We start from the raw sequence: 72,089 nt of genomic DNA on the forward strand, positions 1-72,089 counted from the left end.
AAAACAAGTTTTTAATAATTTAGAAACTTTACATACTCTGACCAGAATATTAAAAACAGTTGTTTAGCTTTTTTGTACAAGTCAACAATTCTAGAGAGCATTTTATGATCTTTTATAAGTTCTTATCCTCATCAAAAGCCTCTGAGCAACCTGATACAGTGGGAGGTGTCCCTGCCCATGCAGAAAGTTGGAACTAGGTTATCTTTAAGGTCCCTTCCAACTCAAACCGTTCCATGATTCTATGAAATGCCTGCAGAGAATGGCTTTAACTGACCATTTCAAAAATGTATTGAACCAGTGCCCCATGTGAAATGTCCACTGATTAACTTTTATGGAGGCATAACCAGAGAAAAATTGAACTGTGTGAGCTCTATTCATAAATACTGTGAGGACTGACAATCCTATCAAGACTGCTGGTTAAGTAAAATACCACTTTTCATACAGACTACTATATTCTAGTCAAGGCTTTATGGCTGTCACTTAACCCTTTCACAAACACAATTGTCAAATTGTTGAATTTCTCTTCCAACTAAAATCAGAAGGGGGGTGGGAGGAGGAGGGAGAGTAAATTTTCCCTCATCCAAATAGGAAAAGACAATATGAAAGAACATTGACTATTTCACAATGTGGTTCTTTCAAGTGGTTAAAAACAGAGGTTTATCTCCTTTCTTGTTTAAAATCCATCATACAAAGAAAAATCTTCCAAAAAACAGTCCAGATGTCCAGAAGTTCTCTGGTTTGGAAAACATATTATGTTATATGGTAATATTTATACTGTGAAGTATCTGGGTGGTGAATGATCAATGCAGAGAAAGTATTTCTAGTTACTATCTATAGCAAATTGGGTAATTCTTCTCTAAAATATTTGTTTCGTATCATTTTATGCCATGCTCATGAAGCATCTTGTTAGTGCTTGTATTTTATTATGCCATTTTCAGATTTTGCTGCTGTATATTGATGTGTGATTTGATATTAAGTACCATAAAACAGTAGGCTGTGAAGTAAATTACCTCAATATCAAACAGCAAGTAAAACATTACAAAAGATGTTTATTGCCTCATCATGTGCTATGATATGCTAGAGAAATACACGCAGTATTGATGGTTGTCCTACTTACTTCTAGATACGCCTCTAAACAAACTTATAATAAAGTTTTTTTTTCCAGTGACCAAATATTAATTACTTCTCCACTATCTGTTTTTCATAATGTATCACATTAAAATTATGTTAAAGCAGATTTACTCCATCTTTAAGTTAAAATGCCCTTGTTGAAGGCATGAATTTTCAAGCGGACTTTACAGTCTATATTTCCACCAAAACAGGCTTTCAGAAATAAGATCACGTTTCACTTTACCTGAGTACAAAATGCAGAAAGATGCTTAGGCCATTTTTCCCAGCCTCTCTTGGCCCAACATAAATGAATCCTCTGAAACAAGGAAACCTTCTGGTCGTGTCACCTTTCAACTTGCAGCAGAAGCTCAGTAGGGTTTGAATCTGGGTCTGTGCCCACTAACTGCCTCAGAACCTTGCTCTGAAAGATTACCATAGACAGAGTGTCTTAATTAAGGAAATTAGATTAGTGAAACAGCACTTATTCCGTAGTCACATGAGTTAAGCTAGCACCTCTTGTCTCACAAAGCATGGGAATGGAGGGCATCCTGGCTTCTACAGCTTCAGGCACAGGACATTCCGGAACACACACTGAGCATTGTGGCTACTGATCACCTGCTGCACAGGTAGCATAGAAGGGAGCATCCAGCTTGCGAGTGGATTTAGAACACCTGGAAGTTATGTATAGCAACCAGTTCTTTGAAGGTCTTGATTTCATATGAACAATACAGGAAGAACAAAGAGAGTGAACATAGACAAATAAACTACTTGCTGAGGTAAAATACAATCTCTGGATTAGCTCAAGATGATTATGACTTTAATTTGTCCTGTAAACTCTCTGCAGTTCCAATAGCTCTGAAAGTGGGATAATGTGATTTTCCCATAACTTGGTTATTTAGGGCCAGCTTGTAACTTACATCAGTGTCCAGGTAAGAGAGTAATAAAAACTTGGTTTTGCTGCATCTTAAACACAGAAATTACTGACAGACAGTTGCAAATGTGCAATTTTGGAAGAACGGTGGTCCCACTAGTAAGAAGGCTGGAAAGTTTTGCTGCTCTTATAGATATGTGGTTAGCCGTTATTATATTAAACATACATGGAAACAATGAGAGACATGAGTTTTTGTAACAGAGCTCCATCCCATAGATTTTCATACAGTCATCTGGGCTTTGGCTTAAGCTTTTATAAACGTATGATGATAACAAGGTGCAGTAACAGAGGTTAAAATAAAACTATGCATTTCCAGGAAGGTCAATGTTTTATTATTGTTGTATTTTTATGCTGGATCTAACTTTCTTGTTAAAGTCTTATAGGATCCCTCAGACTCCTCCTTTCTGTCATACCCATACTTCAGAACAAAAGAGCGACACGTTTGTTGCTGGGATAGTTTTTGACCCTAAACAATTTTAAATTTTTAAAGTTAAGTGAAAGAAGAGAGGAAAACTCTTAATATGCAAGGTGTGGGAAGTAGAATATAAGTACCTAACAAGTACATCCCCAGGGGTGGGCTAACCATGCATGAAGGCAGCGTAACTACTTTAGTCCTTTCTTGGAGGCTCCATTTCACAAATGCATTCAGAGTACAAAGTCCAAGTAGTCATAAGGACAAAATGTGTTTCTGCCTTTGTCTGTTTAGAGGCAACAAACACTACAAGAGCCAACTTCAGAAGAAAAGTACTTATCTAAAACAATGAATAATGTCATCAACAAAGCAGTCTTTGAAGAGACAGAGGAAACGTGTCCAGATATTGATAGAAACCACATAAATGTAACACTGGATTTTTTCTCCAAGAGCTGAGCCTCCAATGTTTTGCTGGAGTGCATATAAAGAATAAATAAATGCATGTTTTGCTACACTTACACAAGTAATTTTGTAAAAATAAGATGCACAAATAAAGGATGATAGGAAAAGATTATTCCAAAGCTAAAATTTCTGTTCAGCTTGCCTTTCCAAAATCTATTGTTTCCTTCTTATTCCCCAGCTTAAATACAGTGAGAAAAGTTGCTCAGATGAGCAGGCAAGAATTGCTTAGACACACAGCATAGATTAAAATGGCAAACTGCCACATTCTTTAGCACAGAGGCACAGCACTATAATCCTACCAAGCCTAAATTGAATCTAAGGCAGGTTTATGGGATAACACAGCCAAGGACAAGGGGTGAAACCAAAATATTTTTGTCCACTCAGCTTATGTGTTGTACCAAGAGCTAGGAGTTGTCTGCCCTAGGACTAAAGGTCTGACCTTTACACAAAGCTCACCCATCCAGAAACTTGTTGAGAGACATCTCCTGGCACAGTGGTAATAGGCTTGCTGTTCTTTATTTTACTTCTGCTGACTTCCTCCACGTTGGAGATGGGTTGAGTTTTTTGTTCCCAAATATCTTGTTACTTCTTCCTGCCATACAACTGCTTAGCTGCCCCTTTTTCCATGCCGTGTTTTCCTGATTCACAAAACTTCATAATGTTCTCACATTCTCTACAACATAATGCATATTCTTGTAGAGACCAATTTAAAGGTATAAATCTAAAAAGCAGAGGTGCAGATGCATGTCAAAAGGTAGAGGTGGCCTTTACAAGCAAATCAGTGGCAAATGCTTTGATGCAGATAGAGCAGAATGCCAATAAAAAGGAAAAATAGTATTTGTTCTATGGTTTCTGCTAGACTGTTTCCTCTTTTCTGGTTTCCAAAATTCTAGGAAAACATGGAACTAGCTGAAAGATTTTAGAAGATGTGAATAAAAGACCTGCATATTGCAAAACAAGATCTGATGCTCACCTTACTAAGAGTTTACTTTAAAATAAATTGGGGAAATGACATGATAATGTGCTGTAAAAACTCAAGCATCAAAATGAAGCCTGATAAGTAGCACACCAGACAAATAGGAATAGGTTCATTTGAAGCAAGTTACTGCTAGAGAAATTCAACTGCAACATACATATAATTTCCTCTTATGCAGTATGATCAAAGGAACAACTTACCAGTGTCACGATTAATGAACATCTTCAAGATGAAACTCATTGTCTTACTAAAATACCTCTTTGATCCATCCTTGGGTGTAAATTCTTTGCCGTGCAGAGTGTGAAAGAGCAGCTGGGAAGGATCTGTAATTGTTCTCCCAAGCCTCAGAATTCATAAATTGAGGTCCTTCTATTTCTCCTTCAGGAATCATTTCAAGGCTAGAATTGTTTGGATGGCTTTTAGTAAAATTATAATATTGGTAGTTTTGAATTAAAACAATAATTAAACTCCAATTCCAGGCCTCAGGTCTTCTACTAGTCAATGTTTTCATTTTGAGGGTTTTTTTTTTTTCCTCTTCAGTGTCTCTTCGACTACTTCCACTGTACTCAATCAGCAATATATTACAGAAGGATCATTCTCCACAAAAATCCACTGTCTGATATGCCCAGCTCAGAGACACAGTATCACACTGAAAGGCTTTTTGTTGGGAAGAAAATTTTCTCCTGCTGAAACTAGAGGTTTGTGACATTTATTTGCATGCAGAGTGAGGAGCTGTTGGATATATATTGACTGAGCAATCATCTAACATTATAGGGATTTCAGAAAATGTCAATCTGATTACTTTATTAATGGCATAAATTTTAGAAGTAGTTTGAATACTGAATTATCTGGCCTATAGTCTTCAGTATGACTATGAAACAGCCTGCAACAGAAAAGCTGGGTTAGAAGACCAGATGTAATTCATGATCATGATTTCTGTGAAACACTTGTCTTCATTTGATCTGCTCTTTTATTTTCCCTCAATCTGTTGCTCCTTCTTACTTTATCACCTAAAGATTTCAACCCCTAATACCTGTGCGTAAGCTGCAATGGTGAACAGAACTGTGCCAGTGAGTCTTTAAATCCACACTGAAGCAAATGGAAATCATAATATCATATAATCATAGAAAGTTTTCAGTTGGAAAAGGCCTTAAAAATCATCTAGTACCAACTTCTTGCATGGGCAGGAACACCTCCCACTAGACCAGGTTGCCCATGCAACCTGGCCTTGAACACTTCCAGGAATGGGCCATCCACAGCTTTCCTGGGCAACCTGTTTCAGTGCCTCACCATCCTCACACTAAAGAATTTCCTCCTTATGTCTAACCTAAATCTGCCCACTTCCACTTTTTATCCAGTACCTCTTGTCTACTCACTACAAGCCCTTGTCAAAAGTACCTCACCAGCTTTTCTGTAGGCCCCCTTCAGGCACTGGAAGACTGCTATAAGATCTCCTTGGAGTCTTTTTTTCCAGGCTGAACATCCCCAGCTCTCTCAATCCTGTCTTCATAGAAGAGGTGCTCCAGCCCCTGGATCATCTTCAGGGCCCTTCTCTGGACTTTCTCTATGAGCTCCATGTCCTTCTTATGTTGGGGGCTCCAGAATTGGACAAAGTACTCCAGGTGGGGTCTCACAAGAACTGAGTAGAGGTGGAGAATCACTTCCCTTGACCTACTGGCTACGTTTCTTTTGATGCAGCCCAGGACACAGTTGGCTCTCTGGGCTGTAAGTGCACATTGCTGGCTCATGTTGAGCTTCTCATCCATCATCACTCCTCCAGACTGCTTTTGATCCATTCTCCACCCAATCTGTATTTGTTATTGGGATGGCTCCAACCCAGATGCAGGACCTTGCACTTGGCCTGGTTGAACTTCATGTAGTTTGCATAAGCCCACTTCTCAAGCCTATCTAAGTCTCTCTGGATGGCATCTCTTCCCTCCAGTGTGTTGACTGCACCACACACTTTGGTGTCATCAGCAAACTTGCTGAGGGTGCACTCAATGGCACTGTCTGTGTTGCCAACAAAGATGTTAAACAGCACTAGTCTCAGCACCAACCCTTGGGAAACACCCCTCATCACAGGTCTCCATCTGGAGATCAAGCCATTGATCACCACTCTTTGAGTGCCACCATCCAGCCAGTTTCTTGCCCAATGAGTGGTCCATCCATCGAATCCATGCTCTTCTAGTTTCAATACCAGGATGTCGTGCAGGACAGCATCAAAGGCTTTGCACAGGTAGATGGTGTTGATTACTCTTCCTTTGTCCACCAATGCCATGACCCCATTGTAGAAGGCCACCAGATCAGTCAGTCAGGATTTGCCCTCAGTGAAGCTGTGTTGGCTGTCACCAATCACCCTTTTGTTTTCCACGTGCCTTAGCAGAGCCTTTAGAAGGATCTGCTCCGTGATCTTGCCAGGCACAGAGGTGAGACTGATTGCTCTATAGTTACCCGGGTCTTCCTTTTTTCCCTTCTTGAAAATGGCATTTTCCCCTTTTCCAGTCAGTGGAGATTCCTCCAGATTGCCAAGAATTTTCAAAAATGTTGGACAGAGGTTTTGCAACCTCATCAGTCAGTTCCTCCAGAAGCCGTGGATGAATCCCATCACGTCCTGTAGACTTGTGCACCTTCAGGAACCTGCTCTTCTCCTACAGTGGGTATATCTTCCTTTTTAGAGTCCATGCCTTTGCCTTCAATGACTTGGATGGTGTGACCAGACCCTTTGTCGGTGAAGACCAAGGCAAAGCAGTTACTGTGTACCTCAGGCTTTTCTATGTCCTACATGGCCAGATTTCCAGTTTCCTTCTGAACTGGGCTCACAGTATCCCTTGACTTCCTCTTATTGCTGACATACCTGTAGAAACCTTTCATGGCATTCTCAGCCTCCCTGGCCAGGTCCAACTCTATATGTGCTTTGGCCTTCCTTACCCAATCTCTTGTTTCTCTGGCAACTTGTCTGTACTCCCTCCAAGACACCTGGCCCTGCTTCCAATCTCTGTATACCTTGTTTTTACATTTAACTGTGTCCAGAAGCTCCTTGCTCGTCCATATTTTTTTGTATTCTTGCAGGTTATTACTTTTCAGAGACAACCCTAGCATTGTATCTTAGAAACTTCTACTTTTAATAAACTTGAGCCCCAAGACTGTCACCCTTTACCATGAATAGCAAAACTGCTTGTTAACACATTTCACAATCAACTTATAGAAATGATCTGAGCACTGAAAATGAAAATGATTACAGCTTTCCTTTTAATGGGATCTTCATATTGTCCTAACAAACTGTAACTGTTCTGCAACGGTCTTGTTTCTCTCCAACATAAATCATATTACAATGCAAGTATCAGTGCAGCAGTATCACCCCCTTGCCTGAGTGTTGGAGGAAGAAAGAAAAAACTAATTCTATTATTTTACAGATTTTTTAAAGTAAAGCAGACTTAGTTGCAGCATTTTTTGCAAACCTTGCTTTATATGAGCCAAAAAGAAACTTACTACCATAAATTTCCCTGCCAACAAATAACTCTTACTGTTCTTCTACCTCTGTATGGTCCAAGACCACAACAATAATACACGTGTTATGTGTGATATTATGAGATACCATATGTAGCAAGAATTCACTTTTTTTAAATACAGAAATCAGAGGCTAACCACACCACCCCTGTTCATATTCTTTATGTCAGTGAAGTCCTCAAAAAGGCAAATGTTGCATCTATTCTTGTCAACTATATTATTTTCTTGTCTCTTGTAATTTCTTGGCTGAGGATGAAAAACTACTTTGAATGGTGAGATGAATGTGGTGATACAGTGTTTGTGGATGCACATATTCAAGAAATTGAAGTTGACATTTTATTTTGCACTATGCTAACCATAAAGCATTGTTTGTCCTCACTCTGGTCCAATGTCAGAGTGACACCATATGCTGCTGGGTAACAACCTTGAACATTTATGAAGGGCTAGGGAAAAAGTGATGGTGTTAAGGAACTGATTTGACAGCATAAAATCAAGAGGCATTCTGGGAAAGGAGCAAGCAGCTGAAGTGACATCTTCAATGTAGTCACCTCGAAGTCAGTCATTTTGGTATATCTCAGGCTCTTCAGTGATATACCACTGAGGCTTTGTAACACAGAACAAGCAAGCAACAAACCTCAGCCAAAACCCTGAATGCAAAAGATCAATCAACTGGCAAGGTATGACTCAATAATTACTTAATACTGATCATCACATTAGTACCTCCTTTCTTGTATTATGAAAAACAGCAAGCAGATATTCTTTTTCCCCTTTTCCATTAAAGTAATAATTTTATATACTTATATCATAGAATCATAGAATCATAGCATCTTAGGGGTTGGAAGGGACCTCGAAAGATCATCTAGTCCAACCCCCCCACCAGAGCAGGGTCACCTAGTGTACATCACACAGGAAGGCGTCCAGGCGGGTTTTGAATGTCTCCAGTGAAGGAGACTCCACAACCTCTCTGGGCAGCCTGTTCCAGTGCTCTGTCACTCTCACAGTAAAAAAAATTTTTCTGATATTGACCTTAAACCTCCTATGCTCCAATTTCCACCCATTACCCCTTGTCCTATCACTGGTCATCACTGAGAAAAGCCTAACTCCATCTCCCTGACACTCACCCCTTACGTATTTGTAAACATTAATGAGGTCACCCCTCAGTCTCCTTTTCTCCAAGCTAAAGAGACCCAGCTCCCTCAGCCTCTCCTCATAAGGGAGATGTTCTACTCCCTTAATCATCTTTGTAGCTCTGCGCTGGACTCTCTCAAGCAGATCCCTGTCCTTCTTGAACTGAGGGGCCCAGAACTGGACACAATACTCCAGATGCGGCCTCACCAATGCAGAATAAAGAGGTAGGAGAACCTCTCTTGACCTACTAACCACACCCTTTCTAATGCACCCCAGGATGCCATTGGCCTTCTTGGCCACAAGGGCACATTGCTGGCTCATGGTCATCCTCCTGTCTACCAGGATTCCCAGGTCCCTTTCTCCTACACTGCTCTCCAGCAGGTCAACCCCCAACCTGTACTGGTGCATGGTGTTTTTCTTCCCCAAATGCAGAACTCTACACTTGCCCTTGTTGAACTTCATCATGTTTCTCCCCGCCCAACTCTCCAGCCTGTCTAAGTCCCTCTGAATGGCAGCACAGCCTTCTGGTGTGTCAGCCACTCCTCCCAGCTTGGTGTCATCAGCAAACTTGCTGAGGGTACATTCTATACTCTCATCCAGGTCGTTGATGAAGATGTTGAACAACACCTGTCCCAGTACCGACCCCTGAGGGACTCCACTAGTCACACACCTCCAACCAGATTCTGCCCCATTGACTACAACCCTCTGACTCCTTCCTTTCAACCAGTTCTTGATCCATCTCACTACCTGATCACCAAACCCATACCTGATCAACTTATCTACAAGGATGCTGTGGGAGACGGTGTCAAATGCTTTACTGAAATCAAGGTATACCACATCTACCGCTCTACCATCATCTATCCACCTAGTAATTTCCTCATAGAAGGCTATGAGGTTAGTCAAACATGATTTACCCTTGATAAAACCATGCTGACTGCTCCTGATGACCCCCATATCCTTGATATGCCTGGAGATAGTGACAAGAACAAGTTGTTCCATCACCTTTCCAGGGATGGAGGTAAGGCTGACCGGTCTATAGTTACCCGGGTCCACCTTCTTGCCCTTCTTGTAGACTGGTGTGACATTTGCTATCCTCCAGTCCTCAGGCACCTCTCCTGTTACCCATGACTTACCGAAGATGATGGAGAGTGGACTAGCAATGACCTCCGCCAGCTCCCTCAGCACCCTTGGGTGCATTCCATCCAGACCCATCAATTTATGGATGTCCAGATTACTCAACTGATCCCTAACCCAATCCTCATCTACCATGGCAAACTCCTCCTTTATCTTGACTTCTTCTGGGGCTATATGAATCTGGGGCTCATGGGGAAATCCTGCAGGAGTAAAGACAGAGGCAAAGAAGGCGTTCAGCACCTCTGCCTTCTTTATATCCTCTGTCACCAGGGCTCCCATCTCATTCATCAGAGGGCCGATATTGCCCCTAGTGTTAGTTTTGTTAGCTATGTATTTGAAAAAGCCCTTTCTATTATCCTTAACCTGACTTGCAAGGTTAAGTTCCAAGGAGGCCTTAGCTTTCCTAATTGCCTCCCTACATCCTCTGACAACAGACCTATATTCCTCCCAAGTGACCAGCCCCTTCTTCCATGATCTGTAGATTTTCCTCTTCCACTTGAGTTTGCCCAGTAGTTCCTTTTTTAACCATGCAGGTCTCCTAGCTCCCTTACTAGATTTCCTAACCATTGGGATGCTCTGATCCTGTGCTCGCAAGAAGAGGTCCTTGAATGTTGACCAGCTATCTTGAGCCCCTTTACCTTCTAGCACCCTGTCCCATGGGATTTCCCTTAACAGTTGATTAAGGAGGCCAAAGTTTGCCTTGTGGAAGTCCAGGGTTCTGATCCTGCTGGGTATTCTGTTCCTTCCACACAGGATCCTGAACTCCACCATCTCGTGATCACTGCAGCCAAGGCTGCCATTGACCACCACTGCTTCAACAAGGCCCTCCTTGTTAGTTAATACAAGATCCAGGAGCGCTCCTCTTCTAGTTGGCTTGTCCACCATTTGCATTAAGAAGTTATCATCAATGCACTGGAGGAACCTCCTAGACTGTGAAAGGCTGGCTGTGTAAGTCTTCCAGCAGATATCGGGGTAGTTAAAATCTCCTATGAGGACTAGGGCCTGTAGTTGTGAGGCTGCTTTCAACTGCCTGTAGAAAGCCTCATCAACTTCCTCATCTTAATCTGGAGGTCTGTAGTAGACCCCCACAACTGTATCACCCACACCAGCCTGCCCCTTAATTCTTACCCACAGACTTTCAACTTGCCCCTCATCGGCCCCTGCACAAAACTCAATACATTCTAGTTGCTCTCTCACATAAAGAGCAACTCCACCACCTCGCTTCCCCGCCCTATCTTTCCTAAAAAGTACATAACCATCCATGACCACATTCCAGTCATGTGAGCTGTCCCACCATGTCTCTGTTATTGCTACCAGATCATAACCCTTAGCCCGTACACAGACCTCTAACTCTTCCTGCTTATTCCCCATACCGCGTGCATTAGCATACAGGCATTTTAGGAAGCAAACAGAGCACTCTGGTGGGACCAAATCCTCCTCAGACCACCTGCCTTCGGGCCCTGGTGTGTTCCTCTTGGGCTTGTCCCTAACAGACTCAGTTTTCTCCCCTTCCCCCATCATGCCTAGTTTAAAGCCCTCTCGATGAGCCCTGCTAAGTCCTGCCCCAAAAGCCTCTTCCCCCTCTGGGACAAGTGCATCCCACCTGCCACCATCAGGCCAGGTGTCTCATATATCAGCCCATGATCAAAAAAACCAAAACCCTGTCTTTGGCACCAGTCTCTTAGCCATTCGTTGACCTGTAGCCTCTTCCTATTTACCTCCCCACCCATTCTTGCAGGAGGAATGGAGGCAAACACTACTTGCGCTCCAGACCCCCTAACTAGCCGTCCCAGGGCCCTGAAGTCTCTCTTCATTGCCCTTACGTTTCGTGTAATGATTTCGTCACTGCCAACCTGAAAAATCAGCAGTGGGTAGTAATCGGAGGACTCTACAAGATTAGGGAGTTTCCTTTTAACATCCCTAATCCGAGCCCCAGGGAGGCAGCAGACCTCCCTGTGGGATGGGTCCGGTCGACAGATGGGCCCTTCTGTTCCCCTCAGAAGGGAGTCGCCCACCACAATTACTCTCCTTTCCTTCTTGATTGAAGAAGTCCTAAGGACTCAGGGTGACTGACGAGTCCTAGGTGCTTCATTAGATAAGCCTACACCTTCAACTTCATTTTCCTGTCCCTGAATTTCTAAGGCCTCATATCTATTGTTCAAGGGCAATTGGGAGGGCGGAAGAGGTTGGGAGGATTTTGTCTTGCCTCTACGAGGTCGGACCTCCTTCCATTCCTTCATATCTCTTAAGTCCTCTGCTTCTGTCTGGTGACAGGAGGGGAGGGGATCCGTCGCTTTCTCAACCTCCTCAACCTCTTGCATCTGCCCCTGCCTCAGGGTACAACTCCACCAATCTATTTCTCTCTCACATTCTCTAATGGTCCGTAGTCTTTCAACCTCCTCTGTCAGTTCAACCACCCGCCTGAGGAGATCATTTACTTGTTCACACCGCACACATGTGTTCTCACTGTCTCCCTCCGATACCAGTGCCAGGCTCAGGCATTCACTGCAGCCAGAGACCTGCACGGCTGTGTGCCTGCTTGGGAGCTCCGTCTGAGTCCCCACATTCTTCTTCACTATGGTTTTCGTGCGCGTCGCGACCATGATCTATCTAGCTACTAGTTTGCCTGTCTTGCTATGAGGCACACACTGCTCCCTGCCTGCCCTCGCGCCACTTCCTGTGCAGGCCGCTGCCGCTCTGCTCTGCGCTGCCGCGTGCTCAGAGGAGGCTGCCAAATGGCCGCTTTTAAACCTGCCGCCGTTCACAGCCACGCCTCCTGCCACGTCAGCCTCCCTTTTCTCTCAGGATTCCCGCTCTGACTCGGGTCTCCTGGCTCTCTCCTGGCTCTGCCCCGGCTTCACCGTCTCCAGGAAGCCCGGCTCCCTCTCAAATCCTCAGCAATTTAAAAGAACAGCTCCCACCGCTGCCGGTGCCGCTGCCGCTCTCTGCTCTGCGCTGCCGCGTGCTCAGAGGAGGCTGCCAAAATATCCTCAATTATAATTTTTCCAGACTGATGTCTTGTGCAATTTATCTTCCACACATACAGAATATATCCCAAACACAATAATGTGCTGCTTGGCAATCATACTACATAGAGGAAATCTGGATTTGAGGTTTTAATTTTATAAGACAAAGTCAGTGATGGAATGACATGACCTCTGTTTCTTGAGTAAATATATAATTAACAGGTTTCTGAATAAAATTATGTATGCTTGTTTAGTCCAAGTCTGATCTAGTCCAAACCAGATCTTAACCAAGTTTGAGTGTTAACTGGCACCTAGACATGAGCTGTGATGTTTCAATGGCTTCAGATTTGGTCTATGCTGCATATCAGCAGCAGGAATCTGGTCTTAGCAAACAATGGGGCAACTGGATATTTCAATACAGGCTAAATCTGGTTTTGCTAATGTGCACTGTCCTTGGCTAAAGGGTCACACCCTATAAACACATAAGGTCTCAAGGGTTCTTGTTCTCTAAGTAACACGTCCAAAGGTGGCAAAATATAGCCCAAAAATAATACTTAGCAATTTCTTTTAAAAATAGTTTTAATTTTGAACAGGTATACATCTACCTGACTGTAAAGTGGAACTAAAAAATTCCTGAGATTACAATATTTCTAAAAGATACTCTCTCTCTTATAATTCATCATCTCAGCATGCTTCTTCATATGAGAAGGAAGAAAACCACGTTAATCCATTGGGGCTGGGAAGAATTAGAAGACTCATAACTAGCCTCATTTTCAGGACTCATATCAAGACAGTAGAGACCAGCACAGTCACCAAGGTTCTAGGTTTTGCCTATGCTTCCCAGTTGTCACTTTATGACTTGACAGTACAGGTAGGCATGAGAGAGACAGTTGCAGAAGAGATCTGTGATCACATCATCTCTGAGAGCAGTCTGACCTCCTCCACCTGTACACCCCTTCGATGAACATCACGATAGCTCTCTCCCCCTTACCCTAGACCCTAGTTTAGCTGTTGTTAATGTTAAAAGCTGAAAAATTCAACAGCATTGTTATCGCCATGCTGAGAATATGAATTTCCCAGAACATATACCTTTGAAAAGGAGGCTGAGGGGAGACCTTTCAGATAACTGCCTGAAAGAAGGCTGTAGCAGGATGGTTGTAATTCTCTTTTCCCAAGTAACAAGTGATAGGACAAGAGGACATGGCCTTAAGTTGTTCCAGGAGAGGTTTAAATTGGATATTAGGAAAAATTTTTTCACTGAAAGTGTTGTCAGGCACTGTAACAGGCTGCCCAGGGAAGTAATCGAGTCACAATTGCTGAAGTTATTAAAAGACATGTAGATGTGGCACTGAGGGATATGGTTTAGTGGAGGACTTGGAAGTGTTAGGCGTACAAGTCAGATTTTGTGATCTTAAGGTGTTTTCCAACCTTAATGATTCTATATATTCCTTAAGGAACTTGAAGAGCAGCAGGGGTGAACACCACAACTATATGCTTCTCCCTGAACTCCAGCAAGACAGCAAACATCCACATGCTGACACTGATGATGTGCACATGGACAGCTCAGCTTCAAAACTCCATTGCAACTTCACAGAAAAGAATGATAGGAAAGCTTAGATTGGAGCCCTGGAGATCACAAACTGAGCAACTCAGCAGTTGATTAATTCGTCCAGGAATTTACCAAGTCCTCCAAGACAGATAATCCACAATCTCTTGGGAAACCTGCTTCATGGTTCCTAGCACTTCTGTGAAATGATGTTAATTGCTACACGAATTTAGAAATAAATGTGAAAAATAATTGAGCACTTCATCCATGCCTGCAACAATTTTGATCTCGGCCACAATATGACTGCAACATAAAACATTATACATAGTTACCAAAATTCCATAAAAATAGGAGACCAGTTCTGAAAAATCTTTTTTGTCACATCCTTTAATCTATGCATGGTATTTTAAAGATAAAATTTCTTCAAGAAGAGGATACTCATTCTCTGCTATCCCTTTTGATCTCTTGACTAGAGTCCTGTATATGCAGTAGTAGAATTATTCTTAAAGCTCCAGATAAATAATTGCTTTCCTGAATATTTTCTCAAATATGCTTTAAAGGCAGTTTGCAGAAGCTGATATTAGCCATAGAGGCTTCTGAGCCTCCTTTCACAAATTAATATTCTGAAAACAATCACCGTTATGAATAAAACCGTAATGCATGTTTATCCCTAGATGCAAGAGCTTGTCCTTTTTACATGGCAGCTTTTAACTGCAGAAAGCAGTTCACGGAATTGATTGGCATTATTTAGACTGTGTGCTGTTCTCTGTGCTACAGATACTAGAATTGCTCCTTCTGTGTTTATTTTTGCACTTTTTACAAATTGGGTAATAAAATCCTTTCTAGCATTTCACTATTCATTAAGCATTTTTTGAATATTTGCACATTCTCATAAACTGGTATAATACAAAACTGTTAGAATGACAGGGCCAGAAATACTGGGGAATAAAAATGTCCTTAACTAGCAGGACCTAGTATTTGTTTATTATTTGTAATAACAAGATTGAATAGAATCATAGAATGGTTAAGGTTGGAATGGACCTAACACAAGTTTGCAAACAAATTATGTTTCTATTACAGACCCCATATTCAGAAAACAAAATGCTTGTTCCAAAGAACAAGTCTAATAATATGTTTAATGTCTTAAGTCTAAAACATATTAAAGCAAAACCTAAAACTTAAGGCCAAAATTAGCAAATTTTGGCTTTTTTAAAGACCAATTCAATATACATAGTCATTCCAAAACCTTAAAAGTAAATATTTTCATTTTGTTAGAAAAATACTATGTTGTTGGTTTTTTTTTCCCTTCACTACTATTGCAATATAGTAATTACTGTCTCATAATTACTGCATATTGTCTAAACCCTAATCATAGACTCTAATCCCATTTTGTCAGGCTTTTTAGTAATATTGCACAGCCATAAATGCATTCATTGTTAATTTTGGTTCACTGAGGTGATATAACAATTCCCACCACAAAGACTTCACAAGACTTACATCCCATACCCATTATTTTCAAAGCACTCCTTATTATGGCCTTAGGAAGCATAGTGAGGATGCAGATTTGGACTGGGGAGAGCAAGTCACTTATAGGTTCAGAGGCCTTTTCAGATGTTAACCAAAAGCAATTACAATCCTTTTCCTCTCTGTATCTATTTTCACACAATGGTTCAGTTCCAGAGTTGTCCTTACTCTTGCCTACCTGTTTATAGAGATATGAAGAAAAACTATTTAACAGTCCATTGATCTTTTTCCTCTCAATCTTAGTATTAAGGACAATCCAGTTTACAGACTACACTGAAGTTTGCACTTCACTTCCCATTATTATGTAGATAAAGATGTGCACATGAGTGTCCCCGCATTTCAGTGAATCATCACCGTGATTTCACCAAGTGACTTTGTGAGACTTTTTCCCTTTTTGGCTGGAGATTAAGCTCTTACTATCATAGAATCATCAAGAGTGGAAAAGAGCTTCAAGACCATCAACTCCAACTGTCCGCCCTACAACCCCTAACCACTGAGCCATCCCCTGAAATACCACATCTACCCATTTTTCGAACAAGTTCAGGGACAGTGTCTCTACAACCACCCTGGGCAGCCTGTTCCAATGCCTCATCACTGTTTCTGTGAAGAAATTTTTCCTAATATCCAATCTGAACCTTCCCTGGCACAGCTTGATCCTATTACCTCTTGTCCTATTGCTAGTCACTATGGAGAAGAGGCCAACACCCACCTCACCACAACCTCCTTTCAGGTAGTTGTAGAGGAGAATGAGGTCTCCCCTCAGTCTGAAGAGGAGGCTCAGGGGAGATCTCTTCCCCTTTCAATTTTGGTGAAAAAAAAAACCAACCAACAACAACAAAAAAAAGGACAGGTGAACACTATCACACATCGAAAAAGAAATTAAATAAAAAATAAAGCAGAAGATAAAGATAGGATATTATACATTACTCTGGACTGAGTAACTTTGCTACAAAAGTACTATATAGTTCAGTCTACCCTTTCCAGCTTCATAGACAATTGAGAACTACTCAGTTCTGTAGATTTTCTGAACATGTGTTTGGAGATTCAGTGTCTTGCTTTAGAGACAACTTTTCCCAACTACTTGGAAGTTTGCAGAATGTCCAGTAATCTTCAGAGATTCTGATTCACTTTTGTGGTGGAGAAAGCCACAGTGATCTCATGCTGCACAATCATACAGAGAACATTCAAATACAGGTTTAATAACAGAGAAAGGTTTTGTTACATCTGTTGTTGTATTTATTTTATATTGAAGTCTCATCTTTTACTGAAATGAACAGGAATAAGATGTGCCCTAGTTAAGAGGAGAATGGACTGATCTGAAAACAATGGGCCTTGTGTTGTTGCTGTGCAGGGATATAAACTGTGCTCATTAAAATGGAATGCTGTTAAGGACATGATATTAATCTGGAAAAAGGTTGCCTCCGAGATCCATAGTGGGTTTGAGAAAGGATTTTAAATGTAAAGAAAAGAACTGACAATAACAGCAATAGTGGCATTTGCTTTGCAGAATGTACAGGAAGAGGAGATGTTTTTTTAGAAAGCTGAAGAAAAAAGTTTTCTTCTTTACAGCATATGTATACCTAGATTTAAAAATACCTGCATTTCAAATACCAGAAAAAGCAAGTATCATTAAATAGATATTATAGTTTCATTAGAGCATGAATATTGCAGGAAAGAAAAGGACAGAAATGATCGCAGACAATATGTGACAAAAAAGTAACGTTACGAAATAGTGCCTGTTGTATTTGAAAACTGAGTAGTTTGAGCTTGTCTTGCATGAAACAAGGGCTCAAAAGGAAAGCTTATAGCAGATCCACTTATTAGGCATTCTTTTGTAGATTCAGCACTGTATGGCACTACTAGGAGAGCTGCAAAGCAAAGCCTCTTTCTGGAGATCTTCCTGAAGGTAACGGTGAAGTAATGCCCCTCAACCGGACAAGAACATGTTTCTCTCAGTAGTCTTCTTTTTCTTTTTTTTTCTTTTTTTTTCTTTTTTCCACAGCCTTACAACTAAAGAAAATAAGGAAAATAAAATGCATTTCAGGGAAAAAAAAAAAAAAAAAAGAGGAAAATTAAACATCAGAGAAAAAATTAATTACAAGTGCTGCACTCAGGTTTACATCTTTTTAAAATAATCAATAGAATCAATAGGGGTTTTTTATAGCTTCCATAAGTACTAATCACATAACTTAAAAAACTCCAGTAATGATGCTGTTAGTAATTGCAGCAACATTGTGGACAGACATAATGAAGGGGATGTCTTTACTGATTCTGTTGTAATGCAAAGTAACACCTGCCATTTCTGTTTGGCAGGATCAATTCCATCAGGGATTATTTCTTCCTCTGAGCAGAATATTATATAGTCATTATCATTTTACAAACACTAAATATCAAAGCATATAGTTAAAAAAAACACCAGCTTCTGCAAAAATACTGAAGCTGTAGTCCAGAAAGGATAAAATAGTACTACCCATTTGCCATTATATTACTGAAGTTCCATCTTGGAACATTGTTATGCTCTTATTATTTAAATACACGGTAATTTCTGATGCAAAGAATGTTTCCTTTTCCTACAAATTTAGCAGTAATATCACCGTGACTTAGAAAAAAATTCCCAAACAGTTACTGGGCTAAGAAATTGCTGCTTTGAAATACATGCAAAACCAGAATTGCATAGTAGAAGAATGACACTGTTATTACTATTTGGAACATGCAAGCAAAGCTGCAGAGTCATTACTTTCTCAGGTTTTTAGACTTACCCCTGCTGACAATGTGGCCAGTGTAAATACTTCTGCTCAACTGTTAGTAAGTTTTTCTCTTCCCTCTATAACAGCTTGGAAATGTATTGTTGGTTCATGGTGAATGAAGAATGCCAATTTCTTGTTTCTAAGGCTGTGAGAATCAAGGTCACCCAAAGTTCATGACCAGGCTTCACACTCAAATTTAAATCTATTGAGAATATCACAAAAGTAAGTAAAGAAAAACAGAATAGCTCTTCAAACAAATCTCCTACAAGTAGAATAAAAAAATTACCCAATTAATTCAGGTTTTTTCTAGTCATTTATTTTGTTTGCAACCTGGAGCAGAAAAGCTACACCAGACACAAAGATTTCCCTGTGATCAAACCACACATTATGCTAACAGAGTATGTTAGCCATACATTTCGCCCAGCCACTAGTCTACCAATCTCTGGAGGAAGAAGGGGTACCTATGGCAGGAAGCGATTATGTAAGTATCCTCACAAAAACATAGACCAAAGATCTATTCAGGCTTAGGCACTTCTGTTGAGGGGTTGTGATGCACTTCAGATAAAGCAAACCTGCTTCCTCTTCTGCAAATACCTTTCTTCTTCAACAACATGTCTGAATATGATTCAATACTCCCACTATAAACCACACTTCTCAGTTCTACATAAGGACTCAGAATGATGCTTATACCCATAGGTCACTGCTGTAAACAAATACATAATAAAAAAAGGAACTTGCTAAGATAAAGAGCCAAGCTGCAAGTTCTTCCTTCTGGGGAAAAAAAAAATATTATGTGCAAATCTGCACATATAAAAACTGTTATAGCTTTCTCATTTACTATTTTCCATAACGTGTTCGGAAAACATTAAAAAAAACCCTCATTAAATCATTCTTCCATAAAGTCAGCAATGGCTAATAAAAAAATTGTAAATGTATGATGAGCAATGTAGGTCAAAAGGAATTCACTTTTCCCTAGAAAAGTGACCTAGATGTAAAGGTGCTGACTGATACTCCCATTTAACACAGCCGAATAGTGTTCTTTTGGAAAATATCTGCAAATTTGCAGATTCTTGGAAGAAAAGAAAAGATACAATAATCAGACTGAAACCAAATTGCTGTCACCAAAGAGCTGACCAAAATATTTAAATATCATAGCTTTTCCCAACCTAAGACATTTTGTCCTGAAAAAAATCTACATTCAAACTATAATAAAATGAAGAAATCGTACTTCAAAGTTCATTAAATTGCAGCCAGTTATTAATTTCTTATAGGACAGTTTTTTAATGAATAAACATAGCTCATTGAGGAAAACCCAAATACACTGAAAAAACAGGTAATTATTTTCATGCCCAGCCCTGAAATTTTACATTTCTGGAAGCCATTCATAGACCAATCTTTTAGCAGTGGCTTGTGAAAACTGGGGGGTGCTCCAGTCAGATCACAGCTTGTTCTGTCTTCTAGCCTGCTCTCCACATAATCACAACTGAGGGTTGACCACTCCAGATTCTTTATTCAGCAATACTACTGAAGAGTCAATTTCTTTTTCATTTTCTTAAAAAGCCTGTTCACATTCATGTTCTGCATCTTTCCTGCCTCTCCTGCACAGAAAGTGGGAAGACAACCCTGGCACCCAGATGCACAGGACTTTACACTTGGGTTGTTCACAATCTTCTCACTAAGTTGGATATTATGAGTTATGCAGATTCCACATTTTGGAACAGAGATTCTTTGCAAAGTACTGTTTGTTCTCAGCTTTGATTCTTCCTTTAAAATCTAGTATTATTGCTTTCCTGACAGCCAATCTCCATTTATCTTTAAGTAGACAGATCCATCCATTTGCTGTCAGAGAGTTCTCCTCAACAGCTGGTTGCACCTTCCCATTCAGCATCTTCTAATATACACACCAAAATCTGAACTATCTTTTTTTTTTTTAAACTGTTGCTTTCATCTACACTCTGGATCTCTTGTTTTACAGACTGGTGATCAAAAGCTGGTGTGGATATCTGGCTAACTCCCTGACTCAGCAGCTGAGTTAGCACTGACTTTGTACCTAATGCATAGCCTGGCAAACCAAAGACAGGAAGAAACTTCCTTCCATATAATGGAGGTACTCACAAGATAATTCAGCAAGCAAATGCAGTCAAACAGAATGAGACTTTCATGCTGCAGACATACTCCTTTCCCTGCACAACACTGCAGGTGCCACAGGTGAGGCAACACAAGAAATATTATAAAAGACAACAAAAGGAGAACTGGGAATATGGACCAAATTTCTCCAACTCCAGTTCACTTTTCTAGCTACCTGTAAACAATTCTCCTTTCTTTTCATCTCTGCTGAAGTCTTTAAGCACTCCTGTGCAGATTCCAAAGAAAGAACTCAGTAATTGTTACTGTTTTGCTGCACTGTTAGAATGGGCACAGACAAAAAAGTAATTCTTGAAGGGGCGGGACCACAACGATTGTAATTTGCATCCACTGTGAAACAATACAATGTTATGAGTGTTCTTTCATAACAATAGCACATTGGACTATTTGCTGACTTGTGATTGAGAGTCTCTTTATGCTTGTTAAAATCACGGCACTGAGCTAAGTACACTGCACTTTCACCATCTGGCACTAACAGGACAGCTACATTAGCATAATCTGTCACATCATCCCAGGATTTCAGTTTTAGGTGAAGTGCTGATTTCCTTAAAGTTAATAATGCCTGTCTTTCAAACATTTTGTATCCTTATGCTTCTAATTGCACAAAAGCAAATTGCTACCAACCCTTTCTAGGTATTGGATATCTATCTTGGTCAGTATTTTTATCTACATTAAATTCATGTTGCCCCCTCTTTTGTAACCAAAGTAATAGATGATGGACTTGGCCAATGATACACAAAAACAGTGATGTTGATGTCTGATTTAGCAAAGCCATATGGTTTGCATATTGTTATTATTAGCATTTAATAATAATTTCATGGTTTTAAAGACATTTTAATTGTCTTCTATTTCAAGCAATGATTTCATTACATACCTGTTAATGCAAGAACAAGTATGGAATATTAATGCTAACAAATACTTTAAGTTGAAGTTTCCATAGTAACTTCCATCCATTACCTTGTGTGCTTATGTGCTTTAATTTATGCATTCTTAATATCCTCTGTTATTTTATCTACTGAGAGCAAGTAAATAATGAGTAAAATTATCATTTCTATATTCAGGCATTCTAAAATATGGTAGGAAAGCTGAATACACATATAGATACACACACACCTTTAGATAAACAGAATCTGTCATTATGATATATAATCGATATGCAACATAAAAATAAACTATTTTGCTAAAAGCCAGATTAACTCAATGGTTTCTGTTACCGATGGCATGATGTCTTCTTGCAACTCTGGGTTCTTAAAAGAGAGGGGAAAATTTCCTCTTACCAGCATCCAACAGAACTGAAGTGTTACAATGTAAAAGGACATACAACAATTTCTTTTATCTGAGAAATAAAAGGGTAAAAAGAAAAGGATGTGCTTCCATTTGCACAAAGAGGCGTGGGCAAGGAGTTTTTCAGGACTGCTTTGAGCCAGCAAGGATTTATCCTACATGAGTATCTAAGACTTCAGACACATAACTGTTACTTTGGCCCCGATCAAAAGCAAACTTACGCAAATGGGTATCTTCAGTGGGACTAATCTAAGGTTAAGAAGATGTATAAAACACTGAAAGACTAAGACTTCTAGTGTAAGGAAAGAACTATTTCAGCATGTGCTTGCACGGTCATAGTACAGTGGGACAACAATCCTAATTTTCTAATTTTGGAAATTAAAATCTTTTCACTTATTTTTTTTAACTTTTACATACTCTGAGGAAAAAAAAAAACAAAACACAATGACAAACAAACAAAACAAACGAGGTGGAAAATATTTGAAGGACAGAAGAAAAATTCTAAACCAAGACAAGTCATCAGTACCAGAGGACCAACAGTCTAGGACACACAGAAGCAAGTTTTCCACATTTTTGGTATTCCCAGCACTGCTCAGAACCAGCTCTGCTTAACAAATAAGACCTGACAAGAATGCAGCTCACAGAAAAACCCTGCAACCTGCTGAGTTCTTGTTACTGAGGTTAGTGAGTCTTGAGAGGAGACTAACAAAAGCAAGCAGAATAACTTACCCTTGAGCAATACCACAGTGGAATACAATAATCTAAACTTGTCTCAGTGTTCCAAAACCACTAAGTGCAATTTTTACAACACCTGTCAATGCTTGGACGATGTGACAACACTGAATAGGGAACCTATTCAGGTATGCAAAACAGATAGGCCCAACTTGATTTGAGTTTTGTAATTAGAACAATTCTAGAAGTATAAAAGTCTATTTGTGTTACTTCAAGCGTTATTATTTTACTGCTGTGAGGTCAGTTATGATTTACAGCAATTTTGTCGATATTGATCTCTTTGGGTGAGTGCCTAAGTAACAACCATTCTTTAAGCTCCATGCATCCATTCCTCATTTGTCAGTTAGTTTGCTCTGAGGGACGAGGCAAATAGTCATGGTTAATGTCCCGGTTATAACCAGGATGAAACCACTTTTCCTTTTACTGATTTTTACTGATTAATATCAACATCTTCTCATTACATTATTTGATGTATAATTTTGGTTAGGGTCTAAGAATAAATCAATAGTATTTCTATACTCCACATGTATTGGAGTATATAATAAAACTTAGGCAATTTCTTATATAACTTGCCTGAATTAATTCTGTGTTATTAAAACAGAGAAACAAACGGGTTATTTTAATTCTGAGGTGTTTGAATTTATTTCCTTCTTTCTGGGATTCCCAGTGTATCCCATGATTTTTTACCTGTCTTCTAGACAGCTTGTAAAATTGCTTCAATCTATCCCTGTGCAATAAAGAAGATTTATTAATTAAATGTATTTCTTCACCATGGTAATGATGAATGAAGCAAAGCTTTCACTTCATCTTCTGTCTCGTCAGCAAACTGGGTAATGCTCTATCAGCTCCACAACAGTGAAGTCTGGTCCTTCCATATGAATCTACACAGGACAAGTAAGGGAAGAGATGCCCTCTTTAAAAAGTACTTCTTTCCTCTCCATCTTCCTTCTTCTCCCATAGTGGTTAGAGGCAGATTTTTTTATGTTTTTAAATCTTACTGGTCGATATTAATTAAAATCTGAACAAAAGCAGCTCAGAGTATCAATGAGCAGAAACCTGGAATAAAATATGGGAAGGAATGGGTAAGCTAGAAATGAGAGACAGAATCACAGAATAAGCAAAATGGGAAACAATTCAACAGTGCAAAGATAAAGGTTTAACAGTTATATTCTTTGACAAGAGATGATCGGTTTGATACAGAAAAGGAGAACGATCATGCACTACTGTAAAAATGTATTTATTAAAAATCATTTACATCTCTGGTAAATACAAAGAAGTATTAATATCACTGTATCATTGAGATACATTCCCAAATGCTCCCTGGTATGGCTCCAGTTACTTAAGTTCCACTAACATGGAATACCCACTGTCAGAACACAAGTGGAGAAGCTAATACTTTTTCTACTTAACAACCGTATTAGTAAGCAAGCAAAGTATTAGAAGAGCTATTTAAATAAAAAGGCAAAGGTCATGACCATATAGTTACAGAGTAATTATAAACAAGGCTGGGCTGGAAATGAGAACAAATATATTCCTTAAAACAGTGAAGTTCTGCAACAAGATTTTTAAAAGGAGTCATTGTTGCTTTATATGTCAGTTGCACAAGAAGCAATATTTACTGAATCCTATTTCTTTCTTTTTTAAAAAGGAGTGGGTTAATTTAAAAAACAAACAAACAAACAAAACAAACCTACCACCCAAACATAAAAACCCAAAAAGTTTAAGGTAAGAGGTTGAAATATTTTCCAAAACAGAAAAAAAATATTTTTTAAACAGGTGTTTAAAAATTAAGATAATTATTAACAATCATATTATTTAATCAGCGATAGAAAAGAGCCAAAGAAAAAAGGACTGAGAATCTTGTAGATTAGGTATTCTGTGTCCAGCTGTAGACACATGCTGAAAAAATTGAGGTAAATTAATCTCTATTTTAATAAGAACAGCATTTAGAATTCAAAGTTGGTTTCTTAAATCTAGTGTGCTTCAATTTTCAAAACATTTTAGACATAAACAACATGCATCACAACTACCTCAAAGAAATGAATTATTACCTTGAAGTCAATTACCTCATACGGAAAGCAGAGCATTTCAGTAACAGGTTTCTATATTCCATTGGTACAACCTATAAACAGATCTTAAGGACTATGCAGCTTGGGAAAATTAATGCAAAAGTCACTAGAGTAATAAGAATACACTAGTGACTATATGGCCTGATCTGCACTGATAGAAAACTTGATGATATTGGACAGGACTCATTTTCTCATGGTGTTACAAGATTTTATAATAGATAACCAGTGGTGGAGCAGATTATGAAACAGTAGGGCTATAACAACAACAACAAAATACTAGTTATGTTCCCAAATGGTATGCTGAAATAACAGTGCATAGGACAGGTATAGCCAAAATAAGACAAGTTTCTGAAAATGCATTATGATCTTGTACCAGGTTCACAACCATTTAAGAAAAAGAAATGCTTCTTTAGCCCTAATCCCAGTGCATTAAATCTGTCCTAGGAAATTTCTGGGATTTTCTATAGACTCTGCAAGAAAAAAGTCATATACCATTTATATTCTTTCTCATTCTCAGTTGAGTTTCTTCACACTCGCATCTGAGGAAAAATTGCCACGATTGCACGGTACATTACTGGGATGCTAATGATCATAGACTAGAATAATGAGAGTCCTATCAACTTTCAGGTATGTTCAAAACTGTTTTCTAATCCCTCATTATCACAGCTACTGAAAGGTCAGATGAAACACTGTCTTTACTTTATAGACCTTCATGAACTTTAATGTCAGCTATACAGCTTTTGCCTATTTCAGTGGCACGCTTCATGAGCATCTCCATGCTAACTAGAGCATAAGAGGTGTATTTTTCAGGAGTATTTAAGCCACTTTAACACCACAGAGAAAATTTCTTTTTCAAAATAACTTTAGGAGACTAGAGGAAAAAAGGAACCTAATCTGAAGCATATGGATCTAGATACTTTCTTAAACCAGAATTGTTGTCTCAAGCAAACATCTAGAAAAGCAAAAAATATTAGAATTTTCAGAAAGTTATAAAAATGGTCAGCACCACTGATTCACCATGTTTTAAGGTATCACCCATTTCCAGTTATTACACTGAAAACTAATTTCTGCCTTGCATAGTACAATAATTACAGGAGCACATTTTATGATTTCTTATTACAAAAGGTTTCCCGCTTCAAGTACACCAGTGAGCTAATTTAGTTGACATTCCAATACATGGCATATTTTTTTAGTGATAGTGTTCTGTAAGTGCGGTTACAGCATTACAACATAAATAGAAAAAACAAATTCCCTACAGCATGATGTATGTGCCTGTGTTTCTGACTCTAGCCTCCTTTATTTACACCAAGGTACATTTTAACAGCCTTATCTTTTATTGTAATGAGTTGTCTAAATTGACAAGGTTGGATCTACTAAATCTGAATTGTTACTTCCACTTCTCTCTGTAAAAACAAGGGGAAGAGCAATATCATTTTAAAAGGTATTATCAAGATCTGCAACATCAAAATGCCTGCTCCTTCATGCTATTTGGAATTGCACAGTTGATACACAGCCTTCTTCAATCAAAAGGATATTGATTTCGTAGAGCAGCATGTAGATGAGTTCACAAGTGAAGAGTTATCACACCCCATTTCAATCAAGCAATGATGAGGGCAATTCAGCCTGCAAACTTATTATTACAAACTTTATATAACTTTTCAGACTGTTTCCTGAAAAATAAATATAAACATTAAAGACGTACTTCTTAGAAAGTGCATTATTAGGAGAGAAGTATGTTTCCAGTTCAGGGTATGGTGGGCATGTTGACACATGAAGCTATATGTCATTGATGAAGGAAGGCAAAAGTAACAATACCAAGATAAAGAAAACCCCCTAGGTGAAGAAAAAAATGCAACATTTAACATTAATCTTATAAATTAACTTCTGTCAGGAAATTTGATTTAGCAAAAGAACCTTAAAATGTAGTTATAAGTTGTTGGTTTTATGCATACTTTCCATGAATTGATACAAAACAAATTTGAAGACTGTAGCGCAGAACTTTCAGTTAAAAAGGTTATCCCTAAATTTTCACATAACAATGCATTTTTGTGTAGTATTTGTCATTGTCCCCTAGGCTGCTAATAAAATGACTGCACCTTTCCTCCTGCTAAGCATTTTTGTCTTTCAGAGGTGTCACCCAATTCTGTCATCTGATTCTCTAGCTAAGGCATTCAACAATTATTTGCTGACCTTCTCCACAATTTTCTGTCTCGACACCGATCACGTAACAGTAATTTTCTTCCAATAAACCCTGGATGCAGTCATCATAAAGGTCTTAAATAAATGTCATCACATTGAACAAATCCCAGTTTTTTCCACCTGATAAAGCTTGTTTGCTTTCAAAGTATCCACAGCTAAGTACTACGGATAATAAAATGAGCTCTGCTGACATGTATGGGCTGTAAATATAAATCCTTTAAAAAAATATTTAACAATCTGATTTATTTCAAAGTATAATATTTACATAAAAAATACAAAACATTTAGTTGGAGACCTACTAGCGTCTAACAACTCCTGAAACAGTACTCGTGAACCTTGAATGCGTTGCCTTCTACATCTGCCCCCTTTTACGTAATGTAAAAAAACAAATTACAAACTCTAATACTCTAATAAAAATACTGAATGCAAACAGCAGGAAATATCTGATAACACAGATATTTCAGATAACCTTTTTATGGCTCCAGAGCCAACAGTCCTGTAGAGTAAGATGATGATGACAATAACAGCGATAATACTAACAATGTATGAAAATTATAGCAAAAACTTAGAAAAGAGAAAGATCAGACTATATCATTTTTCACAGGTATTATTATTTCTTTGTTCTCATTGATTCAACACTGATGCAACTCAAACTTGAAGTTAGTTATGTGCTGGATGGCTTCCATCCTATATCCTTGTTTGATTTCACTTGTACTTTCATCTCTCTTGTGGCAGACAAGAAGTGAACAGAACCAAAAGACAGAACAACTTGTCATGTTTGCCCACACTTTGTTTTGAAGAAACATTTGTAAAGAGCTTATGGTAGTTTAATGAAGCTTTAATCTTTAAAAGTTCAAACACTATGGATTGTTGCATAATCTATTATGTCAATAGGTTGTTTGCAACCAGAGGTTTTGTAAAAGAATAAACAGAATATAATTACAGAACATGAGATAAATTTGGCAAGTATTTGATGCTCTTTCAGGATCAAATTAGTTCTGCTTGTTTCTTGTAGTCATCTGATTCCTCTGTGCAGGTATGGTAAAGACAGTCATGCAATAATTTAAACATGAAAAGATTTCCACTTAGCATGAAGTATAATCTTGCAGAAATATCAAAAAAATCTGCATGGCTACATTATCTTGGCATTCAGTCTGAGTTTCTCTGCAATATGAGCAGCCCGGGAGAGATGCTGCTACACTCTCATTATCACCCAAGTTACTCAATCTTAATTAATATCCATTAACCATTTTAGAACTTTAAAAATGTGCTCCCAACCTAAACCAGAAATGAGCAGACCAGATGACAGTTTAATACTACCACATTTGTTAATGAGTTGTGCAAGGATGAGTAGTAAACCAATATGCTGTACAGTGCATTTGCACTTTTACTTTGTGTGGTTCTTAGAATCAAAGAAGAAAATCATAGAATCATCAAGGTTGGAAAAGACCTTCAAGATCATCAAGTCCAACCATCCACCCTAAAACACCTAACCACTAAGCCATCTCCTGAAACACAATCTGTCCATTTTTTAACACCTCCAGGCACAGTGCCTCTACCACCGCTCTAGGCAGCCTGCTCCAATGCTTCGCTACTCTTTGTGAAGAATTGTTCTCCTAATATCTGAACCTCCCCTGTTGTAACTTGACCCTTCATCTGTGGTCTTCATCTGACCACATCAGCTTCCTAAAAAGTACTGAGACACTGATGCTTTCAGTCTACAGGAGGTCACAAGATTGTCACTATATTATCTTGCACAAATGCAACAAATTATATGCAATATAGAGAAACCATATCTGCATCTCTGCCAAAGAGCACACACTGGGACTAGAGAGATGGATAGACTTTTCCAGTTCAGGCTTAATATTCACTGGAAATAGGCTTTGGGGCTTTTTGTTGGGTTTTTGTTTTGTTTTGTGTGTGTTTTTTTTTGTTTTGGTTTTTTTGTTTGGGTTTTTTTGGTTGCTTAGTTTGTTCTGCTTTGGTTTTGGCAATTTTTTTGGGTTTTGGGTTGTGGTTTTTTTGGTTGGATGGTTGTTTTTTTTAAGCCATATTCTTTATATGTTACCTATACAAACTGTAGATGTGGGGTAAGTCTTTTCTTTCTTTCTTTCAAGGTACAGTTCCTGACAGCCAGAACCACACAATATGTTTTGAGGCATTCATTGGCCAGAGCACATGTTAAATCTATAAACTGCAATGCTGGGATTTCAAGAAGTGCAGGTCCACAGCAGATTCTCCAATAAATGCTGAGGAAAATTCACACTTGAGAAGCTTTTGTCAGAGTAGTCAAGGGAGGGAGACATTTTCAGACAAAGAACAAAATTTTCTAAACTACATTAAAAAAAAGGGGGGGAGATGTGTTTATTCTTGAAATAAGAGCCCTTATGAAACTTATCACAATGTTTTCAATCTTTTATGTTTTTGTGCTATGAAAAATGATAACAGAAAAACTATGTTCATAAGCTGGTGAACCAATAGGATGAAAACACATGATTAAAGTGTTGGAAAACTATTTTAGCATCAAACTGAGCTCTCTGTTGTGCTGCACAGAGTTTAAACAGAAAACTTGTTTCATTGCAAGATTTTATTCTGTGTACACTAGCACTTAATGTGTAGTTTAGAGGTCCCCAGGGAAAGTTTTTACCAATACTGACACATTTCTAATGAATTAAAATATTTTGGTTTTGTGATTCTTACTGCATTTTCTGTAGGATTTTCATGCTAAGGCTTTTTGAATGATATTTAAAAGACAATCATAAGCAATTTGATGAGGATTTTCAGCACAAGACTTTCAAGTTTAGTCATTGTTATCTCCCTTTAGAAAGCCAAAGAGCGAGGCTCAATTTTTTTAAATGCTGAGTTTCAAATTACTTCCTAAGGACTGCCTTTAAATCTGCCTAACCCTGCAACCTGTTCACAAAAAAAAAAAAAAAAAAAGTAGCAGATGCTGAGGAAAGCATGAGTGAAGCAGAGCACAGACATCCCTCCTGAATGCCCTTGAGGTACCCAGCAGCTAAAGCTCAAGGCACTTCAGAAAGCAAATTCCTCCAGAGTTTTGCTGAAGATAGTGTTCTACTGTATCTCATCTTTTCAGTTACTAAACTGATTGAAGTCATTTTTTTAACAACCTCTACAAGATTTCATCCCTAGCTAACCTATGAAATGGGATAAAAAAAAATTCTTAAACAAGAGAATTAACACTTTTTTACATTACAGAAATAAGGGAGTATAGCCACATATGAGATAAAATGGCTACCTGTGCTGTTTGGCAATATAAATACTAGTATCTAAGAGGAAACAATATTCCAAGCCAAGAGAATGAGACAGAACTGACAGACAGGGAGAGAGGATTTATACTTTGTGTTTCCACTCGTATAACTTCTCAAACAGTATATGTTGCAGGAAAAATATAATTAAAGGGGGAAGTAACCCCTCCAAAATGGTCTGGCTCCATTTTGGCTCCTCCAAAAAGGTCTGGTAACTTCAATGGCAAAGAAGAACTAAAATACTAAAACTAAAAGTACCTGCAGCTTTCTGGATCTATTCTCTGACTACATGCATTTTAATTTACTGCAATGAAAAGACAAAGCGTGAAATACAATAGGAATTATTTTTCTCTGTGCTATAGTGTGGGTCAAAAACAAATCTTCGTAGTTCCACTTCATGATTCAGATCCTCTGTGGCTTGAAACACATTCATAAATTTCATGTGTATTTTTACAATGCTGTAAAAATTAAAATACAATTTAGAATTCAGGCTGATGAGCACAGAATTTGTATCAGTGAATGGGAGGAGGGATTCCATAGCATGTACCACTGTGGTACACATCTAAGGCTTAGGTCAGGAAAAACCCTTTGGATTAGCTTAAATAAACTCTTTTCTGTCCTAACAAATTTGTTTTCTAAAAGAACAGACCTTATTCCATAGAGGATTTTCAACCATTGAAAAATTCAGTTTCAGATAAACAATATAATACAATCAATTCAAGAAAGCAGTAACAAGTTCAAACAAGCAAAGCTGGTTTTGATTTTTCACACCAGAGTCCATCCAGTAGCACTTGGTGCTACTTTCAGTCAAGAAGTTGAGAGCTTTCAAGACACCCTTTCGTATCCTAGCCCAGTTTAACCATGAGAAAGGTTTCAATTTTTTTCAAAAACGGGTTTGGTCACTAGTCTGAAGACAGTTATGCTTGTTACTTGCTCAAAAAGTTCAGGTTAGCCATTTTTATTGTTTTGAGATGCTTGGATGTTAGAATAAAATATATGTCAACTCCACTGTCTCTATAGCTAGGGACACATCTAAGATTCTTTTGTGACTCTTAAGCTGACACATATGGCAACATAGCACGAGTAAGTGGTCTCTGGTTCTAGATCTCTATTATTCTATTTCAATTTTATATGAAGCCTAGAGGATTTCAGTCAGGATGGAAGATTGAAAATAAAAACAACTATCCTTTTCTATTAAAAGGATTAATTCTAAAGTCTTAAAATACATTGCAAAAGAAGGTACAATCTACATTATGTATGAGGCAGGCATCAGTATCTCTATTAAAAAATAAGGAAGCTGAGAGGAGATATCTTAAGAGACTTCCTCAGGGTCACACAGAGTCAGAAACAGCCTGCCTGCAGACTGCCTACCAAGCCAGGAAGGCAGACAGTACAGACAGAGATACATATCCACACACCTATGTTAGTTTTCAAAAGATTTTATGGATTTCTTTTAATTCTAGAACAATTCAATATTCGCAGTCATCACACTAAAGATAAATAATAGGTTTGCAGGCTGATAATCACACTGGGTCTGAATGCTGAACTCATTAAAGACTTGGAAGAAGCTGACAAACAGCCCTGCAGAGATGGTCTGTCAAAGTTTGCAGTCTGATGCACCTCTAGCGTGATCCTCAAAGCATTGACTCTGATAGAGTCAGAACATTTTGCCTCAAACTCTATCTCCCACACTGCTTAATAATCAGAGATAATATTTATAATTTCCATCATCTATTTCTGACATTCAACAGCTTTGGAGGAAAGGTAATTTTTTTGCCTTTTACAAACAACAAGGAAGAAGGGTAACTTCTTAAGTGCAGGACATAGTGCAAGGTAATGTTAACTACTGATTAGTATTAAAGTATATTTTTGTAACACAAGAGATGATTGAGGTCACACATTACAATGATTAATGACTGCTTTCCAGAAAGCATCCATTGTGTTTGTAAAATTATGTTCATCTAAGAACTAATTAATCTAAAAGTTTTATGAAAACATAAAAGGACAATAATTAGCGTGAGAGCAATTTCAGAGCTGGCAATGCCTTCAAACAAGAGCCAGCTTAAGAATGGCATATTTATAATTGGCTTTTATTCAACTTTCCAGCACTCATATTTGCAAAATAATAGCTAAAATTGCTGTTCCATTTTCTGATATACAAAGGAAACAATATTGTGTGCAAAAATGTGTTCTGAATACACCCTACTATAAGTCCAGGCTGTCTGTAACTAATGCTAAAAGATTACTTCAACCATATCAGTTAGACTTGCATTCCACCTTGATTTATAGGCAGTCCAAAAAAGGCCTCAGAAAATATTCTGCACCAAACCCTTTTTTATATTTCAGAAATCATCTGGCTTTTTATTCTACAATCTTCAGAGTGTCGTGCAGAGGATTTGAGGATTTCTTTTTCCTCTAGAGGATGCAGTGATGATCAGATGTCATCAGAGTGAACACTTGTGAAGACCAAGCTTGCTACATCATCCATAATTGAAATTTGCAACAGTACTGCCTTCTAGATGTGGGGTTGGAAAGAAAATTTACCTGTAATACTACTTAAAATACTTGATTGGCCACATCTGGCCTGCAACATCTCAGATGTGAATTTACCCAGCAACAAAGGGGTTGGAGCAGCATGTGAGAAAGAACATTAAAGTGACTTTTATCACTCTTAGCGCTGTGTCTGGCCATTGAAGTGTAACATTCCTGCTTTGTATAACTTGACCACAGCTGAATATCACCCTTTCTATTGAAGGAGAAAAACGAAGTTCTGGCCTGCTAAACCATCTTGAAGCAGCAATGTCTTAGCATAACCAGTGCATTCTTGGTAATTAGCAGCATCCAGCAACTAACCATGCTCTCACTCCCCATACAATGGGATGTCTTCCATCCTCTTTGGTGACCATATATCTCAGTCCCTCCTTTCTACATAGTCCCTTACATCTTTGAAGCTAAACCTGAAACACCTTTTCCTGATGTATGCATGAGGTTAGTACACTGGAAAGTAAAACAAACATAATCCATGCCCAAGTCTCTCTATATCCTCATAACAAACAGCTGAATTGCTGTGGAAGCCAACAGGATCCTCAGAATACTCTTTTTCAACACTAGCACAAAATTGTTGTCAGAAGTTACCCTGCATATAAGCAATTTATAATTAAAAATGTTTTGTAACATTGCTGCTTAATGGCAAATGCTTATTTCATCTTTTGTGTTATAGATAGAGCTACAGATTATATAAAAATGGAGAATTTTTTGGATAAAGATATAGTGAATCAGTGAGAAAAGAAAATACTCACTCAAAATGTGTGTTGCTTATTTGTGGTTGCTGCTGTAACAGAGCACCACGTATACTATAACAAAAGAATCCAGAATATCAAAAGCACCAAAGGCAGAGTTGTTAATATATAGTCTATGAATGCTAAGTCATTTTGTATCAGCAAACTTTGTTAGGGAATCTGCTCATACAGATATGGTGGCAGCATGCTTTATGGGTTTTTTTTTTTAAACAGTGTTAGCACAAAATATAACATATTTGTGAACGTATGAACTGGCAGCGAGCATACTTTTACTCTGCAAAACTATATATATTTATATTTTTTTTTACCATTTGTCCTGTACCAGGCGATTAACATTACATATTACTTCTGAAGGTCAAAATCCTACAAGTCAGAGACAAGTTTCTGTCCCCTTCCCTCTCCGTGCTTGCACAAACCATGCTACTCTGTACAATCCTTAGTCAGATTGAAAAAACAGTTCAGGGAAAAAAATTATTCACTTCAAGAGACTTTAGAATAGACGATTTTGATTAGCAATTGGAAATGCAAGTTTTAAGATGCACTTGATTTTTCTCTCAGCAGAATTCACATGATTTTGTTCTGATAAACAGATTAAGTAACCCTTCAGAGACTACATCTGTAACTCTGTTAATATACTAGAAGATACTTTGAGCAGCATTACCATGCAGCCAGGAGCTGGGAAATACATGTGTAAATACACGTGCAGGTGTCCAGGGGCTAGGAGATGCATAAATACACTTACATATATTTTGACACACCTATGTGTATATGCATATGAACATTGTAAGAAGACTAATTTAGCTCATGTTTTTATAGTTGCATTTGCTCAGATCAACATTGCTAAAGATACAATCATGCTGAAGGAGTTGGTCCCCATCTTGTCATAATTACCTTTCTTTACCTCTGCAACAGAGTTCTGCTTTCCTTGATTTTACAGTTACACATGCATATTTGCTTACTTGTTACTTTAAGAACATAGACACCTAATCAAATTCAAATTTATCTTTGAAAAAAAAAAAAACAAAACAAACCTCAATCTAGAACCACATTTCTTAGTTAACTTCATGGCTTTGTCATTATCCATAGGAGTTTACATCTAATTCTTCCAAACATTAAGGTTAATCAAACTGCCTGGGCTTTGGCCAAGCCATTCCTGTCAAGACAGTGTTGTAATCACTCACATTCAGACTAAATTTCACCCACAATACTTAAAGCTTCTGCATACCTCCTACTGTAATAAAAGACTACTTGTGAGCACCTTTGTATAGTCATAATCTATTCTTTCACATTAAAAAAAAAAGAATAATAGAAGAATACATTAAGGAATTTTTAAGAACAGTTTTCTCCACTGAAACTACAATTAGCCTTTATTAGTGCTGGTGGAAAATGGAAAGATTTGGCAGTCAGCAAAATTATCTTTTCTTCCTCCTTTTCAGTTTGCTTAGACACATGAATATACCTCCTAGGACTGATGCTATATGGTAAGCTGAACACAGATCTTGTTCAGAACCCATTACTACAGGCATAAATAAGTTATGTATATTCTAATATTCTAATTGTTTATTTGCAAACAAATAATCAATGTTAAACAAACAAACAAAAATATTTTAAAAAGCCTGTAAGCCATACAGGTACTTCTAGAATTTTAACTTTCCCATGGTAGACTATTCCCAGGAAATATTTTCTATACAAAGCAACCTTAACGTAAGAACTCAATTTTGTCAATCAACATTTTAAATTAAAAGCAGACAAGATGGTGAGAGAAGAGGCAGTCTATCTGCCAAGAGAAATGAGGTTAGAATAAATGTGCACCACTTTGTCTGAATAAAGGGAAACGTAGGCTGGTATATCAGAACAAAGAAGAAGTGGGGAGAAGAATGATTTATCACTTATTTTACAAACACAACAGTTATTTTAACTCAGCACAGAATCATGCTCAACACATTTATACTCAGTAACAGAAGATATGGCAAAGCCTGAAGATGCTGAATAATATTCTGATTGTTCATTCATTGACATTTAATTCAGTATTAATAATAAAAAAATCAAATTCTGTAGCAGCACCAGCCTGTAAAACTAAGTCCTCCACAATTCATATTACTGAGGTTGAAGAGAGATGCTGTGATCTGGCCAAGCTTTGATTATTACTGGTTCTGAAGTAGTTTTCAGAATCCCAAAATTCAAGGAAAAATAGTATATAAACTCACCTGTGAACTCAAAATTGTTTTTTGCTTACAACTTCTGGCAATTCCAGGACTAGCTCCATACCGTGTACACTTGCTGTAGATCGCTTGCTAACAGCTTGTGGTAAAATATACAATATATAGATGAGTTATTTTATCATTAAAGACACTGTAATTAAGTCATCACTCATTTCATACCTCATTTACTGCACTGGCAAATGTACCTAACATAACTTCCATCTGAGATCAGTTGTTATCTAATTCTTTGTAATTCTCAGCCGCACTCCAAGATCAGAGATATGGAACATTTTTTTATATTAAACACACCAGATATAATATATAGCTTTCAGGACCTTATTTATCATCACTCTTGTGAAACACCTCAAATTTTAGAGCATGTATTTCAGATCTTCTCCAAGATAGATATGGGTCCCTTATGGTACAGATAAGAAAACCAAGTTAGATATGGTTAACAAATAAGACTTTCTCATTAGAAGAATTTTGACAGAACATGAAGAACTCAATACTACTAAATTATAGCTGCTTAACTGTAGAACTATTAATCTGACTGGCTTTGTTCTGTAGATTTTTTCCAAATACTTTGACTATGCACGAGAATCTCCTAAACAAAGTCTATCAGGTTTCCGTAGATGAAAGACATTGAGATGAAACAGCTTCTCACAATATGGTCTCTTTGATTACATTTACAGGCCCTTCAGTCACTCCAAAACCCCACCAGTCTTTTACTACAGCTTTCAAGCTGTGACAATTTAGCTAAGTGAAATGTTAAATAGCTCATTATAAGTCCACTTCTGCACCATAGGAATTGATGGCAGCATTGCCATAGACTTCAATGGGAGCTGGATTACAGTTTGAAACACATCATGTATACATTCATCAGAAAAAATTAAAATTTAGAGACTTTCAAAATTTCTTCAAGCCCGTTTATACCAAACCAGCCTTACTATAAGTCAGGAAGTGGCAGGCCTACAAAAAGCTATTGAAATGCAGCATTTCTTCTCCTGCCTTTGTCATCCAAATCTCTCACTATGATTTCTGTCATAAGCAACCACTGGGGAGTGAAAAGTCATTTCCAACAAACATAATAGAATAAAAAGAACAGAGGACAAACAATTTTCAAAATTGTCTTCCAAGTCAGGCAAAATATTTAACTGCTAGAAAATGATCCTACTATGAAGTAGCAACCAGAATGAACATAATTTAAGGTTCCAGCTTATAAGAAGTCACACAGGCAAGGAACTTAGGTAATTAAGTGTACAAGACAGTAGTCCTGTGTAGTTGGAATACTGAATATTCCAAGTGACTATGCATTTCATTCTCTCTTACATGAAACCAAAGAAACAAAGTGTACACAGTCACCCAAATTATGTATTCTACAGGCTGTTTTCTGTTGTCTCAGCAAGAAAAGACGGCTAATAAATCTCCCTGTGATAAAAAATTAAATACCAGTAATATAGAATATCTAAAGAAATATTCAGATATGACATTACCTTCTATCTTAATTCATTATATATAAACATTTCAATCTGCCCACTCAGCATGATGTCTCTTAGGTGGGGAAGGAAAGTCCAGAGCTTTAGCAACCTTCCTGCAGTTCTTGCTGACATCGTTTTCAGGATTCATTGCATTGAAAGCCCCTTTAAAAAAGTAAGAATAAAATATAATACCAGTGAAATGGAAATATAGTTCCTCTTCTCAGCATTCCCTTAGGGCATGGAGCAGTGTGGCTGTGTTACAAGGCAGCAGATAATTCCTCAGTGATCCAGGTAAAAGAAGAAAGTTGATGCTCTCTTCCTTAAAAATGCTGTTCTGTACAGAAAGGAGAATCACAGAATTCTAGGGGTTGGAAGGGACCCCGAAAGATCACCTAGTCCAACCCCCCTGCCAGAGCAGGGTCACCTAGAGCACATCACGCAGGAACGCATGCAGGTGGGTTTTGAATGTCTCCAGCAAAGGAGAATCCACAACCTCTCTGGGCAGCCTGTTCCCGGGCTCTGTCACTCTCACAGTAAAGTTCTTCCTGATATTCACATGGAACCTCCTATGCTCCAGTTTGCATCCATTGCCCCTTGTCCTATCACTGGTCATCACTGAAAAAAGCCTGGCTCCATCCTCCTGACACTTGCCCTTTACATATTTGTAAACATGGATGAGGTCACCCCTCAGTCTCCTCTTCTCCAAGCTAAAGAGACCCAGCTCCCTCAGCCTTTCCTCATAAGGGAGATGTTCCACTCCATCATCTCTGTGGCTCTGCGCTGGACTCTTTCAAGCAGTTTCCTGTTCTTCCTGAACTGTGGGGCCCAGAACTGGGCACCATAGAAAGGTACTTAGAAATTTTGTTTCAAAGAATTACATGAGTAAGGCTTAGAGGGTATGACTTAACTTCCAGCAGCGAAGGCACAAACATCATAAATTAATGCAATTTTTGTTGTTGTTGTTTCATTTAAGTTTCTCTTGCCACAGGTCTCTGTTGTGTTGACAGAAGTGTCATGGTAGAAAATGCTGTCATTTGCTAGAATACTGTATCTTATCCTTTATTACTGTAACTTAATTATTTGTCTTCAAAACTACTTTTTGCACACACTACAGGTCAGAAATTAGTATTTTGGGCCTATATATTCCTTTTTTGATTGTTCACATTTTGGTACTCACCAAGTTTTTTCACTTTGCTGATTAAGGCAGTCAGGAGGGTAGTTGCTACTTTCAGCAGATTGTTTCAATCTAACAATCCCCTGGTGATAGCTAAAGCTCAGGTACAGCATCATCTTTGAGGTAAAATTCTTTCTAGATTACAAAAAGGAGCTACTTGAACATAACATGCCTAGAGTGATGAAAATTGCAGCCATGTCTTAACATCCATTCAAGGATCAGAACAATATTTTTAAGAAACTACATGCCAGCTAGCTAAGGTCTTTATACCTTCCTTTTGGTCTATTTCAGAATATTCTCATTTCAAGGTCCTTTGTTCCAACACACAATGTAGGGTTGTTTCAGTGACACATGGCAATGATTAAATGGTCACTTTAATTGCTGGGTTTCTTTTAAACTGTATAGCTTTAAATTAAACATCAGCTATTTACAACTACAGTTTTGTAAGCCCCATATTAATAATGAAATGCTCTACATGCTCTTATGTAGATCATATAAAACAGTGTAGCAAACTCATGTATTTCATTGGCATCAGCAGCCATTGACTCAGCATCAAGTCTTCTTATAAGCCTCTGCATCCAATATTGAAGTTGTACAGGAACAGTACCAAATGTTCAATAGATGGTTACAAATAACATGCAAAACATCTTCTAGATAACACTGTACTTGTCCATGTCACTTTGATTAGCTCAAAGAAATTAAGGTTGAACAATCACAACTCCAGGTCTTTTCTTTGTCTATGATACTGCTGTTACTATATATATGTTCAAATGTGTATAAGCCTAGCAAGGGGAGTAAAAATAAAAGCACATTGTCCACTTAAAATTCTGGTTGGTAGCCTGCAAAATATTTCATTTCTTGAATAAAATTTAGCCAAGGAACTCAGATCAGCAGTATCTCCCCTCTGTCTCAAGCCTTTAAGATCACAGGGAGTCAAAGTTTGGTTCTTTGTTTCCAGCTACTGTTTCCATTCTACTTGTGACCTTGAGCTGTGGTGTTGATAAGAACCATTCTTGTAGCATTCCAGATACCAGAGCAGGAGTATATATTAATGTTTGAATGGACAAATTATTCAAACATTATTTCAAAGGCAATTTATTTCTGGGAAACTGATAAAATATTTTCACAATTAAGTGAATGTGTATATTCCAAATATAGCAGCCCTCCACTAAACTGCTGGTTTGTTTCAAATTTCCTTTTAATTATTCAGAATATAATTTTATATTAGGTTTGATCACGACAATGTTTCACATAACTGTTTTCAGGAGTTAGACCCTAGAAGTGGATTAGAATTGAAACCATGCTCACAGCTTTTGGAACTTACAGCAAACAAAATGGTTACGACAAGGATTTGTCTTTCAATATGTTCTCTGTTTCATAAGATTATTAAGCACACATTGCACTTCTTTTGAGATCTAATCAGCTGGTGTTGTCAGTAACAGAAAGGGTAAGCTTTCTCAGGCCAAAAGTAACTGTTACAGTTTCCAAACAAAAATTACTGTTCCTCTAGACAGCCCTAGAACACCAAAGAATGTGATATTTCCTCTAAATAGTAATTAAAATTAACTTCAGAATATACTACTTCATTTAGAAATAGTTCCTTCATATTTTTTATTTTTTTTCTTAAAATCAGTAAGTAGGTGTGGAATTCTGAAAAGTGTTCTTCAGCTCTTGCCTTGTGCAGGGCTAAATGCTAAATTTACAGGTCAAGCAGCATTTTATTAGACTAGTTGTGATTATCCTAGGATGTCAGTGAATGAAAAAGAAATAGTCTGAAGTAAGAATTATTATTACTGTTCAATTTCATATCTTGCAAGTGATAATACAGCATTCTTTGAAATGAATTTTAATAACTAAAATAGCCATCAAACAAATATACAGGAAAACTTAGGAGTTCCACAGAAGATACCGCCATCCTCAACAGTAAATTAGTGTCAGAAATAATTTATCTTATTCAAGGGTTTAAAATTGCAACAATTGCTGTTAACAATGTACAGCCATACTTCATGTCCCTGTGACGTTTCAGAATGTCAGGGCATGGAAACCTTGGCGTAATCCGCGGTCACCACATAATGTTATCGCCCTCTAGTGACTAGTCAGGGCTGCAGGATTACAGGGTTTCAGGCTGAAAAAAAGTCCACGGACAGTGGAAGTCGATTATCTAAATGTGCAAAGATCTAGTGTGACTGCTTTAAGTCATTCCACAAAGATTATATTCCACAAAAGAAAAAAATATTTTTAAAATACAAACCAAATAGACAAGGAGTTTGTGTTAGTAAATGAGAGATGCTGCAACTCTGGCCTCTCTACTCACAGATGCCTTAAAAAGTGAGCATGGGGCCAATCTTGCTCTAAAACCCTTCATGGGGGTTAACTCATATGCTAATATTCACTCTAAAATCTTAATATTGACCTTGTCATGCCTCTGTTCCTTTACTTAACACGAGTGACTAGATGTAATGTAAAATTAACTTTTAAGACAGACTAAATTTGGAAATAACCAGATTTCTACAACAATATTTAAACTTTTAAAGGTGATTCTGCAGGTAGCATAAGCCTCACTGTAGCTCTAAAATTTGGCCTCTTGTGCAAGTTAAAAAATGCAGCTGATTTGACACAGAAGTCCTGGGACAACCTACGGAAATTATGACTATGAACTTTACTCTCCTGAGACTGGCAGCCTTCCTTAATATTTCCCAGGAGACAAAAAGATGCAACTCAAGTTGTTTCCATTAGGTTTGTCAGAGCACATTTGCGTTAACTCACATCACTCCTTGTTTCTGCAAACTTTGAAAACAGGTCCCGCGAGCACCTGGGGGTTTGCGTATCATTGTTATTTTCCTCAAGTGAATTTGGCTCTGTCCAGAAGTGCCAACCCACAGCACTGTGCCTCCTGCATTCTTCTTGCAGACTTCTTTCGTATCCTTTCATCCCACTGCTTGTTTTTCATTGCTGTCTCTTTGGCTCATCACCTGTCTTTCTATGAATGTGACCACTGCTACTTTGATGTTTAACAGTCTTGCCTAATCAGTGTAAAATATGAACACAATAAAGAGATTCTATGAAAACAAAACTTTCAGAAAAAGGCTCTATACCTCTGTTGCATACACAACCGCTCTTCTACCTGCCAAGAAGTTGGTTACTATACATGAGAAATGCCTTAACTCCAGATACATTTCATTACACGCTAGTGCTACCATCCTACATACGTAAGGAACCTATTTGTTACTTTTTATAGGAGGGGTAATATTGTGTCATTGCCAAACATGAAACAAAAGCCACCATAAAGTTCAGGAAAAATAGGAAAGTCTTGTTAAAAAATGGTATGTTATCACTTTCCATAGCTTATTCTCAACCTTGCTTAAGACAAGAAAACTGGCATGAACTCCTTGAGAAAGCTAGAAAAGCTTTATGGAAGTTTCCCCCATATCTGCCAGCTTTTATATGAGCTTTTATCTAAAATGAGCTGAAATCACTTCTTTAAAACAACAGTTTAACAGCTCTGGCCAGAGCACTGGGAAAGCAAGCACTAGAAGTACAATTTCAAGGGAAAAAAATGTGATATACTTTCATTTGTACTGAAACTCTAAGGAAATTACAAATACTAGAAACCCTTGTGGGACACAGTAGGTTTTCTGTTTAAATAAAAAAATATTAGTTTTCTTTTGATGTTTTCTGAAATATCCACTACATATTCAAAGACTTAAGTTTGTTGGGTTTTTTGGTAATAGAGATATTCAGAGATAAGCCTCAGATATTATTTTTAAGGCCTGTCAAACAATTTCTTTGCTCTTGTAAAAGAAATAAGCCCTAATTCAGATGCCAGAGTTTTACTGACTACATCTCAGCCCCAGCACTGGAGCACATACCCTGCTCACAGCCCAGCTGCATGCCAGGAAAAGGTACAAACATATACTTTAGTTTCCTACTGCATCAAATCCAGAAACGTGGAAAAGCAGCAAGTTTCTATGCACCTTCCAGCAGTCCACCCCTTCCAGATTCAGCAGGGAATGAGAACAAAATAAATTTACCTCACCACGTACAAGGCCTGATAGCCAAACAGATTTTACATGATCTATAAAAAAGGCAGTCTTGATATTATATTTTTTTTCCCTTCCCAAAAGACCTTAGGTTTTTGAAGCAGTGTCCCGATTTTGCTGGGGTAGAATTACGGAATCAATTTTCTGTTCAGGGAAGCTGCAATTTTTGAGAAGATTGCAGTACCTGATTCTGTGAGAACAAAGTTGATAAGACACTTTGCTTCAGTTTTTAGCCAGCCATGGTATGTAAGTTTCCATAGTGATCAAGGTCTTTGGCAGTTTTGAGCTACCCAGGTGCTAGGGTTAGGAGAAGCAAAGCCCAGGGCAGCTGACCCATGCTATCCAAAAGAAGCATCCCATACCATAAACATCACTCTCATTATAAATTGTGAAGTTAAAGAGATTCATTAAGTTACAAAGAATCACTACATGGGCTGAGTATAACTTTGGATTTCATATTAGTATCGGGATTAATAGTAGGCTTTTATTATTATTTTATTAAATCTGTTTTCATTTCAACCCATGGGTCTCCTTTCTTCCCAGTTCTCCTTCTTGGCAGGGCAGGGGTCATCGGGTCACAGAATAACTGCCTAAATGTAAACACACTAATATCAAAGATCTGTCATCTTCTGCTTATTTTAAGTACCCTAGTTAGCAAGAAATTGGGATGTTGATTACCCTGTATTGTACTGTTAAAGACATTTATAATTGTAAGAGCAATAAATGGTTCATTAATTTCTGAAAAAACAGACTATTCTGTCTTAAACCAAATAAACCAATTACAAGACACTATCTCTTCTAAAAGATATTTCAGCAGGAATAAATGCTTTTAATTGTATTTACATTCCTTTTGACCAGAACAGTAGCTGAAAAAAAATCCAATAATATTTAAGTCTAGAATATGGACCTAAATTCAGTAGAACAAAGTCAGCACCATTTCACTGAAACATTTGAGCACTTCACTCATTGTAACTTATGAGCACTCACCTCTGTGCTGACACTCACACATGGGAGAACAAATTATGTGGAGGAAAATATCATTGCTTTCTCCCAATAGACGTATCTGGCCAACTCCTTTTTGCCCCAAGAGTCCCATTAATAACTCAAGTTTTAAAATAATTGAAATACAAGCTTGAGAACTAGACCTTTTTTTATGGCCTTACTACTACAAACTACAGTCTGCTGAAAAACAAAATTACAAGCATAATACAATGAAACCATTTAACAGTTGTGCCTCCAAGGCACAATCAGGGTTAGCACTAGATGCTGTACAGAATGACTCAAATGACAGCTCCTTCCTATAAAGGGCACAAGTTTTGTCCACTAACACAATTTCATTATGAGTTACTAATAAGCATATGCAATTAATTATGTTCTTGCTATGCCCAAAACACTGATATTTTGCACATTTTAATGCTGTCTACATATTGCAATTTTCCACAAAATAATACATCAATAGAAGCAAAATACACTGCACATACTGACACATCCTTGCATATCAAGTAACAAGAAAAAATGCAACTCATCTCTTCCCTCAGGTGTGCTCAAAACTAGATAATTGCCAAGTTCAGGTCTAGATTCTATCTGGATCAGATTCAATTGATTTAAAAATAATTAATTTCCTGAAATCATTCCAACTAATGCAGGCATTCCCTTAATCCCATAAAATTAGAATATCAGCATCAGAGATACTAAAATACGAACACTGAAATGAAATATTGAAAGGATTCGAGTTGTTTGGTTTCATGCTACAAATTCTACAAATGTAATTCCAACTGCTTACTTTACAGCAGTATCACTATAATGGGTATCATTCCTTAGAAGTAAAGTCAGTTTTCATTCAGCTTTAGTAGGAACATTAATGCTGTAATTTCTTACCACTTAGCAGCTTTGAAGAATGACAAATTAAATAAAAATTTTAGTTTCTACTGGAATACCAGTTTTCTTTTGCATGGATTTTTAAAAATTCCAGTCTGATACATCCAGAAGTTTCTTCTCTTTTATATAGCCAGGGCTACCCACACACTTCCCAGTGATGGCTTGTTTGTGTGTGCAATACCTACTCTGCTGTACAAGCTACTCAGTAAAGTTTCAGATTTCCTCTCCTCCATGTAAGTTTTAAATTTCTCATGTAATTCCCATTCTCTTCTTGTCCATTCTCACATTAGGAGTCACCCTACAACAGGGAAGAAGAGCTGTTTGATGGTAAGAGCACACACCTCAGACACGTTCGGTCTGGGTTCCCTTCCCCTTCCCACCAGCTTCCTCTGTTCCCTGGGGTGAACACCCTCCTACTTCTGCACCTGTAAAAGAGCAATACAGATGGAAAATGCTAGTAAAGAGACTGTAAGACGTAGATTTAAGACACTGGAAATTGCTCAGATAACCCAGCCAATTGAAACTGACCAAGCAGAAGTCAGCCATACCATAATACCCCGAGGGACTGCATAACCCCACTTCTTTCATAAATGCTGTCTGCAAAGGTTCAGGTATCTCCTGCAGTCTCCTCTCACAGTACTTTTCAACTTTTATGCTATGTAATTTGCACAGGTGATAAGTGCTGAATTGGCAGCATAGGATTGCAGTCTGGCAAAAAGCTCTATTTTATGAAATAAACTGAACCAATAGCATTTGAACAAAGCAAAATAATAGCTGGATTTGTGCTGATGGGAACAAAAAAAATAAGAAGTCCACTCATACCATAGGCCATTGGTGTTGCAATGATACAAATAACTATGACTGTCAAATATTTTTCCTGCTTTAGGTTTCTTCTAGCAAAGCACAATAGTAATAGCTGATCAAACCAGAAACAAAATAAAGGACATCTCCATATATCTTTAGCATGGTCTATTTCACTGCAATGGATCCAGAATTACACATGAAACGGCTGATAGCATTAATTTAATGAAAAAAATAAAACCACCTAGTAAAAAAAAATTTTTTTAATTGCAAAACTATGTTTGTTTACCAGCCCAGCCTTCTAGAAGTTGCTTTGCACAGCAGCTGAACAGAGCCAAGATTTGCGAGCTACAGGAATAAACCTCCCCATCTCTTCTAAGGTAATAGTATTTTTCAAATGACAGTATCTTCCTTCAATATAATGAGGAAGAAAGTATACACAAGCTTAGTCAGCTCTAGAACTTTAAATCTTTTCCATGCTTAACTCCTATTTCTCTGAGTAGGATGCTATTTTTTCCCTACTGGTAAGGAGTTGCACTTCATGTGATGAAAAATCCATTCGTAATAAAGGTCACTCCCTGTATATTGTCTATAATTTCCTTTCTAAATTTCCTCATTGTTTTAATCTTGCCACACTCAGTAGGAAATCATTCAGTGACATACACCTCACACATCCCAAGTAGAAAGATAATAATTTGAGGGTCTGCTATGTCATTACCTATTATGTAAAAAAATTACTGGTTTACAGGATGGTTTTACCATCCTGTTTCCATATATTTTTTTGCCTCCCGTCATTTACTTCTTAGGTTATTAGATATCAGTTTTATTTGGTGAGGTTTTTTATGTCTCATCACAGTTTGTTCTGTAGTTTCTCATTAGCTACTTCTTAAAACACAGATGGCAACCACTAGAAACTATCACCATCCCAATTGCTTTCTCCCTCTTCTTTCTAGAGCTATTCCTATTTCACTAGCATCTTTACAAAGCAATAAGTACTAGTTGAAGTGTAGATGTGTTTGTACAAAAGCAATGCAATTTTGAGGTGGGGAGAAGGTAAAATAAGAGAACATCTGCTCTGTCTCGAAGGACCCGCATTAGTCAATCTGCCAGAGATACACACCTTTCTTCCTGAACGAGGTGCGCTGAACCAAACATCATCTAGAACATGCCAAATATAGAATCTTTTTTTGCCTTTCATAGAAGGGTATGAAAACTTTTGGCACAAGCATTACAAGTAAAGGGAGCAAATCAGTGGAGCATAAGGTCTAGAGGTTGCTTTTCCTAACAAGGACTCTCACACCATTGCTTTTTATGTCGAAGCTGATCAAAAGAGAAAAGCCAAGTAGGAATAAGGCAGCCCAAGTCTCCCTGCCATGAAGGGAACAGAGATGCCAGTGCCTCTCTTCACTTCAGCAAGATGGAGCACACTTCACTTTAGCAAGATGGAAGAGATGGAATAGGCACTGCTTTCTTCACTGCTTCTCCAGTTACTAGCGCTCAGTTTGAAAAACTGGGAATAGTTCCTCCAATACCCATTATGTAATCTATGTACCAAGGTATTGCTGTGTTGCCTTACAAGAGTTAACAAATTGGCAGGGAAAAGGAAAACAAAACAAAACAAATCAAACACACAAACCAAACCAACAAACAAAACCCAGAGGGTTGGGGAAGGTAGATGTATTTGTTTCAATGGAGTGATGAAGTTTTCTCTGAAAACAGATAGATAACATGGTCACATTATCTTTGCAACCTTTTGGTTGAGCTGCTGTGGGGTATCCTAGCTTAACAGGGAGGAAAGCTCTGGGTGACTGCTTATTAATGAATTTTGCATACAGCCATTGAATGTGCAAAAATCTTCCACTCTATGAACAGCTGCATATTCTTATTAGGTAAGTTTAATTGTTCTGTTTTAGTTTCTGTCCTCCCTTCTCTCTTCTACTTATGTTCTCTGCTCAGTGCCACATAGGACATCCATCCATCAGTGCAGTTTCTGCTTTTCTATTCTGTTGCCCCTCCTCTCTTTCTGTTGAGTAGAATTATGCTGTTACCTTAATTCTGACTTTTAATTCACTCTGTCTTTTACCCTCCACTGTCTTTCTGCATTCTTTTCAAGGTTTTTAAAAATCAGTTTAATTTCTGTTGATTTACTGGATTTGTCTGATCTGTGGAGTTTATCCACTTCAATCTTCTTAGTGTTTCTGTGACCGTTACAGACTGCCATCACCTTGTCCATTTTCTACCTAAACAATTTGTGACAGTGCTAATATTATATGTATTCTTACTGGTTTGTTATATGCCTGTTTCATTCTTTTGAGATGCTAATAGTAGCTTCTCCTTCAATTTTCACCCTTTTGGCTTAAGACAGCTAAACATTTGCAGTCTGAATATTTTAAGCAAGTCTTCAGCAGTTCCCAGTTTTCTCTCAGTAAATGTATTAATTATCCAAGAATTCCCTTCATGACTGGTTCTGATTTTTCTTTTTTTCTTTAATTTGGACAGGTTTATAATTTACGTTTTATTTATCAGTTGTTCCAACCTACTTCCACATTAGCTGCTCTGTGCTACCCCTTTTGTTTTGGAGAGTTGAAATCGATATAATCTATATAATAATATCCTGAAGATATTTGTCTACACCTTCTATAGAGCTTTTCCTCTTACTGTGACAGCACTAAAAGGCAAATAAACCCTATTACTTCATTACATTACCACATTAAAGACAAAATAGGAGACAATCCAGGTCCTACAAACTTACTCTCAGGTAAACAAGAACACAACAAAAACACACAGACTGTGCTTGAAAAAACAGTCACGTCCAACAGAATATGAAATCTAGTAAAACACTGATCTGATAAGCAACAACTTAAATAGGTTTAAAAGTAGTTTTTCATTGCCTTCTGATGAGAATATGCTTATTTACCACCACCACTATGTCTTTGCACAGTGAAATGAAACTGCATGGTATCTTGCCTGGAAAACATTGCTTTCTATCACTGATCTTTAAAATTATGTTCAGAAATGAAAATTCACAATTTCCATTACAGAAGGAGATTACCTCTTTTCAATAACTTTGAAATATTTTTTATTTCATGTTTACATTCTAGAGCCAACATTTACCATATGCTAAATAAATAATTATACTAAGTTCAAGAGCTCTGCATGTTCTTTGAAGCATTAAAATTAGTGGTATGTATCAGGAAGACTGAAATATCTTACTGAATCCTTTACATTAGCTTGATGATTTTATTTTATATATGGTACGTAGAAGACGACAACACTGTTCATTACTAGATCTGTGAAAATGCTAAGTGTTTTTACAGATAACAAAAGCCCTTTTCTTACAATAATATCCTCTAGGTGTTCCTCTAGAACTCATTCAGACACACATCTGGTGAATTACAGAAAGTCTGATAATACCCAGCACGCTGGGGACAGGATGTCAGGTCTAGCAAATCACAAGGATCTTCCTCCCCTATACCTGAACAGCTTCAAAATCACATTAATCCTTCCTGACCTTTTCTGTTCAAATCTATTACATATTTTTTTCTTTATGTTTTGGTGACAGGTGTTTTCCAAGTACTCTGAAAAAAATTATTAAAATTTACTGTATGCAACATTATTTTAACTTGATTTATAAATTTTTTCATAATGTTTCCAGTTTGTAGAAGGAATATACAACCTCGAATATCATCATGGCATGTTCGCATTTTGAGTGAGAGTTATCATAATATTTAAAATATGAGTCCGGGTTTTACAACAGTATTTTAAAGAAAAAGTCTTAAAAATCAAGCATTTGCATAGAATGATATAATTCCAGACTGGAAGGGACCTCAAGGATGACCTGGTCCAACATTTCTAGGTAATACTATAGCTTATATAAGATGGCTAGCACTCTGTCAAGCTGAGACTTAAAGCTGCTCATTTACATTCATCTATCTGCTCTAACATGAACATATTTCCTACCTGCAGGACTTGTTCAGATTTTGGAAAGGTATCAGCATGTAGAATAAAAACACCATGGCAACATTGTTATGGTCACAGAAGCTGTCTATTGTAGATCTCCACTTAAAGTTATCTTTGAAGTTACATCAAAATTCATTTAGTTAGCTTACAGGAAAAGGGTTTTTATCTAGAGTGTTCAGGAAAATATTGACTACATATTTGTAAGAAATAGAATGTTTTTAAGTGTGTAATTACTGTATGTTTTAACACTTAATATTTTTATAAATTTAAGTGGAATAAGCATTTAGGAAGCAGAATTTCAGTTCTTCATCACCTGAATCAAATTATTTATGACATAAAAGCTTCCTAGCCTACTATATTTGAAGACAAAGTGGGTTTAAATCATATCATGGAAGCATAATTTGTTTCTTAGGACAACACTGGAGAACTTATTCGCTCAAGCAGGAATTCTGATTTCTTTTCTTTCTAGTGTTTAGATTACATATGCTCTCCCCTTCCTGGTCAGAAAGCACTGTTGCTGATCTCTCAGACTTCTCAAGCTTGAAAGTCGTAACCTACTCCTTTGCTCTTTAATTCTTTGACAAGTTTGGGAGCAATGAGCATCCTTCACAATTGGTGAGTTTTCTTAGGGACCACAAGCAGCTAAAACAAGAAACACAAATGTTTGGGGCAAGGGGGAGTGGAGTTTAATAAACAGTTGTCTCACTTTTGTAGCAGAGACCAATGAAAAAATAAAAATAACTAATAAAACAAAAAGTCACTTGGGAAGTCCTGTTAACATTTAATCAGATTTCTGTAGATACCTACACGCACTCACAAAAACTTTACCGTTTTCCTCTTTGTCTTTTCTCACACTTCTACAGTGGCTGATAAATTCCTTGCTTTTTTCACTCCAAAACTTGGCCCCATGACTAAAAGTAATTGGTATTTTACAACTACACATTGCAGCAGAGATGTTTTTGTTTGTTCAATTCATCAGTGTTACTGATGTTAAATCATGGTATAATTTGTGGTGGGTGGTTTCAAAAGACAGTAATATTACTATAAAATTTAGCACTCTCCTCACCTGTTAAATGAAATATAGATTGTTATTGAAGTTACTAAAAAACAATAAACATTAAAAAATAAGCGTAATGAAGCATTAGTTACTATGCATTATGATGTAGAAATAGTTTCTATTTCCTGAATTTTAGCCAATGCACTTTACCATTCATTTGTTCATCTGAAACTGTCTCTCTAAACTGAGGGCAAGAGTTGTGACTGCAAGCCACAACTCTCAAGCATGGAGCCTTCAGGAACAACTGCCAACCTAGAATATACAAATGAGAATTGATGGCACAACACCAAGCAAGGTCTGATCCAATTTTATAGATACTTTCTAAAACTCTAAAAGCTGACATTTGAAGAACAGTACATGAAAAAGCAAAGTAATAAATTCCCAATACATAAGTCATACTCCAGGAAATGCTAACACTGCTTTCATCTCTTCTCCCCAGCTAGAATAGAGTCATAGAATCAAGTCCGGGTACACCACTTTCAGCTTTGAAGGAAGATGAGACTATAACTTTTGTACCTAGGCGGGTTTGCTGGAAGAATAGTGGAAGATTTGTGCATCCAACACCATCACTACATTAATGATTGCCCTAACAGTGAGCAATTTTTTTGGCCAGATGATCAGTCTGCCCTTGATAGAACTGGATTCACGGTGCCTTTCTTCTGTGATCCTTCTAGATGCCATGCAGACCAATCTCTCAGTAGAAAAAAAGAGTTCTATGCCTGCCAGAAAATACATTTCAAAGCAGAGCATGTTTCTAGTTAAAAATACTCTTGGTTTGTCTGAGCAGAGATCTAAGGGTTATACTCTGTACCATGTTCCAAATGACAACCCTTTCGGGGGAAAAAAAAAACAACAAAACCAACAAGCAAAACAACAACAAGAACTGGTAGAGTAGTTCTTGAAACCTCTTTCGAGTTGTACTACAGCGAAGCTATCTGCATTCTCCATTTCAAATTACTTGCACAAACTGACACAAACTTCAGAAATAGAGGCTTTTAAGCAGAGCAAGCACAACAGAGACTGAACAAAAAAAACACTTGATGGTAAAGACTTAGAAACCCATCCTATTTAAGGTTGGCTGTAAGTGAGGAACTACTAATTGTGTGCATCAAGGGCTTCTGCCATCCTGCCAATGAAAAGCTTACAAGCAGTTCAGGATGCCCTTGTCTGTGTAGAAGTCTCCAGCACCAGACAAAGTGACCGGGAGAACTCAAACAGCCCACACACCCTGCTTCAGAACCTTATTCTCTCTTCACTGATCATATCTAAATAGCTGTTAGGAGTCCACTAGTATCCAAAATAAATCAAAACTCGCAGCAATATCCAAAGTCTTGTGCCATCCAGTTGACCTAGAAACACTCAAGTCGATTGTTAGGATCCACTCATGGCCAACCATTAACTGTTCTCTGATACTGAATAAATTTACATTTATAATTTCTTTAGGATCACTGACAACTGGGTATTTCTTTCAGCTCCTAGTTACTTAAATAGGCCATGGCCATGCTACTGATCATCTCCTCTGTCTGTGCCTTGATGTAACTGAAGCAAAGGCACACATGACAGAGGTATCCCACAGGTCTCCTGCAAAGGGAGTCCTCAGCTGGTTGCAAGGCTCTGTATTTCACTCTGCCCTTAAGACTAGAAAAGAGACTGAAATAATTCCCACTGTGTTTGTACTTAAATGCTGTCTACCTCCAGGTTCTGGTCTTTTTATTTATGTTCAACTTTGTTGATTTCACCTCCTTGCACAATACCTTGGAGTTTAATTAAGATCAATATTAAAAGATATAGCATGCTGCAGTTACTTTACAGAAGGCAAGTTGAAAAATGTTGAGAAAAATCCATAGAAATTAAAAAGCAGCTTGTTTCTTGTTTCGGTTGTCTTGTTTTGAAAGTACCTCCAGCATTTGCTGGTGTAATTTCTCTTTCAACCCAGTGGCATAAAGCAAAGTGCCAAAGAAAAACATTTTGTCCACCCTCAGCTAATCATTTTGAGGTAATTACAGTGCTGAATGTTCAGCCTGAAGTTTTCCAGATAATTAGAGGCTTAGGTTAGCTGCCTTTCTTTAGTAAGTATTTCAGTTTCAACTCATCTCTGTTACAATAATCCCCAAACCACACAAAGAAAGACATTCCTTAGGTTAGAGTAAGCAGATTTGTCACATAGCCTATAACTTTTCTGGAAATCTAGATAAATATACTAAACTACTTATTTTGGCTTAGAGAATGGCCCTGTATGATAATGCATGGCATTAAAGCATTTCTGAGGCCACAGAAATCAGTTATTCTATGTATTTACTTTTAAATATTACACCAGGACCAGAGAAAGTCACAGTTGTTCTTATTAACTATTGGTGTGGTGCATAGAGAGAATGGCCAAGGTTAATTCTGATGTGATGTGTTACAGTTCTAAGATCTATCACTTCATTGTTAACCAGCAGTCAGATTTGCACCACCTTTTAGCCTGAGGTCACAGTAACACACAGAGGTAGCAGCCACTGGAGGACCTTCCACATAAGGTACACTGAAAGGGTACCACATTGCATAATCTCAGCCTTCATTTCAAATGGAGCACCCCACTTGAGTGCATGCTGCATAAATCCAGGTACAAAGACTAGACAACTTTGCTCCTAAAAAGACCCTTTCCAAAGCACTGAGCCATTGAAGTATATGCTCATTGCACTTTCTAGAAAGAAAACTTTTACTGTTATTCCAGAGCAAAATCAATGACACAAGCAGAAGTTTAACTTCTGGTCTTCATCCTGATATTTTTTCCTTGACCACGATATAGCAAGGATCGAATGCATCTGTTATGCGTACAGATGTAAGTAACCTCCCACATACTCAAACTTAAGCAAGGTATCAAAGTGGGCAACAGGAAGAATATGGACAGATCAGTGCCGAACTGAGAATCACTTTTCATTTCTTGCATTCAAAGTCCCTTCCTCAGCCTAAATGAAGTACTTGGCTAAGTTTTGAGCTCTTTCAAACAAATGCTTTAAATAACACTGAAATAAACATTTTCAACTACCAATATTTTGCATGTTTAAAAAAAAGTTTCAAATATTTCAGTTATTCAGGACTTCAAAGAAAGCAATCCAGCTAAACACAAACTTGTAAACTGCATCAGATTACTTAAAGGTACTCCCCTCTTCCTCTTTAAAATATCTTTTAAGAAATTCACCTAAATCTTAATGAGAATGTCAAAAAATGTATGGCTCACATAACTCCAACAATATATACCTTTGAATAGATGTAATCAAAGCAGTAATTTTAGAAATCCAATTATATATTGTAAATACAAATATTAGCAAACATTAGCAACTGTCTTTTTATTATCTATCTTGAACACAAAGAACACAAAAACATCTTAACCATTAATAAGGGCAAAATCTAAACTTTGGCCATGGATTATTTCTGGAGTGCTATTTATCACTTTGATATAGCACTTAGAGCAAGGAATGTGGCTTAAAGGATTAAGTTTTGCACTCTGTCAAAATATTGAACTTGCTATCAAAGTATCACTGTTGTGACCAGTAGAAGATAAAAAAGGCAGCATTGAAGCAGACACCTAGTTCTAAGTCTTTTTAACAAATTAAGAGCTCAGTGCTACACCACTGATTTAATAAATACTTTTCTCTCTTACATTAATGGCATCTTCATTCTCAGAAGAAACAATATTATGGATTCATGATCAAGAAGTGAATTGTGGCTGCAAATTCTATTTCATATATCCCTTTATATATAATTAAGAATTAAATTCCTTGCACTGTATTTGAGCTATAAGCAACCCTCCGAGTGTTTTTAAATGAGCTTTAATTATTGCTCCACAAATATTTTGAATACTAACATTATCAATAAAGACAACTCTATAAAACATGCCAGCTCCACAGATCTTTTTCTCATATTACAATATTGTGAAGAGCTACATGATCTATAGGCAGAGGTAGGTAAGACAGTATGCATTATGAAAAGCAAACGTTATATTGAAAACAAAATTGCAAAACTCATTGGTATTTCCTGCTGATATGCAACTAAAGCTTGAGTCCAGCAGCCCTTTCCTTGTTTACTGTGCCTTAAAACAAGAAATGCATATCAAATAATATTAAGGATCCAAGTAGCATTTTTCTAGTCTGCCCATGCTCAAGTCCAGCTATCCTTTTTCTACCTACTGGCATATTCCCCTGAAGAATTGTTCCCTATCTCAGTAACACCCTGTACTGGTTAAACATCAGCATCCATAGTTCCTCACTGCTGTGGCACCAGTAACAGTGCTCTCCCTCTCAAAAAACCCCCAAACAAACAAAAATCCCAAATCCTTTTACAATGGCTATAACAACACAAGCTATCTCAATACTCTTGGTTATTCACCATGCCAGTTTTTCTAATATTGTATTGCCTTCAATCTACTCTTCAAAAAACACACCAATTTATTGTAAGTGAAAGCTTGTGAAAACAAGAAGTGGATGCACATGGGAATAGTTCCTTTAGTTCACAATTATATTTATACCAATTTAGCTCTAACTTTGGTCCCACTCTATTTCTCTTCTAAGAGGCAGCCAACACAGTCCAAAGCAGAGATTCTACCCAGAGGGCCCCAGGCAGGCTGGAAGAACTGCCCAACAGGAACCTTATGCAGTTCAACTAGGCAAAGGCAAGGGCCTGCATCTGAGAAGGAGGAGCAAGACAAACTGTGCACCTCTGGCTTGCACACTGTCCTCCTGCTGCACACCAGCCCTTCCTCAGAGTGAGGTTCTGCAGGCACCGCAGCCCCCGACAGCACAATGGGTGTCCTCCCTGCATTACAGATACTCATGAGCTCTGTAACTCTCTTCAAAACCAAAATCAGATTTCTGAATAAAATTCATGCTGCTGAGAGGACCATCAGCAACCTCTATAAATCCCAAATTCATTCTGAAAACAGGGTTTATGGAGATGTATTTTCAACCTCTTCCTACCTCATGGTGCAAGACGATGGGGCACCCAGAGAATTTAATTTTGAGTAGTGACTTACTGCTCAAATTTAATAATTTTGAGTTGACTTATGCTCCCTATGTTCTCATGATCAGCTTTAACATACTTTCCCCTTCTATACCTCATAAGAACCTACAACGTAATTAAGTAACACAAGATTTTCACTAACCTGATGCCTTGGATTTGATCATCAAGACCACAACTGATACAGTTCATCTGTTTGATAAGACAACAACCAAAGGCATGCAATTCCCTAAAACTATTTTTAGAAAACATAAGGAAAACAGAAGTGTATTACTTTGAATAAAGCATATTCTCATGTATCTAAGGAACTACAGAACTTGCCTGTTAACAAGTAATTTACACAAAACATATTAAAGTCTTGGTTTAAAAAGAACATACCAATAAAATATGCAACCATATATTATAAAGGGTTTCCTTCACTAGAATTTGCATATAGATCAGAGATTAGTTTACAACAAACTCAATGAACTTGAGCAGATTTGTAGAAGTCATACTGCTTTGACTAAAACTGTACTTCTAAGTGTTTTAGACAGCTTTAAAAAGCATTCTTTATTTAGAAAGTGATATGTCTAAGATTTGTCTTTATATTAACGTTAACATGTACTTTTTTTATTAGCAAGTGCATAGAAACACTCTTCTGCTTATTCCAGAAAATATCTTCATAAAGGCATTTGATTTCCCTAATAAGTTATTTTACAACATCTCAAATACAGAATTCAGCCTCAAGGATCCAGTCCAGAAAACAACATCTAGAGTCATAATACTTGTTATTTTCTTCTGCCCCCAACAACCAACTTCAATTTTCTATACCAAAACATACACAAACTCCAGGCTGTATTCCTGTTTGCTCAGTAGGGTGCAGTCTCCAGCGGTGGGGAATATGGAAGCAGCAGCCTAACCAGCATTCAAAGTGCTATGATAACCTTCTAGGTAACAAAAATGATAGCAACATCATCTATATTTGGAATTATTAGTATTACCTGCAGGAGTGAGGGGGATGGAGGGTGTAACTTCAGTGAGAAATTAGTAGGATTTACAAAATCTGCATTACACAATATAGTGTTTTCTGGTAGCAAAATGCACACCATGTAACAAAAAAAGGTTTTTCCAATCATTGTCATCATACTTTTCTTCCCCAGATATTATTATTGGCTTCCTTCTCTATGAAAATTGGCTAAAAGTTAAAATTTGTTATTAAAATCATTAATGTATCAGAAAAGTGATGCTATGGCTTACCAGCAGTAAAATTACTGACTATATTTTTCATTCAGAGTAATTTTTCTTGCACAGAGGGATACCAAGACTAATTTTTTCCCATGGTGGATGGAAAGGAGCTTATTTACACAAACTTAGATACATAGCATTTCTTACTCAACGATTTACAGGTACACCCTTAAATAACATTATGTTCTTTTTCTATAAACTTCAAGCAAAGAAGATCACGTAACTGCAAGACAGTTCCTACTAATGAAGACAAGACTAGAACAGGCCTCCTGGATCACAATTTCCTTGTTGCAGAAGCCAATTATAACACACTCTCTGGATTTATGAAGGCACCTGTCGAGAAAGCAGTTTAGATTTTTCTCCCACTCCTGTCAAGATATGTGCAATAATCACTTTCCTCTTACAACTAGGCTCTGACTCCTAATTTGTAGCCTGAGTCCATTGTCCGCTTATACAAATTTGTCCTTACTGCTTAATTACCTCTCCCTTTCCCTCTGTTTAACCCTGCTGTGTATTAACAAAGAGCAATGGCATGCCTAGACCATTTGATAGGACAAACAAAATCCAAAATCTCTGGGTCCTAAGAAGGCTTCAGAAATGGGGGATGAAAAAAGTTTAGATTTTGTAATTTCAACAGTGTACATATTACTGCAAAGACTGGCATTAATATTTCAACTTCTCCTGCCAGATTTCTCACTTGACACATCTTAGGATCAGTTGCTTCTTCCACAATATTAATTGTTGTATACACTTTTCCTATGATTTACTAGTGCAACAATGTGACAAGCCACATCTCATAACGAAAAAGTTTCATTTACTGTAAAAGGAACAACCTTGCACTCTGTACTGTTAAATTTCACCTGGCTCTACCAATGTAGTCCTTTTTCTAAACACCAGTGTTCAGGAGACTAAGAGGTTTGTGTCAGCAGCAAATGCCCTCCAACCTATCCCATTTTTCAGCCCAGGTCATCTAAAAAGACATTACAAAACCCCAAAACCACTACAAGAATAACATAGCAGAAGAAACCATTTTAGATCTACCCAGACTTCTTGAGCATCTCTCCATAATATCTTATCCATCAGATTAGTCAAAAACTATATTGAAGCATTAAGCATTCTCAATGCCACTGATTTTTAATTATCAATTCAAGACTGAAGTATTTTCTTTTTTTCTCTCCCATCCTGGTGACTCCTATAAATCCCTAGGGCAAAGTCTATTATCCCAAATAGATTTTTCACAGTAATGTTAAATTGAGCATCCCAAATTTGTAGGACACTAATTTAGCTCAGATAAGCGTTTTTGATCAGCTGAGAATAATATATTTACTGGATTCTTCCTGTAAGGGTTATCACTTTCATGCAAGAAATGACAACAGTAGTAGGAGTAACCATGAAATCTGACCCAGACCAGATTGCAAGTACAACCTACTTGTCTGGGGACAAAGGGTCTGGCCAGCACAAAACCCAGAAGTTAATCTCTCACACTTGTACCTTCTTCAGTTATCACCTGGTAGCACTGGAAGTTGAAAACAAATACCAAGTACAAGTATTGTTAATGTACTAGTCACTACTTACTAGACCAATCTAGAGCAAAGTACTATACATACTGTTTCCCTCTTTACTGTAAAAATAAGCAAGTTGATCAGGGGTTAGACTAGACAAGCCCAAAGGCTCCTCCAAGCCTAAGCCAAGTCCAATTTATCACCAATGATTAAAAAAAATCAATTAGCAGCTTAGCCGCAAAAGGTGGATTCAACAGCATTTAGAGATCTGATATCAGCTGCTCTGATATCAGCTTTCACATCATCTGCTCTAAAAAACAAAATTAACTACCAAACCCTCCAAATATTACAACACTCCATAATCATTGCTGTCCAAAGTAACTGCTGCCCCAGGTTACATAGGAAGCTGATGCATTCAGTCCGAGTCTCTGGTAATCAGTATCTTTAACTTCAAAGCATTATTATCCTCTACTGTTTTTTAGGGTGACCCAGAATTCCAGAAAGGTGTTTTGAATGTGAAGAGGTGCTACCCTTGAGAGCCCCTTAGCTGTTTCACCTGCCAACACTGCTGTTTAAGTAACAGATCCATCTGGGAGGAGCCTCATCTTAGTACTCACTTGCTGTGGCAGAGTTAGTCAAACAGTCAAACAAGAAAGTTAAATCATAGGTTTTGCTTCAAATTCATTCTAAAACTTGCAGTTGAACCAACTGATACTGGTCTTCAAGAGGCTTGCAGTCTGTGCTCTGGAAAAAACAGGTGTAGAGAACATTATGGAAGGCTTGAATGAGGGAAGAATCATGTTACCAGCCATTAGGACTGGGTCCCATAAGTAAATAGTTATTCTAAATACCTCCGAGAGCTCTTCACAGGGACTGTCAGGGCTGGTACACAATGTGTTAATCTCTTGTCAAAGGAGGTTTTGAGCAGCTTGTTTTAAATACACAAAAAAACCACACAGTTGTGTCTCACATCTCGACACTCACAGGCTTATATGCTGTACCTTCCCCAGCTGAAATAAAAACTGGCATTTTTCCTTTATTTTTGCTGTAGTTGCTACTTTTTTCCATACCTTCATTGTTGCAAAATAACAAATTCTTTCCTGATGTCTCATACGCATCTAAGAGCGAGTATTTGCCGCATCTACTAAAAGAGAATCATAGTTAATCTGATAGCTATCCTGATTATATCTATTTTGTACACATTTAGAACAGTCCAACTTACCTGTATGAGGACTGTTGTGATAAACAGCAGTGTTGTACCAGAGGGTCGTGCAAGCCATCTGGTTCCTTCTACTAGTGTTACTAATTATGGTCAGTATGTTTATTCTAAAATTATTCAGAGATGGTAGCATTCTGAACTTAAATCCACCTTCCTCCTCAAGTATATATGCACAGAAATACCAGATATAACAAAGATGGACATTTATGCATAGCACACTGAAACACCGGAGGGTTTTTTGTTGTTTAGATGACACTACTCTATCACTTCCAGAATTGGTGAGAAAGCAATTTTCCAAGTCTTTGATTTGCTTTCATTGATAGGAAGAATACTGAGTCAGAGGCCAGGGTAGTTACTCAAAAATAGGGAAGAGCTCAGGCATGAGCCCTTGAGTCCTGAGGATGGCTGTGTCAGCCAACCTGCAACCCCAGGCTTGTCAGTATTCATTATGCTGTTTCCACAGCAAAAAAGAGCTTAAATGCTCATTAAACCTGGAACTCTTCCAGACATTACAGTGGTATGCTGAGTTTTCTAGCCTTTAGATACGCCGGCATCATACCACCCTCTGTTTTTTATGATTATATCACCTCCTACATTGCAAAGTCCTACATCTAGGCCACTTCTTTAATGTTTCAAAAATAAATCACATCTGCTGTGCTGTTACTGCTTATGGCTAGTCACACAAATATATGGAGCATATTATAAGAATTAAGCAATCTTTGTGATAGCACTGCTTGATCATTCAAAACAGATGTTCTGCAATGATAGTTCTTTATACTGACTGATCTTACGATACCAGCTAGTAATAATTTCCAGTAGCTAAATTGCAGGAGAAGACAGCTAAAATCCATTCAGCACTTTCTCAATATTCCTTAGTCATATAAGCAATTGCTGTTTTACCCTCAACACCCAGCATGACAGTAAACAAAAGGAGATTGCAGTCAAATTCTCCAATTTGCTCCTGCTGCACCACACCAATATGCCACAACTTATTCTCAGCAGAATGCCAAAGCAGGCTCCAGTTCTAATTAGCATTGTTCCCCCTCAGTTTAGAGGTTAATTTTTCCTGCATTAATCCCTGCACTCCATAAATAAAACAACTTCTTGTATTTCATCTCATTCAGGGCTCATTTTCTCAAAATGGCACAAAGCCCACCAACTGTAACTGGCCTTCCTGTGCTTTATGTTATTTTTTGATGGATATCACTTAAATGGGCAGGCAACTAAAACTAAAGAGCAGACACAGAAGAAGGTTTTCTAAATCAATATTTGGTTGCTAAATTGGAACAACTTACAAAACTTACAAAACTTACAGGACTCAAAGGAACACCTCTCAATAACTTAGTCTGAGTTATTAGTTTACTGATGTGGAAGGGTGTTACAAAGCTCAAAGTGAAGCTTAGAACAACAGCCAAATACATAATGGGGGGAAATCTCAGCAACAAAATGCAGACCATGAAATAAAATTAAAATAATTACCTACATAGGTCCTTTGAATCACAGGCACCACCACACCAGCTAGAACAACCATGAAAACAACCACAAGAAAAAAGAAACCCCTATCCTTATTTTCACCTAAAGTACGCCTAAAACTATGAGGGACTCTCCAGTTAAACATAACTCAAAAATACACACTCCCATATCAGTTCCCAGTCTCCTCCCCACTCCCCTTTACATATTTCAGAAACCTGGTAGTCAGCTGAGATAATTATTCCTACTGCCACCTCCTTAGGCAGCTCAACAGCTTCACCTGTTTCCATTAACCTCCCCTGGATCATCTGATATGGCTTGCACCTGTACTGGAGATTAACCCTTTAATTACTGAGCTTTTGATTTGTGTTACACAATCTTGAACTAACACAGCTATGATCTCTTTTACAGAAAGACTTTTTACAGAAACACTTTTGCAAGTGACAATTCCAAGTGCAGACTGCTTGTCTTGGATAAGGATGCTGGAAAAAATGCAATATAACAATGCAATAAGGCACAGGAATACTATTCAGAGGCTTTTTTTTTTTTTGTGGTGGTGGCTTCATTGCACACAATCAACCATTAATTTTAGAAAGTATGCAAGATGTTGTCACAAAACTGATCAACAAATTTTACTTATGCTGGTTGTTCTGTTCTTACAAATTGGATTCATTTTTGCAAACAAACCACAAATTAAACAGGTATCACATAACCTCCAATCATGTGAGTTAGCGAAATGAAACACGTGCCATTGTGTCATATTTTGTGCCTTTACAGAAAAGACTCCCTGTTGTGAACTGAGAGACACAGGACCTAGAGCTGAGGGGCAGCCAGAGCCACAGGGCTACATTTCTCTTTGTGACATAGAAATGGATGCGTGCCCAGCTGTCCTGTGGCATGATGTAAATATTCCTGCAAGAATCACAGAGGATTTTGAAGGTCTCTTCCAACTCAAACAATTCTATGATTCTATGATACAAGCCTGTTTGTGAGTCAGTGTCAGAAAACTCTCCTGAGCCATGGGCACTCGCCATGCATATGAATTCCAGTAATTGTGTCAGACAATTCTCTTCCCAGTTATCTTCTACTCTTCTCCTCAACTGTCAGTATTTTAATGTGTAGAATATTTTGCATGTCACTATTCATCTTCATGAAAGCATATTTATGTGGTGCATGAGTTCATCTCCTTATAAGTTCTTTTAGCAGTGACAGGTGATATGCTGCTTTTTTTTTTATTTTATGACCAACATTGGCTTAAGCCCCTTGCTTACCCTGATACACTTTTAGAGTAAAAAATGAGCCTAGAGAATACCATACCTAGGAACTGGATCCGTCTGAAAGCTATGAAAAAAACCCACTTCCCCATGGCACTGCAGAGGAGGGTGCTTGGGCAGCTGAGCATTCAAAAGTCACATCAGTTGATAAAGTCTCCCAACAGTCAAAGGCAGAAAAATAGTTTTTCTCTGAGAAATGGTTTCTCTTCATACAGCAACAGTTTTCTAGAGGCAAAATAACTTCCTATGACTATGTCTAGATCATTCACAGACTACCACTTTCATTTGAGCAATTCACACAGAGGAAACAGGCAATTTTTAGGAAGATGAAGACTGTAACCAGTTCCTACGATGTTTTTGGGGACTATTCCTCAGAAATAATCGGTCACAGGAAGTAGAGGCAGTAATGAGTTTCAGATTTGTCTATATCAAGTATATTTATTAGAAAAAATGAAGTAAAACCTTTTTTTGCATCATATAAATAGTAGTGTCTGCCTCAAGGAGTTTAGGAGGGATTCTTGCCTTTGTTGTCTGCTGCATACACATCACTGCTGTGTCTAAAACTAGCACTTCCATTTTCTGCCTACTAAGAAAAATGATGTTTGGCTACAGAGGCAAATTAAGTTTTTGCACCGGTCTCTAATCCTTAGTAACATTTCTGCTAGGTGCAAAGACAGAATACAATTTAAATGTTATTTAGAAAACATGATTGTTCTGTAATTAAAAAAACCATTGTTTTCTAAAAAGTCTTCACTGGTGAACAGCAGACATCTGCAAAAATACAACAGCACACAAGTGAATCAAGCTCTGATCCTCTTCCTTCCCTAGTTGACTGAAGACTAGAATATTTCTTTTCTCACCTGAAACTATTTTTCACAAACAAATCTTTACTTAATAGCACTGGGTATTTCCTGATTCACAGACCTAAACTTGTGCACACTTCCATGGAGGTAACCGGCAGGAAATTGTAGTTTGCTAATATAAATAATATACAGCTTTCATAGCTCCACATTGATGTAGTCAGGATTATTCCAGAACTCAAACTTGCTTAAAGACCACGTAGTCAAGCAGTGACTCTAGAAACTGCAAATATGGAAGATATAAAATGTAAGCTGAGCTGTGAGCTGAATTGCCCAGGAAGCATCACACCAGTTTTACATAGGAAACACCACACTAACTAAACTGAGCAACACTTGTGGCAGATCAATATACTAGACCAACCTGCAGATCAAAAACTGTTTCCCTCCATGTCAGCTCCTACTAGAAATCTTTGATCAGAAGTAGAAAAAGAGCCTGCAGCTGCTATTAAAGCTGTAAGCAAGAAACAAGAGTTTTCAATCATAGGAGATTTAGGGCCAGCTGTTGCAACTAGGCTGTACATATGAGAACAGATGGTTCACAGAAGGGTGCTCTCTAAAAATATTTTTTAAGAGCACTGTGTCATGCGTCCATGTCTACCACAGACACTGCTTAGGAGACTTAGCTCTTTTGCACACACTTGCTAAGCCCTGAAGCCAAACTGACTGAAACTAGAGGTTATTGCCAGTGGCAGCAAGTAACTTAATGTTCTCTGATGCAGTTTCAGGAGTGCAAAAGTGTTTTCAAAACTATGCTTGATAAGGGAATTTCCAGATATATATACACACTCTCAACCCTTTTTTTCCACTCACATATCAGTTTTAAAAGATATATCTACCTCTAAGTTTTGTTTTCAGCTATTTTAATTGCTCCCAAGTACCATGCCATTTCTCTGCAAAACACAGGAGGAATTTGATCCAGGACAGATGATGTATTTCGAACAGAATTCATTAACCTTTGTTAAGTTTCAGAAGTTATGCAAAAATTCCAACATTACCACCATGTATAATTACTTCATCCTAACTAAATAAAAATAAATTTGCTTTGTAATACAGAAATACACAGTAACTTAAGAATAGGTTTCAAATAGATACATCCAGAATACTAAACAAGTTCAGGTACAGCTTGCAAAGTACCTGCATTGGCTGAGAGTCCATCACAGCCTCATAACTAAAATATTTCTGAGAGTTTTGAAGACTATACAGGATTTTTTTGCTTCTTTGATAAAACTCCGGTGATATTAACTACTTAAAATAGGTCCATGTGAGCCTAGCCTAGAAGGAATTTTTGCCTGTAAGAGGCACTCTGCCCTGAAAGAGCTGGAAATAAAAGCAAAAGTAGATTTGTTGTGATTGACTTGCATTGCTCTACAAGATTTCAGGGATATAGATTCATTTGAATTAAATACTCTCTAATGAAAGTAGATAGCTTACCAATTCATTGACCAAAGTGCTTGTAGCTCACATTTTCAATCAAGCAGAGCAGTGAAATTGCAACTATTGAACATATACATTGTCATATTCCCAGGAATCACTTAGCAGCTTAAGTTCTTGGGGGAAAGAAAAAGTATTTTTAAATAGAAAGTTGAAAGATTTTGTCACCAGTCAATACGATTCTAAACACCAGCATATTTTTTATAAGTTCTCAGAGTTCTAAGAAATATGGAAGGAATGCAGACAGCATCTTCACAGACCAAGCAGAACAACATAAAGAAACTGGAATAGTAATCTGCATTCAGCTATGTATTTTTTAACTTCTCAATATGATTATTCTATTATTATTATTATTCAACTGTGTAAATTTTAGAAATCAAGAAGGTAGGAAATAGTAAAACATGGGAGTAAATAATAGAGTTAACTTACTTGAAAGACTGTTCCAGCACTTTACTCTTTCCCTCCCTCCTACTCATACACACTGAAAACAGGATGTATTGCAGCCTTTTTTCAGAATTGAAGTGTGACTGCATATGCACAACAGGTATGCACACTAGCAAAACATTCAAAGCTGGAAGGATCACATTCATCACTCACAGGAACTAAAATATATTTTGTGATTTATGTAGCTCATCTGAGCCAGTTCAGTTTAAAATAAAATAATAATATAAATATAAATATAAAATATAATTAATATTAATATTAATTATAATATTAATTAATATTAATATTAATTATATTAATATTAATATAATATATTAATATAAAATCTCCACAGACTTAATCTGGAAACACTTACAGAAATCTTTTACTAAGAACTAAAAATATGAAGAAGAGGGAAGACTCATAGAATGTATATTGTTTACTAGCTCTTCCATCACAGGTAATTGTAACAGTGATGATCATGCAAGGTTTAGCCATTGTTTGTATCTCTTTTTTCCCCTCATTTTATTGGCCCTCTCTCCCTCAGTGTTGCAGTGTTCCTGAAAGCAATACTTGACCTCCACAAGGAGGTCTTAAAGGAGTGGGATATTTGTACAGACTGTGCAGCTAGTCCTACCTTTCTACCACTTAGTAAATGGCAAGCAGAATAATGAAAATATTTAGAATCACAGATCCTAGCTCTTTTAAGAATGATCATATCCAAGATAGGTGCACATAGGTAAATATAACAGAAGAAATGCATTAACCCATATTTACAGTAAATATTGACCAGATTGTATTTTATGAAACTTTTTTACTTACAAATAAGTGCTGAAAATACCATACAAATTTGTACAGCATAGAGGAAAATGACAATAAAAAGTACCATTGCCACCAAGAATAATGGTAATATTTTTGTGAATATATGTATGTTGCATGTAAAAACTATGTGTTGCAGTCTTACTACATAATCAGGTCAATAATTTGTATTCTAGACTGATTATAATATTGCTTATATTACTATTAAAATTCCTCATACTATATACAAAATTTTCTATGATGAATTGTACATAATTTGTTTTTCATGTGTGAGAAAAAAGTAGACAGTGCAATAATATGAGGTAACTTCTTTATTTTTATGAACTTTATGTTAGGTAACCTTTCTGGTCAAGTTTTACCTGTCAGCTGCCTATTTGGAAAGAAAATAATAATGTATCCTCTTCCTTGGTCACTTTTTTCTTTCTTAATGCCAAGATCCTTCCAAGGAATAAACTTCAAGAGAACCATGACAACTTATAACCTATTGCTGTATAATTGCATTAATATTTCATCAAAAATTGCCTTTTTTTTTTGTATAACAACAGCCTCCTCCAAAAGTTATCTTACAATATTTCCACTGCCAGAAATTTAAGACAGATTATTTATTCCATATCCCTTTTTTTAAGAAGAAATACCTGATGTCAGCATTTTTTTAACTGGATGATGTTTGCCTACTGTTCACAAATTCAATTACCCTTTTTGATATGGAACAGTCTCTTACATTATTTTACTTTGCAGTTTCAAGTTTCCTTCCTGCAGATTTTTGCTTTTCTTGCTTAAGTCTCCCTACCATCTTTTGATAATGTGTCAGCACATCTTATAATGGGGGAACAAACAGTCAAGGAGTAAAAAGCAGCTTCAGTTCACACTTTGAATCAAGTTAAGGTGTAGATTTCTTGTTTTCTTGCCAAGATTAAATCTTTCTAGTAGCAGATGAAACAAAAACAACTCACGTCTCTTTACATTCCACCTGTAGCTGACTGGATCTTTCCCCACACCCTTCAGCTGATCTGGGAGAAAACAAGTAATAAAGACATTTGCTCCATAGTTTTACAAAATGTACTATCCTGGAAACCACATGAATGAATATTTGTGTCATTAAATGTACTTATATCCTGTATTTTAGCCTGAATGGTGCTTGACACCTACTTTGCATCCTTCCCAGCATCACAGATGCATCACACTTGGCAGATCTCACCATGTCTTATTCTGCAAACTCTTTGGGAAGCATGATTTCTAGCACCTGCTCTCCCAAGCTCATACTTCTCATATTCACATCCTTCATGCCTCAGTTTTACTTCTGATCCACTCCATCCACTGCCCTATGCTTCAGCAGCACTGGTAGCTGTGCATGTTTAGTGTTTTGGGGTGTTTTTTGCAGATTAGCTGAACTGTAGTCCCTCCTGCATAGAATCAGTTGCAATGAGAGCTAAGGAGAGGCAGCTAAACAGAGTCTGTGAGTAAATACCGGGTGACAGGAAGACACTGATGCACTTAGCTAGATATGATTATTCATATCCCAAAATAACATGTGATTTTGCCTCTGAATACATAGGTCGCAAAGGTCATTAATTCAGCCAATATTTACATTTTAATAAAATATTCCACTCAGGAAACAGAAATACTTTTAAGTTACAAATTACTATGATCTTAATATAATGAATAATGTAAGAAATGACCAGTGTGAACAATCACTCATTTTTGATACAGGTGACTCTCATACCATCTAAAAGTAACACTGACCTCATGTTTACAGCAGGCTTAAGCATTTCAGCCCCCAAGCAATTCACATTGCTTGCAGTTATATTTAGACCTGCTCTCAAAAACCTGAAGTGCACTCTTGCTCTCTCCATCACCACCTCATATGTCAGGCTGCCCTGTCTCACCCAGCCAGTGACTGTACTGACTAATCCACTGGAGTACAAATCCTTCTCAACAGTTGCCCTTTCTGCTGCATACATTTTGACACAGCACTAGCTGCATTTCTCTCCTGTTTCTCATTTCCAGATTTGCCTCTGTCTACTCTCAGTCCTCATCTTGCTTGCTAGCAAGGCCTTTGCAGTACAGGTTAGAAAGGTACCTCAGATGCCGAAATTTCTGGTACAATGCATCTTCCACTAGTTGGCTTTCCTTTGTTTAGTTTGACTGTAAGTACTAATCTTGTTACTACTATGCAATAAAAATTGGAAGCACATAAAACAGGAAGATTTAAGTTCTGCTGCCCAAGTGACTGAAGACATAGCAATTAAATCAGATCCTGTGACTTTTAACAGAAAAATTTTAAGGGTGATTAGAAATCATGTCTCTGGGAGAGTCTTACCGTTTATAATAGGTGGCGCAAGTATTTTTTTAGTTTTACCATTTCTTTTGTTTATATTTAATGTATACACAAATGGGAAAAAGGCTGCATAGAAATGACTTGAATCAGAATACAGTGACTCCTTAACACAGAAAAAATAACTGCTTTAAAGAAAGCATTTCTAGTCCAAAGAAATTCCCTACCACATGGTTTGCATGTCTCTTCTTCAGGGTTTTGCACAGAAGAGAGGAATTTCATAGAAGTCCTCTGTAAATGGTTCACAGAATGCAGGAATATCATCCTTCGAATTTGATAGTTGACATAGCCAAATAAAAAATAATCTTGGTCAGTAGGAAGATGGTCTGTGATTGTTCAGGCTATAGTAATCTGACCACTAGAATTTTGGTGAGGGTTGTCCTAAACTTATGAGTTCAGCATACTTCAGAGATTAACTTGCCAGTCACAACTGTTTCAGTGTACCACTGCATACCTGTATCACTGGTCAGAGTGCTGCGTCTCTGCTACAAGTTTTTAGCTAATGTTTAACAAAATATATTCAAAAGCACTAGAAAGATACTGGGAGATGAAAGCAGATAATGAAGCACCAAAAGGTTTCCAAAGATTTTTCTATGGCATTCTAATCTGTTTCACCTTTTTTTGATTACTTCTTGTCTAAAGCCAAATTAATAAATAAATAAGTAAATAAATAGATTAATTTTAAAAAGGGCATGTATTTAGAGTCAGTTAATACATTTTGAGTTATTGCATTTGTTGTAGTTATCATTTAGAGGAACAATACAGTTTAGGTCTCAGTGGATTAACAATAAATACATTATGGGTGACTAAGTACCTTCTAGCTCATCATATATGGACATAGTCCCATTTTTCTGATGGTTGTTAAAGATTACAAGTAAAATTATTTTTGACAGTTGCACTCAGTTCCCTGGGGAACAAGATTCAAATTCTGAATACACGCAATAAAATAATGTTGTATAAATGTGCTACCAAGTTTGAAACATTTAAACAGTTTCAGTAGGGTAGCAAGGACAGACAAAAAATCAGACCCCCATGATTGTGTCCAGAGTGTTTGGGTATTTTAACTCTACTTTCATTATTACTCAGCTTTTTCTGCATAGACATATTCTTTCTCTTTCTTTAAAAATTACATTTATACCAGTCATGGTTCTAGGATTAGACTATTAAAATTTCAATTATGTTAGTCATACATTCTTGGCTTTATGTGAGGTGTGTTCTGTTCTTACCCATAAACAAGTCTGAGTGCCACAATGCCTGGCAGTTCTAACTACACACAAGTTTAAAAAATGAAACTTTGGATTTCTAAGGAAAAGTCACTTTCCACAGAGTAGTTATATTTCTGTATATAACTTAACTATTCAGTAGTAATTAATTTTAAAATAAAAAGAGATTATTCAAATATTTTACTTATTCTCCCAAACATTTCTGTAACTTCCTTGTGTATAATTGGGACTGTATCTCTAATTTTGTGAATATTGTATTCTACTCTCCTTCATGGCATATCTTTTTATTCTCAAGTTATTAAAACCATAAGACTAGAAAGACCCTCAGAAGCTGAAATTTTAGTCACTAGTATGTCAGATAACCTACTGTTGCTACTGTTGCTACTCCAATTAGTGTCATCTTGCCTAAGTATATCAACACAACATTTGTACTTACTTGTTCCCATGCCACACTTTTATTACCCCAAAATTATCTTTGCTGCCCATGATACTTATCATTCTAAAGTATTCAGCGGTCATCACCATATGTCTCAGTCTTTATTTTGTCAAGCTAGGAAGCTTTTTTAACTGCCACATTGAGGCAAATTCTTACTTTTCTGTAATACCATTAACCCTTCTTTTTACTCATGCAAGTTAAACTCCATCTCTCCTGAAGAAGAATAAGCAGAACTACTAATTCTTAACTGTTAATCCTTAAGTGCTTGCCTTGTCCTTTGTACTGTTAGATTTATTGTTAAAGTACATTGCACTTTGGGTCATTTTGTTATTAATGCTGTCCAGCAGCTTCTATTCTTACTCTTCATATTTTCTTGAGGGTCCGCCAGCACATGGCAAATGTACATTGAATCATACATTTTAAAAGGGCACTTCTTACACCTCAATCACTTATGGAATTATTAAATATGATCAGTCCCAAGGTCAAAAGAACACCACAAGAAATATCCTTTTATTTTAAAAATTCTCCCATTGGTGCAGCTCATTTTCTGCTTAATCTGTTGCATACATAACTCTCAAATGTTATTAAGTCCCCATCTTAATCTACCTATTACTTTCCCATGTGGCACCATGTCAAAGGCTCTATTGAAATCCATACAGAATAAACATCAGTTTTTTTGACTGGCCAATCATCCCTCTAGTCAATGAAAAATATCCAGTCAGCTGACACATTAAAAAAGTTAAAGCTTGAATTTTTATGGTAGCCTGTTTTCTATCTTCTTCTATTAATTAAAAAATAATTAATTTCCTGTAGTGTAAGATCTTGCATCTTGAGGCCCACTGGCAGCTAAGCAAACAATTTCAAGGGACCATATTTGACGTCTTTCAATATTACATGCTGAACAGAAAACTATCAGTTTGAATTTATGTAATTGAACATTTACACAGTTGTCTACAAAATCTCTAACCTGTTCTATATACAGCTCTTCAACATCAGGGAGCTTTAACTAACACTTAAAAACATATAAGCTAAGTTCTCATTTAATGGGTACATCCCATCAACAACCCTGCACTAGAGGAGGGTCTGTCAGTAGATCTAGTTGCCATTTCAGGAGAACAGCATCCTTCTCACCTCACCTTTTGCCAGTACTGAATACTTAGAAAACTTCAGGTGGATAAGTTGAATGTCTTTCCAAGAACTTAGGTGACATCCCAAGCAGTTGCAAGTTTGTTTCTTAACTGATTTTCTTTCTCAGTTTATATGCAACGGTCTTCTCCATGACCTGGAAAACTTGAGAGGTGCTAAATGCTTGTATATAACTGTAAAATAAAAGCAGCCCAAACTATATCTCTTCTAAACAGTTAAATGCAGCCCTGGCATTTACTAGCAGTCTTCAAAACCATTCTTGGCCTGGACACAGTTCAGACTTCAGCACAGGACTGGGACCATTATGAAATTTAAAGTTTTCTAGTAGCTGTCACCCTCCTGTTTCAAAGGCTAAGAAAGACTAAAAGTAGCACTGCTGTCTAGTCCACACCAATTAGTTGGTTTCAGTGCTCAGAAACATTCCTGCACATGTTTACCTTACTTATAGAAGTATACATATGTACAGCCTAGGCATACAGCTTCAGAGGAAAACATATACTGCAAGTTAAAAAGCAGATGTAAACAAATCCCTTTAATCCTTAATGTACACTGAACAAGAAATTAGTTTTGTAATCCCTTATCTCCTCCTTTCCCCATCCCAGAAGCATATAGGGATTTAGAAGACTGCACCAGGAAGAATTATTTTGTACCATATCAATTTGCAGCTAGAGAACATGGCCCCAGATGCTCTGCTAGTTTACATGCATACGATACAGGAAACTTGTCCCCAGGCAGATTACTTTATTGTGTAAATTATGCTTCTTTTCATCTCTTTAAAAACCAGGAAGCCTGATCAACAACTGAACACACACCACAGCCTCAACACTCAGAGGCTTTTATGGCCATTTTATGACCAAATATTATCCTACACCACAGACCCCAGAGAATACTTCATCTCAGCTTCAGGTGGTAGCCTCAGAGAAGTACCCAGCCCCCAGCTCCACCATGCATACCACAGGTCGAGACCCCAACCTGTGGGCTGACTTCCTAGCCTGACGTCAGGCCTGTGTCATCACTGCAAACCTGTTGGGCAGTTTTGGCTGTTGCTTGAACCTGGTCACAATCTCTGGGTCTGCCCTGCTTGTCTCATTCAGGTGGCAAGGGCCAGGGCAGCCACTGGCCACATCATCATGCTTGGTTTCCCACCCCTGAGGGAGCAGCCAGCCCCTGCTGCTCCCTGACAGCACATAGCAGAAATTAATCCCCTGATAAAGAACAGATTTCACTTGTTTTGCAAGATTTCTTTTGAAGTTCTGTGACACATGTACATACTCTGACCTCTTCTCATTTTCTCCACTCTGAAGAACATAATGAGAGATAGAGAAGAGACCAGAGGGATAAATGGAAATAAAAGCCGTTTTATTAAGGGATAATATCTTATTTAGCCCAGTAAAATGATGGCTGAGGCTGAAACACAGAAGGCACATATAAAGACCAGAAAAGGAGTTTCTAAAACACAAGTTTGGTCCAACTCAAGCTGCATATAAACAGAAAGAAGGCTTCCAAAGAGCGATTTTCTTAAAATGCACTGCACTAGAATCACAAGAGAAAAAACCGCCAATTAGTGGAAAAGGACAATAGTTGTGTAGCTTCTTTCAGGATGCAAAAAGCATGGAGATACATCACAGTTAAAACCATGCAACTTTACAGGGATACATCTTCCCAGGATAGTGCATTTATCAGCCACTTTTCAAAGTTCA

Source organism: Apus apus, chromosome 4, assembly GCF_020740795.1.
Source record: "Apus apus isolate bApuApu2 chromosome 4, bApuApu2.pri.cur, whole genome shotgun sequence".
NCBI lineage: Eukaryota > Metazoa > Chordata > Aves > Apodiformes > Apodidae > Apus > Apus apus.